This window comes from Pelobates fuscus, chromosome 3 (genome assembly GCF_036172605.1).
Source record: "Pelobates fuscus isolate aPelFus1 chromosome 3, aPelFus1.pri, whole genome shotgun sequence".
NCBI classification, from domain to species: domain Eukaryota; kingdom Metazoa; phylum Chordata; class Amphibia; order Anura; family Pelobatidae; genus Pelobates; species Pelobates fuscus.
The window spans coordinates 174,731,466-174,803,554 of NC_086319.1; positions in this window are offsets into that span (position 1 = coordinate 174,731,466).

Below are 72,089 nucleotides of genomic sequence, written 5' to 3' on the forward strand. Positions count from 1 at the left end.
TCTTTCTGGATTGGAATGAACCGGTTGTATGCCGAGGACTTCCAGCGACCCATCTTCTCTACAAGATGAGTTGGAACTGCATGACTTGAGGCTGCTGTGGCGGCCTTAACACGGAATGAATGTACCGAAAAGGAAGTTCGGATTGAGGCCAAGACTAACAAACAAGGAGCGAATGTATAGCATGAACTGTTTGAGAGATGTGGCAAAAATTGTACGAGCAACCATTATAATCTGAACGTATTTAGCATCTTGAACCACATACAATACTTACACATATCGTAAGCCGTAGAGTACGTTTGCTTAGTATTAGTGGACAAATCTTACCTGCATAGACTCTAACTTCAGGCATGATTGATACCTTTTTTGACCTGCAGAGGAAATCTGGACTGCGTGTTCTTTTATCTCAACCGTTACGTTTAAGCAAGGTCCGACTTCAGGACTTCGGAAGTGGCTAAAGCGGAGGAAACTGCAGGGGAACTTGAGACGTCAGGGTTAGCGTTTATTAAAGATAATACGATACCTGGAGCTAGTTCTTGTAGCATGCTGTGAGGAGGAAGGAAACGTAATAAGTTTAAATTATGCAAAACTCAGAAGCTCATTGAGCTTTCTCATGTAGTGGAGCTGCTAGCTAATGGGAACCAATAGGTGAAGATAAGGACTATCCCGTAAGAGTTGAGGCCGTGCCAGTAGCCCTGTGTTTGAGAGAAGCCCTACCTACGATTTAGGCCATGTGGACTTGTACCATCTAAGCGCAGCAGGGTATTAACCTCTCGTGGAAAAGCGTTAACCTGACCGTACCCGTGCGATTACCTGCATTAAACCATAGCGAAAAAGGACTGTAACAGGCGCCTGATGAAACTGCCGTGACGTGAATCGAAGAATAGAATGCAAAGCCGTGACCCACCGTAGGGAAATGTTTGCACGAGAGAGGAACCTGAAGAGGAGCTTTGACAAAATTTGAAGACGATATGTGTTCGTATCGCAAGTACCCTATAGCAGTTACTTGGTAGGCATGAGATCGTGAAAGATTGTACAACAGGATGCATAAGGTGTTACGCCTTAAATGAAAACCTCCAGCATGACTGAAAGTAACTCCCGATGGACTACTTAAGCTTACATAGAGAAGCGTGAACAACGACAAATGCGTGATAAGTGAATTGACTGCGCATGGAGGACCCTGTGAACGTCAGGCGTGCAGACAAGTCCCTAATTAGTAGATTAAGGATCCGAATGGTATTTGTTTGGCCAAAAAGGAGGCGGAGCGAAGCCTCGATGTACGATATGAAACAAGTGGGAATGCCGTTCACCCGGTCCCATCAGATCGCAAAAGCTTATCCTGCATTGCTTGTATAAGTGACGCCGACGTGAAAATTGAGTGATAGTATAAACTGATAAACGGTAATTTAGGACTCAATGTACCAAAGTGCCCCCGAAAACGTCGCGAAGAAATAAATGGTAAATCCGTAATACGTGAGACCGGAAGCAGTCACTGTGCGTCACTGCAGCGCCTGGAGGACCCGACGATGGTCCAAAACGAGGCCAAACCTGTACAACGTGCAATGAGGAGGGCAACGTGAGACCCAACAAACCAATATGACTGAATATAAGTAAGAAATGCCTGAAACAAGCTGCAGGAGGAACCGCAGGTCCTGGTGTCTACTAGCATGGTCTGGGCACGTAGTGTACGTGGAACCTAAGGATCGCTAGTGAGCGACAGGTTGGGGTAATATATATATATATAGGTATCCTCGTACTGCTAGAACTAAGCATCTAGCAGACCCATTGCCCGTAAGAGATAACGTATTGAAAGCACCGGAGTAGCCGAGTACGATAGTTCTGAAATACTGTTTTGCACCAATGTAGGAGTATGTAACGCACAATCGAAACTAAGGTGGGAAATAAAGCGCTAGGATACCTGAAGCGGTTATGGGATCTAAAACATAGCGATTATGCTTGACGGGTCTGGGGTGTGCCGCCCCCCCCCCCCCCCAGCTTACTAGGAGCGCGAGCGTGAGTGCGTGTGTGCTGGCCGACTAGCTAGTGCCGCGATGCGGCAAAACGATTACACTAGGTTGGTGACAGGTGAGGCCCTGCTAGTTGCCAAGCGGCTTGAGAGGCTCTATCTATGCGTTGGCGTGAGGGGGCAGAGTGGCCACTGAATGAGGTGGCGGGGTGTCGGCCTCTCGGTGACAGCTAAACATAAGATAGAATGGGAGTGACGGATGAGGCCCTCTCTATGCCACAATGCGAGGCGACTAACTATGATTTGGCCCGAGGGGCATAGTACCTCCGAGAATGAGGATGGGTGTTGGCCTCGCGGGACCACTAACCTATGGCGAAGAAGCCGGGGAGAATAACAACTAGTGGACACCTAGGAACCTAACAGCCAGCAGTTGCTAACTAAGATGGAAGGGTAGTTAGTGAGAGAGGACATACTACAGAACGAAACGTGGGTAGCAAAGAGTTAGGATCGTATGGTTTGACCGAAACTGGAGTGCCCAGAGAGCGCGTGGGGTCCGGATGGTCGGGACGCATGAACTAGAATGCGTGTATGATCGTATGTATGGCCCTCGGGGCTCGTGGTGCCAGACCGTGGCCTTGATTCGAAAAGCAATACGAATAAACGTGTATATCCGTTGTTTTGTTTTTATACATATATATATGCAGATCTTGTTCGTAATATCGTTAAATGCGTATTTGCCCTAGCCGAGGCTCGCTCACCAGAACTGCAATATGAAAGTAGACGCATTTGTCCAGTAACGTATGTGCTTGTCTGCGTAGGAGTACGCCGGGTATTACACGTAACGCAAATTGCCGCACTGACTGAGGACGAAGTAGGGCTGGTACAGACAATGCTTCGTTTGCTGTGTACATACAGCGCTTCAAAGACCCTCACAACGATGAGCAGGTTAAAGAGAGTCAGAATAGCCAATTATCCAAAAATTCAGCCATAACCAAGCGAGCAGGCAAATATCCGTAACCGCCAATGCGTGTCACTGTATATCAGTATATCAGTGTTTATATTTGCGTATGTGTGCGTACGTGAACGTCAGGGATAATATATTAATATAATTACATAATTATTATAGTAGCAAAAATTTTTTTTTTTTTTTTTTATTTATAAAATCAAACTTCCCTAAGAGAAAATGTCAATGCACACATACACATTTTTAGGATGACGGTAAACAAATTACAGCCATCAACACATTGACATCATTGTATTCAAAGCACACTTTAAGGTGACTTGATGCACAGTGATTGAAAACCACTGGACAATAACTCAACAGGAGCGTCTATAAGATTTCTCCCCCAGATTAAAGTTGTAGTTCAACACCTGACGACCCGCTTTTTGAGCACCCTTGCAATGAAATAAACCTTTCGGACGCAGTGAATTGCAAAACGAATCATGTGTGTTTGACTTCCCCAGGCCATCTTTAAAATAAAATAAGAGTGGAGAACACTGTACGGGGTTATTCACTAAGGACCAAATGTGTTTAAGATGAATATTTAAAATAACAACATTGCAACTGAATCTTCAAAACCTTCTACTAAAGGCAGATCTGGTTAAAATAGAATCGGCACATTCCATGTTAGAACACCTAGTGTGTCTGCTTTAACATCACAATTCCTGAGTGCAAAACTATAGAAAATATCCTGTCTTATGTCTTTCAAATTAAATCTGGTAGAATGAAAATTTGATAAATAAAGTCACAATCTTTTTGCAGGCGAACCTACAGAATTCCAGGGATAGTTACCAACCTGCAGGCAAATAGTTGAAATAATAATTTCATCAAATATTATGACTTCAACGCAAATGTAATAAACAACATGTTTATTCATTTTAATTATTTGGCGTCGGAGAGATGCTGTATGTAGAAGAGAGTTTGAACATTTTCTAGCGCGTAATCCTATCCCAGCTGCACTAAGTCACTGGTCGCGTAAGTGCCGAGTCACGTCCTGAACCGGGAGCGCTTTACTCTTAATGGTATTAGGATATTAACCCTAAGCTGTCCTCAGTCATTCGGTGGGGTGCAAACATTAACCGTAACATGGGCAGTACAAGGCAAACTCTTCCCGGAACCACAACAGCTCTCTCAATAGATCGTCAAAGACCACAAAAAGGGGATACATGTACAGGGAGTGCAGAATTATTAGGCAAGTTGTATTTTTGAGGATTAATTTTATTATTGAACAACAACCATGTTCTCAATGAACCCAAAAAACTCATTAATATCAAAGCTGAATATTTTTGGAAGTAGTTTTTAGTTTGTTTTTAGTTATAGCTATTTTAGGGGGATATCTGTGTGTGCAGGTGACTATTACTGTGCATAATTATTAGGCAACTTAACGAAAAACAAATATATACCCATTTCAATTATTTATTTTTACCAGTGAAACCAATATAACATCTCAACATTCACAAATATACATTTCTTGCATTCAAAAACATAACAAAAACAAATCTGTGACCAATATAGCCACCTTTTTTTGCAAGGACACTCAAAAGCCTGCCATCCATGGATTCTGTCAGTGTTTTGATCTGTTCACCATCAACATTGCGTGCAGCAGCAACCACAGCCTCCCAGACACTGTTCAGAGAGGTGTACTGTTTTCCCTCCTTGTAAATCTCACATTTGATGATGGACCACAGGTTCTCAATGGGGTTCAGATCAGGTGAACAAGGAGGCCATGTCATTAGATTTTCTTCTTTTATACCCTTTCTTGCCAGCCACGCTGTGGAGTACTTGGACGCGTGTGATGGAGCATTGTCCTGCATGAAAATCATGTTTTTCTTGAAGGATGCAGACTTCTTCCTGTACCACTGCTTGAAGAAGGTGTCTTCCAGAAACTGTGAGTTGAGCTTGACTCCATCCTCAACCCGAAAAGGCCCCACAAGCTCATCTTTGATGATACCAGCCCAAACCAGTACTCCACCTCCACCTTGCTGGCGTCTGAGTCGGACTGGAGCTCTCTGCCCTTTACCAATCCATCCATCTGGCCCATCAAGACTCACTCTCATTTCATCAGTCCATAAAACCTTTGAAAAATCAGTCTTGAGATATTTCTTGGCCCAGTCTTGACGTTTCAGCTTGTGTGTCTTGTTCAGTGGTGGTCGTCTTTCAGCCTTTCTTACCTTGGCCATGTCTCTGAGTATTGCACACCTTGTGCTTTCGGGCACTCCAGTGATGTTGCAGCTCTGAAATATGGCCAAACTGGTGGCAAGTGGCATCTTGGCAGCTGCACGCTTGACTTTTCTCAGTTCATGGGCAGTTATTTTGCGCCTTGGTTTCTCCACACGCTTCTTGCGACCCTGTTGACTATTTTGAATGAAACGCTTGATTGTTCGATGATCACGCTTCAGAAGCTTTGCAATTTTAAGAGTGCTGCATCCCTCTGCAAGATATCTCACTATTTTTGACTTTTCTGAGCCTGTCAAGTCCTTCTTTTGACCCATTTTGCCAAAGGAAAGGAAGTTGCCTAATAATTATGCACACCTGATATAGGGTGTAGGTGTCATTAGACCACACCCCTTCTCATTACAGAGATGCACATCACCTAATATGCTTAATTGGTAGTAGGCTTTCGAGCCTATACAGCTTGGAGTAAGACAACATGCATAAAGAGGATGATGTGGTCAAAATACTCATTTGCCTAATAATTCTGCACACAGTGTATATACGTGTACGCCGAACAGTGAATTGAGACGAACTGGCTGAAGAGAGAATTGCATACCGTTGAAAGATATAGCGCACGGAATGAAATTTAGAATGAAGAGTACTCGAACGGACTTACGGTTTGGATGAACCGACGAATGGTTTCCAAGCGTATGGAAAATACTCACGAAAAAACCGGCGGGCTGTGCACGAGCGTCACGGCAGATGGACGTCAGAGGTCTGTGAAAACGGAAATGAAAGGGAATTTCCGAAATCGTCGCAGACAGGTGAGTGAGGGGAATGCTGGGTTTAAATAGGCATAAAATCCCTCCCACAATTTCAGGCATACGCCTTCTATATATATGCATATTACTGTGCAGTAAAAGACGTATAATTGGTTGGATCAGTAAGTGTGATTCAACCCGAGCATGCATGAAAAAGGAAACTATATCCTTATGTATGTGTCATAGTTAACAACAAAGAAATGAGGCCTGTAACGTAGGCTGAGTCAATTTTAAATGAAATGGAAAACTCCTGGAAGCGTGGGAGTCAAAATGATCCATACAGAAATGTTAACTGGTTTCATGCACCTTGATAGAATAAGTGATACCTTTAAATAGAAATGAAAATAGTCTGTCTATTAAAATAAGCAACTGTTTAATCGAATGTATATACATGAAATGATGAAACTCACGAAAAAGATCTATGCGTAATACATAGCAGAATAACCAAACCCAATATGAAGGGAACCAGAAGCTAGAACGAATAGTTTAAACGTATGTATTTTTGTGCGAACAGCAAGCGTGCTTAAATATAACATGAATAAAGTGCCGAACGGAAAACACAACCGAAATGATAATTGTTCAAGGTAGCAAGGGAACAGTTTGTGCGAAATGATCACTTCACTTAATACGCCTGATTTGGCCGAACAACCGTACGAAATGAAGCCGCAAAATGGCTTGTGTAATTGTGACATAGCAGAGAAAAACAGTAAAGCGAGGACCCGTGCTGTACCGTGCGCCGTGGGAACCGATCCTGGCGTGACAGGTAGGTCTAACTTACGGTTTAGGAAGCTGGACGGACGGAAAAGGCCTGCAACAGGATTCCTGGACACAGCTTGCCGCGGAGAAACTCGTGGGTAAGAAAACCAAGATGGCGTCTGAGAGAACCCGGATCCTCATTCAAAGCTGACCTCCAACGTTAAGGAGCAAGGTAAGGGGAGTGCCTTAAGTAGGCTAGGAGTGGAAACCAGCACCTCCCACAAATCCAGGCAAAATTGCCTTAATACATATGCGATTACATTCAATGATACTGTGCAGTTCTACCTTCTGGGATTCCTGATATTGTATCTTCTATCTGACACATAAGATACAATCTAACGATATTGTGCAGCTCCACTTAGTCGGATTCTTTCTGTTAAGCCTATTTTGTCTACCTTGTTGGAGTTTTCTCTAAGCACCTATTTTTCGTTAGTCATCTTCTTTTTACCGCTATATGCGACGTTTATAAACTCATCCATTGACTTATTTGTATCTTCATTAGTATTATATGTATTATTTTTTATTTATTTTTCGTGCTCTTTGCTTTGACTGTCACTATTGACTTTTGTCTAGCTAGGCAGTTATGGCTGGGTTTTGTTTTCAGATTGGTGTTTCTTATCCAATAATAAAGTATCTTCTAGTTTTTTAACTGTTTGTGTGTATCTGATATAGGGAGTGGGAACAGATTTCCTTTTCTCTTTTTTGTCTTCAATCCCCTGAGGGTTACCCCCTTTTTCTGTTCTCATAAGACTCCAGGACATTGATTTTTTTTTTGGGGCAATTTTCATTATTTACTAGAACAAATATAACACACGGAGAAGGAGGCCCAGACCATATACCCTGCACACTGGACCACCAGAGATCAGCATGCCCCCCTCCCTGTTACCTTGCTCAATTTAATAAAGCCCCTATACAAACACCACACCCTTATATATGGATGAGTGGTTGTGACTAGGGAGGGACTATGGAAACTTTTCACACAGGGTGCCTAAAGGCCTAAGTCTGTCCGTGTGTGTTTGTCTATGTCTGCAATTGCTCATGTTGCTATGACCAGTAAAGTATTGCCATGTATAAATAGGGGCATTAATTTTCAGGATGAAAATATAATTTTTCCTCTTTATACATCACTGGTAAGAACACACCTTTAATATGCTATGCAATTTTGGGCACCTGTTGGAAAAACAGAGCCTCAGAGATGATACGATAGCATTATACAAATATATTCCGGGCCAATACAAATCATTGTCTGGAAACCTATTCATAAATAGGTCTATACATAGGACATGAGATCATGCATTTAGACTGGAAGAACGGAGATTTAGTCTAAGGCAAAGGGTAGGTTCCTTTGCAGTAAGAACAATAGGGATGTGGAATTCTCTGCCTGAAGAGGTGGTTTTATCAGAGCCTATACAGATGTTTAAACAGTAATTGGATAAATACTTGCAAAAACATAATATACAGGGATATACATTTTAATTAGTGGGGTAATAGCTTCTTAATCCAAGGAGATATCTGACTGCCATTCTGGGACCAAGAATGAATTTTCTCTTAGTTTGTTGCACAATTGGAAGTGCCTCAGACTGTTTTTTTGCCTTCTTTTGGATCAACGGCAAAAATCAAATGTGAGAGGCTGAACTTGATGGACACACGTCTCTTTTCAGCTATGTAGCTGAAACTATGTAGCAATGTAGTGTGAGGGTGGTATGGTATGGGCAATGCAAAGATAAAGTGGCAAGAAACATATAATATATATATATATATATATATATATAGCTTTTTGTGCTCAACCAAGGATTTACATTTTGTTGCCAATAACACTTGTATATACACGACTGCTAGGCTATGCAACCATACCCGGCAATCGTCTATAAACGAGTAGCATAATTGCAAATTACATTTGCTAATTGCAAATGAATTTTGTTTGCAGCTTATGCCGTAACTACATATAGAGAGTTCACAATGCAGACTAGTTCTTTGTATCCAGTGCTGCAAGCCCGCCATTTAATCTAATTACAGCAACTTATGCACACATAAGGCAACCCCTTTTTTTTTCGGTGTTAGTGGAAGCCACCGTCCACCTTTATTAGTAAAAACATAATGTTCAAAATTAATTATTAGATGGGGTTTTTTTTGATGCGGCTTCCTTTTTTTTATGCTACTGCCTGTCAAATGTCTCTTATATCTATATGGAGAATTCTACTTCTGGTGTGCCTTTTTTCTTTACCAACTGTCAAAAGAGGAAATCTACACTTTAATTGGCAGAGTGTAAGCCTTAGAAGAGGATTCTCATGTTGTGCACTCTCAACAGACCTTAATCTTTTTAAGTCAAATGCAGACACTTAAGGCTAATGATGAATTTGTGCCAATATTGTTGGGTGAGTCAGCCCCTAATTTCCAACAGCTTCAGACACCTGTAATGTATTCATCCGCACATAAAAATGTGATTAACGGCATTTACTGTTCTGACAGGAAAAGTTGTGCCGAGCAGCAATCAATCCACAGGAGGGTTTGTGCTGAGCAGCAATCATGCAAATAGGAACCTGGTAACTGCCTTTGGGGTCAAAGGCCAGTTACAACCAATCGGATCCACAGGCGGGGTATTTAGGCCCAGTTCTCCTCTTGCTCAGTGCCCTGCCGTGGTTTCCCTTGTGGTTGTCAGAGAGCATGTTATTGATTCTGGTTATTTTGGTTATTTGACTTTGGCTTTGATTTTGACTTCCCTGTTTTCTGGCACTCCTGACCCCTGGCTTTTCCTTACCGTTGTGTCTCTTTCTGTGTCCCTTGACCTCGGCTATTGCTGACTATTCTTTGGTATGTTAGTCCGGCCATTCTAAGGTTCGGTATGCGTTACATATCAGTCCTCTGTGTTACACAATTCTACGTGCTGGATCATACTGTAATCCTGACAACACCACACTGGACCGTAAGGAAGCCACCCTTTAGCAAAAGGTAGGAAACTGGAGGGTTGGTTTAAAATTGTACAGTTTGCATTTATGTCAGTATGTCTGTCAGTGTGTCAGTATGTCTGTCAGTGTGTGTGTCTGTGTGTCAGTATGTCTATTAGTGTATGTGTCAGTATATCTGTCAGTGTATCTGTGTGTCAGTTTGTCAGTATATGTATCTGTGTCTGTAAGTGTGTGTGTGTGTCTGTATCTCTGTCAGTGTATGTATTTGTGTTTGTCAGTATATCTGTCAGTGTATGTGTCTGTGTGTCAGTATATCTGACAGTATATGTGTATCTGTATGCATGTGTATTTATATGTTGTCATTGTTTGAATCTGTGTGTTTATCTGTATGAAGTCTATCTGTGTATCTGTATGTGTTTCAGGTTGTATATATTTGTCTGTATGTGCATCAGTGTGTCTGTATCTGTGTTAGTCTGTGTGTCTTTATCTTCATGTGTGTCAGTATGTATATCTGCATGTGTGTCTGTGTGTATATATGTGTAGCTGTATGTGTTTCAGTGTGTGTGTGTTTATATCTGTGTGTGTGCATGTGTATCACAGTGTGTGTGTGGCAGTGTATGTTTACATTTGCATACACCTCAGCATTCAAACGCCAATACAACACACAAATATACCCCTGCATTCAAACTTCAACACTACATACAAACACAATCCTGCATTGAATCATCAACAGTACATACAAACACACCCCTGCATTCAAAATCCAATACCACACATAAATACTTGTTTGCATTCACACTCCAACACCACATACAAACACACAGGGACGGCCTTAGGCCTTTAGGCGCCCTGTGCGAAAAATCTTCACAGCCCCCCCCCATTCATGTATGATATAATGTTTGTGTTGTCTGTGTATGTGATAGGTGTGATGACTGTATGGGATATGTATGCTATGTGTTGGCTGTGTGTGATATTTGTAATGACGCAGACAGACACAAACGCAGGCAGCCACACACATACACATACAGGCAGACAGCCACACACGCACACAGAGGCAGACGGCCATACACACACAGGAAGACATCCACACACAAAGAGGCAGGCAGTCACACACACACAGGCAGACAGCCACACAAACACACACAGGCAGACAGTCACTCACACCCACACACACACAGGCAGACAGTCACACACACACACACATACACACACACACACACACACACACACAGGCAGTCACGCACACACACACACACACACAGGTAGGCAGACAGTCATACAGACACACACGCACACAGTCATATACACACTCATACACAAACACATACACACAGGCAGACGGCCACACACATACACATAGGCAGACAGCCACACACACACACACAGGCAGATGGCCATACGCACACAGGAATACATCCACACACACTGACAGACAGCCACACACACAGGCAGTCACGCACACACACAGGCAGTCACGCACACACACACACTCACACACACAGACACACACACAGGCAGACAGCACACACAGGCAGACAGTCATAAACACACACACAGGCAGACAGTCATACACACATGTGGATAACCAACTTTGCCACTGGGCATTGGAGAAGCCTGTTTGCCCACCTGCTGACTATGGCCCCTGGGAGATTTGACCCTTTCAATACAGTATTTGGGCATATTGTATTTTATTATGCTGCTGCTGGAGCTTTAAGAACCATCTGGGGACATACTGTGACTTTTGGGAACAATGCCCCTTTAAGACTATGGCCCTTGGAAGATATTGAATGTTAATGAATATTTTAGAAGATTGGATTTTAAAAGACTTGCTGCCCCTTTAAATTGTATTGGAGCAGTTCTGCAGCTTTAAATTGGCACTTCGGATGCAGCCGAAGTGCCGAAGTAGTCGAAGTGGCCGCCATTCGACAAACGAACACGTGGCAGCGGCCATCTTTGTTTATTCGAACGAGGTCAGCGGTATGTGTCCATGGAACTGAAATCAGCTACACATTTCAATGAACACCGCTGACCCTTACCTTCTCCTACACTCTGTTTTCAGCTGAAGAGACCAGGTCCCGTTCGGCAGTTTGAACTCACTGCTATACTAAGCTGCATTCGAATGGGACTTAGTAATTTTTTCAGTGTGAAATGCACAGGCCAAATCTATGGACTGCACAGGCCAAATCTATGGAACTGTTTTGGGCAGGAAAATGTCTCACAAAGGACTTCCAGCTAACTTATGAACTAATGGAAGGAATTGCATGATTTTTGAGTATGTTTATATTTCAAGTACGCTGATTAATAATATATAAAACTGTATTTTTCCTGCTTGTGATAATTATGTTAACCCATTGTGTACCATAATAAGATCACAGGCAGAGGGGAGGATTTTGTGTGTAATTGCTGGGAGTGTTTTCTGTAATGTACATGTGTTATTGGTTGCTCTGTAAAACCCTGTGGGCAGTACTAAGTTTGTGGATTGGGAATAAAAGAGGCTGTATGTGCCAGTACAGTCAGTTCTGCTTGACCCTCAAAACGAAGTGTCATTGGGGGAATTGGATTGTATGCTGATTGCCAGGAGTGTAAGCTGATTGTATGCTTTTCCTGTTCAGCTGTTTACAGCATTCATATGCTTGAGAGCATTCGCATGCTTCTCCGGTTTGGTGGTTGTGGTGTCTGCTGCAGTGCTTGGAGTCCTCAGGAAGCGCTAGGAGCATCCTTCAATGGAGGTAACCAGTCGGGGTGCCCGTCGATCCGTTACAACACACACAGTCACACACACACACAGGCAGACAGTCACGGTGGCGAAACCGACCTCGCCACGTGTCCTTGGAGGGGGCTGCTTGCCCGCCTCTTGCCTTTGGACTATGGCCCTGGGAGATTGGGCCCTTTTACAAAACGTATTCGGCCCTAACAGAGTGCATGTCACTCATTCTGGCCCTTTAAACACAGTGGGGCCATTCGGTACTTGCCCTGTGTGAGCAGTGACACCCCCAGATAGCTATGCCATGGAGCCTATTCATATAATGAAAGACTTTGGCTCCATGGCAATTAAACTGTATTTGTGTGGTCTGCGTGCCATTCACCTAATAATGTGCACGCAGACCTGAGCTATCTGGGGATATGTTACATGTCTGTGTTTAATGTATAAAAAGTAACTTTATATATTTTAAAACATAATCCTGTATTTAGGTCCCCACATGTGTAATGGCGTTTTGTCTTTGACCTGGGAGATAATTGGATTACTTCTCCAATTATCTCCAGGGCAGAAGGGAGGAAGCCAGGATGCATTGTGGGGATGTTTTACTTTTACTGTTTGAGCCAGATTAAAATACTGCCAGCCAGGGGGAACAAAAGATACTTTTACTAACTTTTGAACCCCTGGTCTGATTCATGCCATTTTTTTAATATGTTGTTCCCCTGAATGGATTGATTGTGGATATTTATTTTTATGTGAATGTGATGTATGGTTTTAAAGTTACAGAGTATGTGTGGAAACTGTATTTTTACTGTATGTAATAAATTATGTTAACTGCTTATCTGAGGGGAGGGGATGTGTGCGTTGTGGCGAAACCAACTTCGCCACTGTGAACTGGAGAAGCCTGGTTGTTAGCCTCCTGCCCTGTGACTATGGCCCTGCAGGTTAAACCTTTTATGTTCCCTGCAGAAAGGCATCTTCGTGCCTTTAAGCCGGGGTGTTCGGTAGATTCCAGCTACCGAACAAACTACCGTATGAGGGACCACCTAGGAGCTGGAGTGTGCCGTCAATTAACCGCCCAGAAGCTGCGGTTAACCGCAGCTTAATTGATGAACGCTGGGTGGCCTTTGTTCGTTTGCCGACCACGAGGCGGCGGCCATTTTAATCGTGCGAAAGACCAGCGGTGTTCGGCGAGGATTCTATGGAACTATAAATGGACACTTATTTGCACGAACACCGCTGAGCCGTCCGTCGCCTGGGTCCTAATCGTACAAGGTTAACCGAACACCGGAATTCGGTATTTCTATGTGAACTGTGGTAACCCAGATAGCTATGCCATGGAGCCTATTCGTGTGATTAAAGACTTTGGCTCCATGGCGATTAAACTGTATTCGTGTGGTCTGGGTGCCATTCACCTAATAATGTGCACCCAGACCTGAGCTATCTGGGGATATGTTACATGTCTGTGTGTAATGGAGTAAAAGTAACTTTATATATTTTAAAGCATAATACTGTATTTAGGTTCCCACATGTGTAATGGAGTTTGGTCTCTGGCCTGGGAGATAATTTGATTACTTCTCCAATTATCTCCAGGGCAGAAGGGAGGAAACCAGGATGCATTGTGGAAATGTTTACTGCTGTGTGTCTGTAATTGGTTTATGTCTGTCCTTTGTTACAGTCTTCCATTTGGTCCCCTAGGGGAGTGTCCACCAGGTGGGAGACCTGCATAAATACTGGGCAGGTAGCCCTGAGTAAATGAGCTCCTGCTTAACCCTGAAGCTGAAGTGTTGTCTCATTCTTGGGGGGAATTTGACTGTATGCCGACTGCCAGGAGTGTAAGCTGTTCGTATTGCTTTTCCTGTTCGGCTGCTTCCAGGGTTCGTGTGTCTGCTGTTCAAGAGTTGGTGTATCCGTGCAGTTTGGGAGTTCGGGAAATTGGTGCTTACAGTAGCTGCTGGTTTATCTAAAGGGGGATTATCGCCTAAACTGGGTTTTATCCCCTTTTGAGCAAAACGGTCCGTTACAATTGGTGGCAAGCGGCGGGATCGTTCCTACAACCAGAGGGACAGCTACAGACAACACCATTCCTGGATTACAAAGTGAGGGCAACGCCAGTACCCGTACAGCGCCCCTATCTACAAGGAACCAACTGCAGCAGAGCAAGCATGGCACCCAGCTACACTCAAGAGGCGTATGACAGAGAGGTCACCGCGGTGCTGGCTTTATGCGGACCCAACCCCTCAGAGTATATAGTGCAGCGTGTGAAGAAAGCAGTGAGAGAGTACTTGCCGTGGGAATCAGAGCGGGCCAGGGGGTTTGCAGTCCTTCCTCCCCAGCGGCAGTGTGTACCCCAGGGAGCAGAAGGTGCCGTCCTTCCTCCCCAGTGGCAGTGTGTACCCCAGGGAGCTGATGGTGTCGTCCGTCCTCCCCAGCGGCAGTGTGTGTCCCAGGGAGCAGAAGGTACCGTCCTTCCTCCCCAGCGGCAGTGTGTACCCCAGGGAGCTGATGGTGCCGTCCTTCCTCCCCAGCGGCAGTGTGTACCCCAGGGAGCTGAAGGTGCAGTCCTTCCTCCCCAGCGGCAGTGTTTCCCAGGGAGCAGAAGGTATCGTCCTTCCTCCCCAGCGGCAGTGTGTACCCCAGGGAGCTGATGGTGTCGTCCGTCCTCCCCAGCGGCAGTGTGAGCCCCAGGGAGCTGAAGGTGCAGTCCTTCCTCCCCAGCGGCAGTGTGTGTCCCAGGGAGCAGAAGGTGCAGTCGTTCCTCCCCAGCGGCAGTGTGTACCCCAGGGAGCTGATGGTGTCGTCCGTCCTCCCCAGCGGCAGTGTGTAACCCAGGGAGCAGAAGGTGTCGTCCTTCCTCCCCAGCGGCAGTGTGTACCCCAGGGAGCTGATGGTGTCGTCCGTCCTCCCCAGCGGCAGTGTGTGTCCCAGGGAGCAGAAGGTATCGTCCTTCCTCCCCAGCGGCAGTGTGTACCCCAGGGAGCTGATGGTGTCGTCCGTCCTCCCCAGCGACAGTGTGTAACCCAGGGAGCAGAAGGTGCCGTCCTTCCTCCCCAGCGGCAGTGTGTACCCCAGGGAGCTGATGGTGTCGTCCGTCCTCCCCAGCGGCAGTGTGTAACCCAGGGAGCAGAAGGGACTGTCCTTCCTCCCCAGCGGCAGTGTGTACCCCAGGGAACTGAAGGTACCGTCCTTCCTCCCCAGCGGCAGTGTGTCCTGCAGGGAGCAGAGACCGTCAGTCTCGCACCCCAGCAGCAGGACGAGAGAATGAAAGGGGAGACAGCTGGTCTCCCTTTCCACCAGCAGAAAGAGTGCCAGGGAGAGGAGCCTGCTAACCCCTCTTCCCAGCGGCAGTCTACCGTCCAGAGAGAGGAGCTGGCTACCCCCTCTCTCCAGCGGCAGCCTAGCCCACCAAGGGGAGATGTTAAGCCCCACAACTGTGCAGATGGGACCGTAGTCTCTGCACTTCCAGCACAAGGGGTAGGGAAGTCGGTCCTGTACCCCAGCCAAAGAGCGATCTATCCAAAGGGGAGACAGTCGGTCTCCCCCTCCGGCAGCCGAGCTGTGCACCTAAAGGGGAGACAGTCAGTCTCCAGCAACCAGGCTCCAACCAGACTACTCCCGTGGTAGTGCTGGCACCAGGACAGAGTACCGCTGGTCTCTGCCCCCTCAGCAACCCACCAAGGCACCCTACCAGTCCCCCACACAGCCGTGGTGAGGCACCTGGACCTGGTCAAGATTCTCCCTCACCCAGGTGTAGTAACCGTTTATTGTGGGTGGGCAGCACTGCTGTTTCCGCTTTCTGGGTGGGTTGCTGGACTAACCAGGGCACTGACCGGCAGAAGGTCAGGTACCCTGTTAGTCTAATTGGTAAAGGGGAGAATTGTGGCGAAACCAACTTCGCCACTGTGAATTGGAGAAGCCTGGTTGTTAGCCTCCTGTCCTGTGACTATGGCCCTGCAGGTTAAACCTTTTATGTTCCCTGCAGAAAGGCATCTTCGTGCCTTTCAGCCGGGGTGTTCGGTAGATTCCAGCTACCGAACAAACTACCGTATGAGGGACCACCTAGGAGCTGGAGTGTGCCGTCAATTAACCGCACAGAAGCTGCGGTTAACCGCAGCTTAATTGATGAACGCTGGGTGGCCTTTGTTCGTTTGCCGACCACGAGGCGGCGGCCATTTTAATCGTGCGAAAGACCAGCGGTGTTCAGCGAGGATTCTATGGAACTATAAATGGACACTTATTTGCACGAACACCGCTGAGCCGTCCGTCGCCTGGGTCCTAATCGTACAAGGTTAACCGAACACCGGAATTCGGTATTTCTATGTGAACTGTGGTAACCCAGATAGCTATGCCATGGAGCCTATTCGTGTGATTAAAGACTTTGGCTCCATGGCGATTAAACTGTATTCGTGTGGTCTGGGTGCCATTCACCTAATAATGTGCACCCAGACCTGAGCTATCTGGGGATATGTTACATGTCTGTGTGTAATGGAGTAAAAGTAACTTTATATATTTTAAAGCATAATACTGTATTTAGGTTCCCACATGTGTAATGGAGTTTGGTCTCTGGCCTGGGAGATAATTGGATTACTTCTCCAATTATCTCCAGGGCAGAAGGGAGGAAACCAGGATGCATTGTGGGAATGTTTACTGCTGTGTGTCTGTAATTGGTTTATGTCTGTCCTTTGTTACAGTCTTCCATTTGGTCCCCTAGGAGAGTGTCCACCAGGTGGGAGACCTGCATAAATACTGGGCAGGTAGCCCTGAGTAAATGAGCTCCTGCTTAACCCTGAAGCTGAAGTGTTGTCTCATTCTTGGGGGGAATTTGACTGTATGCCGACTGCCAGGAGTGTAAGCTGTTCGTATTGCTTTTCCTGTTCGGCTGCTTCCAGGGTTCGTGTGTCTGCTGTTCGAGAGTTGGTGTATCCGTGCAGTTTGGGAGTTCGGGAAATTGGTGCTTACAGTAGCTGCTGGTTTATCTAAAGGGGGATTATCGCCTAAACTGGGTTTTATCCCCTTTTGAGCAAAACGGTCCGTTACATGGGTTGTACTGTTACTTGATTGGTTATTTTATGCCTCCCCCTGGGTGTGTCCTGTATGTGCACAACCGTAATAAAAACCAGGCTGGGTGTGCCAGGACCTCAGATTCTGCTTGACCCTCAAACCGATGTGTCGTCTCGTTTTTGGGGGAATTGGATTGTATGCTGACTGCCAGGAGTGTAAGCGGATTGTATGCTTGTCCTGTTCGGCTGATTCCAGGGTTTGTGTGTTTCCAGTTTGGGAGTTTCCAGAATTGAGACAGTTTGCAGGTCGGGAGATTGGTGATTGCTGTAGCTGCTGGTCTATGGAAAAGGGGGATATCGCCTAAACTGGGTTTTATCCTCTTGTAAGTGAAACGGTCCGTTACAGTCACACACAGACACACAGGCAGACAGCCATATACACACACACACATACACACACAGGCAGACAGTCACACACACACAGACAGTCACTCTCACACTGACAATCACACATAGTTACCTCTGTTCATTGTAGAGGCAGTGCAGATCCAGGAGACTGTTTGTTGGGGAAGCAGGGACTCCTTCCTGCTTCCCCTGCAGCAGATATCGGGCACTTTTAGATCCGGCCCCGCTGCACGGGATGCTCCGCCCTGCCACACATGAAGCTCCGCCCCTGCCGCATTGGAAGCGCTGCCCCATCGCAAACTTTTTTATTTATTTTTTTTATCCCAGCCGGCCATGTTTGAGCTGTGTCGGCCACACGGCGCCCCCAGCTCCATGGCGCACTGTGCGGCTGCACAGCTCGCACACCCCTAAGGCCGGCCCTGCAAACACACCCCATGCTTACTTTTAAACACACAAACACTGCTAAGTGTTAAATACAACCCTGCAAGCATTGGAAAATGGTAGATTCCCAGCTGTCAAAGCATTGTTGGAGTTACACGACAGGCCACCCTTGCGATAGCAAAGCCTAAAAACTTTTTTACACCAGGACCCTATTAACTTTAGTTCCGCCTCTGGTTTGGGGTGGAGGGCATGATTGCATGCCGAGGAGTGAGGGGGATGTGTAAAATTACAGGGGCCCAAGCTAATGCTTGGCCAGGATCCAATCAGTATTAAAGAGGGACCTGGTTATCTCTATCATCACTTCTGTCAGTTCTTCCTTTTCTTCTAAGAATGAACCACATTTTGTATTTTTTATTATAGTTCATTCAATTGTATAGTTCTCTTTGATCTAGTCACATGTCATCTAATAGTACTTGTGATCGTACTAGTAAAAGTACCTACCATTACTAAGCTAGTCTGACTAATCCCCCCACAAATACTTAAGCTGATGTCTTTATTATATACCTGCTGGTTAGAAGGGGACTTTGCTATTTTGGCATGTTAGAAGGCGCATGTTATTTGTACTTGCAATTTTTTAAACAAATGGTGTAGATTTGATCCAAGACCTATTTGACTTTATGTGCCTTGCTATCTACACATTAAACAGAAAAAATATTCAATCAAGGCTAAGTTAGATATAGAGCAGGGGTGTCGGACATATGGCCACAAGGCAAACAAGGTATTTGCCTAGGGCGGCACTTTCGGGGGTTGAGGAGGAGGAGGCGCCAAGAAACGCCCAAGAAACGCCACCCCAGGCTCCCAGACAAATGCCTTGTTTGCCTCGTGTTATGGGGCTGTCCATCTTACTGTGATTGAGTGTAGCTGTCAGTGTGTGTCTGTGAGCGAGTGAAAGTGTGTGTGTCTTTCAGTGAGAATGGGTGTGCCTGTGAGTGTGTGTCAGTGTGTTTATGTCATTTTATGTGTATCTGAGAGTGTGTGCATGTCAGTAAGTGGGTGTGTCAGTGTGTGTCTGTCAGTGAATGTGTGTGTTGGTTAAACAGTGTGCGCCAATGAGTGTATGTGTGTGCCAATGACTGTGTATCTGTTAGTGAGTGTATATCAGTGCATGTATCAATGAGGGCATGTGTCTGTCAGTCAAAAAAGTGGCCTTGACACGAATTGCGGGGGCAAATTTAGATTTTGGGGGTGCCCGAATTTAGTTGTGCCTAGGGCAGCACAAATCCGAAATACACCACTGCATATGGCCCATTAACAACTTGGATATTTCCCACAATCTTAATATGCTGTTTATTTATCTAACGTGCACTTTTTGGTGTTTTTTAGTAAATCCATGGTGTAGTTTATACAGCAAGAATTGCATATATTTAGCCTGGCAGAGCTCGTAACTCACATTGGATGCTCCTGATATACAAATGGACTTTTAGAGTGCCTACTACTTAAAATCTGACTTTAATAAATCCCTAAGTATTGATTTGATGCTAAGTTTATATTTAGAGTTGAGGGGACACATGGATGTTCGGGTTCGCCGAGTTCAGCCGAACTTCGTCAAAAAGTTTGAGTTCGGGCTCGAACTTGACTCATAACCTGAACCCCATTGAAGTCAATGAGGACCTGAACTTTTGGGCACTAAAATGCCTCTAAAAAGTCCTGGAAAGGGCTAGAGGGCTGCAAAAGGAAGTAAAATGAAGGTAATAGTAGGACAAGTGCCCTGCAAACAAATGTGGATAGTGAAATAACTTAAAATAACATAAAATATAAAAATTCCCACAGTATTAGGGAGTTATCTACCAAAAGGCTGAAAGACCTAAATTGGTCTTTCAGTCACATTTACTAATACTAAGTAAAGATTACTTAGTATTAGTAAATTCAGCCCCTACTCGCTACACCGTGAGTAGGGGCATGTCTAGTAAACAGTGAGCAGCCAGTGACTGCTCACTGTAAAAAAAACAAAATAATAAAAACCTTTTGGCCCCCACCCCTGAACGGCGGGTGGGGGCCCTAAAGTAAAATAAGGGGGGGGACCTATTGTCCTGCCCCCGGCCCCCACCCCTGAGCGACGGGTGGGGGCCCTAAATAAAATGAGTGGGGGGGACCTACTGTCCTCTCCCAGGCCCCCCACCACTGAGCGGCGGGAGGGGGCCCTAAATAACAATTGGCCAGTTCGGGTTCGCTCAACTCTATTTATAATGAACAAGATAAATCAGAGCAGTGCAAAGACAGTGCTAATTCATAATCCAATCCCACTGAAATGTCTGCTGAGGAGTTTGGTAACTGATTTGGCAAAGCAGAATCTCCATTTCTGTCTACTCCAATATGTGGATTATGTATTTATGTGTTGTTGTTGTCCATGTAAACATCATTACTTCTTTAACCCTGTAATTTACCCTATGAACCTATAAATAAATAATCAGTCTTTAAAGAAACACATTATGCACCAACACATGCACCAACACAATTTGTAGGGGCAGTTTAAGCACTTTAATTACGTGATTTTTTGGGCATAGGTGCTGGTCCTGTAGCCTTGCAAATCTGAGAAACATCACTATTTAAAAATGAGCAGTTTCTATGCCTGTTAGTGGCTGCCACACAGACAGCCACAAGAGATTCAATATTTGAATCTATATTATTATTATTATAATTATTATTATTGTCATTTATATAGCGCCAACAGATTCTGTAGGGCTAATATATCCTATTCGCATGTATCAAGAGAATCAGTACTTCTCATTAGGAAGTAATGGATTGGCGGATCGCCTTGAGTACCACATATGCACTTAATGTTTGTGTGAGATGAGAAGCATCTGGAGGATAATCGGACTACAGCCAGTAAATTGTCTCGGTCCTAGATTAAATGTAATTTTTATAATTGTGTTGATGATGATGATGATGGTGGAGAGGGCAAATATTCTAAAATAAGGAATTCTGGATGTTAGCCTAATTTTGATGCCTTGTTAGTTTTGCCAAAATGAAAAAAAAAACATGTTTTTTTGTATTTGCTGCACATCTCCACCCCTTCAGCCAATAACATCTTCTTTAAGTGCAGCTTAACCCCTTCGCGACCGATGACGGAGATTTTCCGTCAAGCTTGTCCGTGCGTTAAGGACCGATGACGGAAAATCTCCGTCATTTACTAACGTTAACGTGGGGTTAACGTGGGGTTAACGCTGTTGCTGGGTGCCTCGATGTCAGAGACAGACCAGCAACCGCCAATAGAGCTGTCCCAGCACATGTGATCGCTGTGACAGCCAGTCACAGCGATCGGTGCTGAAACATTGTGTGTAATTTTAGATTGAACTGTATCTGTGTTTTAAAAGTAATTGTATAACTTTGAAAACAGTTTTAACCCTTTCCCTTCCCTTTTGATCACTGCCTGCAGTGATCAGTTTACTGATCACAGTATTTAACTGTGATCTAATTTTTTTTCTACCCTCAAGGGTTAATTTTGATTTTTTTTTAACCCTTAGGGGTTAATTTTATTTATTTTGTTATTTAATTAATTTAACGTTAATTCCTTAGTTAGCTGGAGTGGGTGGACTTTAGTGGGAATTTGGGAAATTGAGTGTTAGGCTAGTTAGAGACGAAAAGTTTAGAAACTTTCTGAAAAGTTCTGAAAAGTTTAAAAAAAACTATAAAAAAAAAGAAAAAAGCTAAAAAAAAGGATAAAAAAAAGAAAAAAGTTTAAAAAAATAAAAGTAAAAAAAAATTTTTACAAAAAAAAACCAGTTTAAAAAAAAGTTTGTTAAAGTTACACCTTCATAATGTCTAGAAGGTACACTGCTGAGGAGGCTTATGATATACTAGCAGCCGACTCTGACGCCACAGACACTGCCTCTGAGAGTGGTGGTGAGACTGTGCCAGATACTGCAGGGCCCTCTGTTGTAAGCGCCGAGTCCCCTGACCTGGCTCATGACGCTGGTGACTGGGAACCCCTAAATGATTTCACGCCTGAAATTCCACTGTTTACTGGCAGTCCTGGAATCCAGTTGGACGTCACCAACTACAGTGCACTGGATTTCATGCAGCTATTCTTGGGGGATGATATTTTAGGGGAAATAGTCACCCAGACCAACCTTTATGCTGTGCAGTACCTGACACTTAATGATCAGAGTCTCATCGCCAGGCAAGGGAGTTGGTACCCGACAAGTGTGCCAGAATTAAAACGGGGAAACGGCTGCTCTCTGCCAGGACGAACTGCTGGCTCTCAAATTCAAAGATAAGAAGGAGGTGTTCATGCTAACATCTATGCATACGGAGCACACTCGAAGAGTCGCAGTTCTGGGCAGACAAGAAATTAGACGGGTGCCAGTCTGCATTAGGCAGTATAACAAGCACATGGGGGGAGTTGACCTGTCCGACCAACTGCTGCAACCCTATTTAATACTGGACCAGGGCATGGTACAAAAAGCTTGGCATTTACCTTATGCAAATGGCGACTCACAATGCCTTTCTTCTGTACAAAAAGGCAAATGCTGACCTTAAATCCACGTTTCTGGATTTCCAGTTTCAGCTTAATTCTGGGCTGCTTACTGCGTGCCACAGTGGGGAACCATCAGCTGGGCCTAGCAGCAGAATGGTTGCGACAGGTCACTTCTGTTTCCGGATACCACCAACCCCCAAAAAGAAGACACCCCAGAAAAGGTGCAGGTTGTGCTATCAGAGTGGCGTAAGGACAGAAACCAGCTTTTATTGCCCTGATTGCCCCTCTCAGCCCGGCCTTTGCATTGGCAACTGTTTTAAAGAGTTTCACACCCAGGGAGAATAAGTTGCACATTGTATAAATATATTTTTTATTTTTTTTGTTATTATTTAGTTCTTCCATTTTAAAGTCCATTTTAAAGTTCCATTTTAAAGTTGCTTTAGTAGCCAAGGAGGCTACTAAAATTCTTACCTCTGACTGATTATTTTTATTTTTCTAATTTTAGTTAGTTAATTAGGGTGCGTGGTAATGCATAGGAAGTTGGGGAGTTTATTGTTACGCTAGGGGTGAAAAGATTTTTAAAAAAATAGAAAAACATTTTTTATAACATTATTTAGTTAAAGTTCTTGTGTAAAAAGTAAAAAATGCTTAGGAAGTTATGAATTCTATCAGCAGACAGGCAGTGCCCCAGAGTTTGATGCAGGTTAATACGGTGATTAATATCTTCTTTAAAAAATGGTAGGCCTTTGTGGGGTGGTTTGAATTATCAGTCTGCTAAGATGCTCTAAAATTGCACATGGACCCAGCGTCAAAGTTTGAAAAAAACTGATATGGTCTAGTCTCCAATGTGCCCTTTCAACATCCCCATATCCCTGAAAAAGGTACACATGGGGGTATTGTTGTACTAAGACGACATAGCTGAGCAACATAATAGGTGTTATACTGCCATAGCACACATAAGGATTGCAAAATATACAGTAACATCTCCAAGTGTGTGTCAAAAAGGCAGAAAAAATGCTAATTGCTACTAGACTTGGTACAAACTAGCAAAAAAATGATCCTACGCTAGGGTTTAAAATATGCCCTTTGAAATACCCTGGCGTGTCTACTTTTACAAATGGTAGGCCTTTGTGGCGTGGTTTGAAGTATCAGCCTGCTAAGAGGCTCTAAAATTGCACATGGACCCAGCGTCAAAATTCAAAGTTTGAAAAAAACTGATATGGCTTAGTCTCCAATGTGCCCCTTCAACATCCCCATATCCCTGGAAAAGGTACACATGGGGGTATTGTTGTACTAAGACGACATAGCTGAGCAACATAATAGGTGTTATACTGCCATAGCACACATAAGGATTGCAAAATATACAGTAACATCTCCAAGTGTGTGTCAAAAAGGCAGAAAAAATGCTAATTGCTACTAGACTTGGTACAAACTAGTAAAAAATGATCCTACGCTAGGGTTTAAAATATGCCCTTTGAAATACCCTGGAGTGTCTACTTTTACAAATGGTAGGCCTTTGTGGGGTGGTTTGAAGTATCAGCCTGCTAAGAGGCTCTAAAATTGCACATGGACCCAGCGTCAAAACTCAAAGTTTGAAAAAAACTGATATGGCTTAGTCTCCAAGGTGCCCCTTCAACATCCCCATATCCCTGAAAAAGGTACACATGGGGGTATTGTTGTACTAAGACGACATAGCTGAGCAACATAATAGGTGTTATACTGCCATAGCACACATAAGGATTGCAAAATATACAATAACATCTCCAAGTGTGTGTCAAAAAGGCAGAAAAAATGCTAATTGCTACTAGACTTGGCGCAAACTAGCAAAAAAATGATCCTACTCTAGGGTTTAAAATATGCCCTTTGAAATACCCTGGAGTGTCTACTTTTACAAATGGTAGGCCTTTGTGGGGGGTTTTCGAACCGTCAAACTGCTGTAGTGGCCCAAATTGAAACATAGGCCCATCAAATCCGTCTCTCAAAATTCTACTGTAAATACCGAAATGGACAGGTCTCCTATATGGCGCTGTAGCTTCACGAAATAGTGCCAAAGACATACAATGGGGGTGTTATTTTACTCAGAAGACTTAGCTGAGCATAATATTGTGGCTTTGATCATGGTGGCACATGTCAAATATACACAATGCCTAGCAAAAATGTAATGCGGATGTTAAAAATGCCCCAAATTATTTTTTACCACAACCTTTGACATACATTGGTGAAAAAATGGGGGATGTTAAGGCACAATATGCACCATATGAGATACCCTGGAGTGTCTACTTTTACAAATGGTAGGCCTTTGTGGGTTTTTTCCAACAGTCAAACTGCTATAGTGGCCCAAATTGAAACATAGGCCCATCAAATCTGTCTCTCAAATTTCTACTGTAAATACCAAAATAGACAGGTCTCCTATATGGCGCTGTAGCTTCACGAAATAGTGTCAAAGACATACAATGGGGGTGTCATTTTACTCAGAAGACTTAGCTGAGCATAATTGTGGGGCTTTGATCATGGTGGCACATTTTTGGGCATTTGTTTTATAATAAATAAGCATTTATATATGTATATGTTACATCAATTTAAAGCCCTTTTTGTCCTTTAAAAAACGGTATATAATATGTGTCGGTGCAATAAAATAGTGAAATGCAAATTGCCGCGGCAACGCTCAGATCTCGCGTGAGTGAACTCTAGCCCTGCGGGGCTAGAGTTCACTCTACACTGGACCACCAGAGATGGATGGCAGCAGCAGGATCCCCCCTCCCAGGCATAAGGTAAGAAGGGAGGGGGGATAACTGATCTGCCCCCACCTCCACTGGACCACCAGGGAAAGCAGCAAGGAAAGATCCCCCCTCCCTACATAAGTAAGAAGGGAGGGGGGATATTAAGTAATGTACCTCCACCCCCCACAATCACCCACACACACATATACACAGCACCAACACACATACAGCACACACATACACAGCACCCACAGACATACACAGCACCCACAGACATACACAGCACCCACACACATACAGCACCCACACACATACAGCACACACATACAGCACCCACACACATACACAGCACCAACACACATACACAGCACACACACACATACACAGCACCCACACACATACACAGCACCCACACACATACACAGCACCCACACACATACAGCACCTACACACATACAGCACCTACACACATACACAGCACCCACACACATACAGCACCCACACACATACACAGCACCCACACACATACACAGCACCAACACACATTCAGCACCCACAGACATACAAAGCACCTACACACATACAGCACCCACATACATACACAGCACCTACACACATACAGCACCCACACACATACAGCACACACACATACAGCACCCACAGACATTCATACACAGCACCCACACACATACACATCACCCACACACATACACATCGCCAACACACATACACAGCACCCACACACACATACAGCACCCACACACACATACAGCACCCACACACACAGCACCCTTACAAACACACTGCACTCTCAAACACATTACACAAACAGCACTCTCACACTCACACAGCACACTAACAGTACCCTCACAAACACAAACAGAACCCTAACAAACACACACAGCACACTACCAGTACCCTCACACACAAACATAACCCTCACACACAGTACATTTACAGAACCCTCACAAGTGCACACACACAAACAGCACCCTGACACACAGTACATTCACAGCACCCTCACAAGCACGCACACACAAACACCCTCACCCACATAGTACACTACCAGCACCCTCACACACACATCACACTAACAGCACCCTCACACAGCACACACACAGCTTTGTGTCTGTGTGTGTATATATGTGTATATACATATATACATATATACATATATATATATATGTATACACGCCGCGTGTGCTTGTGCTTTAGGGTGCACACCCTAATGCAATAGGCTGCGCACGCCTATGTTAAAGACTGATTATTTATTTATAGGTTCATAGGGTAAATGACAGGGTTAAAGAAGTAATGATGTTTACATGGACAACAACAACACATAAATACATAATCCACATATTGGAGTAGACAGAAATGGAGATTCTGCTTTGCCAAATCAGTTACCAAACTCCTCAGCAGACATTTCAGTGGGATTGGATTATGAATGTGTGCAACTGTGATGTTCATCATCGAGTGTTCCTGCTAGTGTAGGCTCTCTATGTGGTGTGAGTGGCTTGTGAGCTCACAGCCTAATACTCCCCCATAAATAGCTGCTCCTTGCTTGGCTTGTTCTCAGATATTAACATTTATTATTATTGCTTATATAGCACCAACAAATTCCGTAGCGCTTTACAATGGGTGGACTAACAAACATGCAATTGTAACCAGACACGTTTGACACACAGGAACAGAGCAGTTAAAGGACTACTCTAGTGCCAGGAAAACATACTCGTTTTCCTGGCACTAGAGTGCCCTGAGGGTGCCCCCACCCCCAGGGGCCCCCTCCCGCCCGGCTCTGGAAAGGGGAAAGTGTTTAAAACTTACCTTTTTCCAGCGGTGGGCGGAGAGCTCTCCTCCTCTCCTCCCCGTCGGCTGAATGCGCACGCGCGGCACGAGCTGTGCGCGCATTCAGCCGGTCACATAGGAAAGCATTCATGTGAAAATCCCAGTGAGAATCACGCAAGCGCCTCTAGCGGCTGTCAATGAGACAGCCACTAGAGGAAATAGGGGAAGGCTTAACCCATTCACAAACATAGCAGTTTCTCTGAAACTGCTATGTTTATGAAAAAATGGGTTAATCCTAGAAGGACCTGGCACCCAGACCACTTCATTAAGCTGAAGTGCCTAGGGTGCCTAGAGTGGTCCTTTAACCCCTTTAAGGGCTCAATGAGAGAAAGAGTGGGCTCAATGAGAGAAAGAGTGGGGGTAAAGTGACACAAAAGGTAAGGGAAGTATAGATTGGTAAAATAGTATTAACTGAAGACTTAGTGTGGTTTTTTTTTTGAGGATTTATTTTTAAATGACAGTTGCAGGAGATGAATCAGTTGGGAGCCATTAACAGTTTAATTATTATTACTATTTTATTATTTGTATAGTGCCAGCAAAATTCCATAGCGCTGTACAATTGATATGCTTTTGTAAAAAAGTGAGTTTTTAATGAATTTTTGAAGGAGTGGAGACTGGGTGTGCATCTTACGGAAAAGGGAAGGGAGTTCCACAGGAACAGTGCAGTCCTAGAGAATTTTAATAGAGACCATTTGATTCTATACTGTCCAGCACAAAGAAGGAGGTTTATGCTTTACAAAGGGGATGATAAACGTAGCTTCTAAAGTAAGATGCCTTGAGGACCACTAATTATTTTATGACCTTCAGGCCCTGCCACAAGGAGAGGCCAGTACAAAAAAAGAGAGCCCATTTTGCCCTTTCCTACCATAGCACCTTCACTCACCACTCCAACCCCCTCTATCCCACGGCTGGCCTCCAATAGCCCTGGGAGAGTGCTGGAGCCCATGGTCAGAAATCACATGCACATTGCCTGAGACTCAGCTTTATTAGTTATAAGGAAAGGTTACTCCTCACGACTAAGCACCCGTTAGTGTGGTTTCCTGTCTATTGCCCCATGCAGACACTAAGGTTGTCAAGCAGTAATTTTTTTTATTTTTTTTTAGCTAGTTGAAGTTTTGAACTATCTAGCTGCCAATATGCTTGTTCTATGAATCTTCTTGTTTCTTTTTCTCAAGTGTACCTTGCAGCACAGAACTCAAGGATCAAATTTAGCTTACACTGATCTCTCACTGATCGAGCTGAGTTTGTACTATTGAATACAACAGTAACATAACATGACAATATAAAAAAAGCATATATTTGTTTGTCCTTGGAACATATTTTCAAATGCATCTGTGCTACTGTTTTGAGGCAGCCAGATCATTTTATAATATTAAATGACCATTATCTTCTCCTCTGGGATCTCAATATGGACATGAGCTCAATAACCCAATTAATGGAAAAAATTGCAACCAGAATTAGGGATTATTCTAGCCTTGATGAAGGAATAATCTACATTTTGTTAAAGACAGGAGGCGAATATTTGCTTTACCTTCTCTACTGAAACCTCCAGCAACAAAGAAATAGTTAACATAACATTCAGAAACAACCAATCAGAAAAAAGTACAGTAGCATAAACCTCTCAGACAGACCCTCCCACTTCCTCTTTCTTTGTTGAGGTCTAGCAGGAAAGCAAGGATTCCAACAGGGACAACTGGAAGTAGACTCAACCAAACGAAAACCACCGGAACCAGAAGAAGTCTCAATCAACTGTAAAGAGAGAGGGACATCGTAAAAGTAAACTGCCAAGGCAGAACTTTATGCAAGTCACAATAGCACAGTAGCATAAAACACAGTGCAAACAGGCAACAAGTACCACAACATTATAGGCAACAATAAAATACAACAGACACAATCATCAAAACATCCACCAATCCTCTACAGAGAACAAGAAAAATCCCAGGGAGGGAAGCGCAAGAAAAAACAAGCAGGGTGGGAAATATTTGCCTCCTGTCTTTCATAAAATTTTGATTAATCCTTTCCCAAAGTAAGTTACCTGAGAAAGAACGTTAGCTGCTGAAAAGGTAGACTGGAAGACATAATAATTTTTGGAAGACTTACCCTGAGAAAACAATTCAGTGAAGAAATTCAGGACGGCCATGACAGGTGTTGTAAAAGATCCAAATGCCTCTACAAACATCAGCAATGCCAGGACCGCCAGACGTGCAGATACAATCCTCTAGGGCCTGGCGCTAATGATTTCCAGAGCAAGTCATGAGCCATTGCTGAGAACCCGACACATCTCAGGAACCCCTGAAATGGTCCAGGCCACTAAGGGAAGACGACCCTCCAATATCAACGGGTGCAGTTCCAGGCCGAATCCGGAATGAGAAACTTGGAGGCAGGAAGGAACAACTGGTCTTCGCACGACAACTCAAGAAGCAGAGGGAACCATGGCTGACTCTCCCACAGCGCTGTGATCAGGAGAATCAACACCCCCAGAAGCTTTATACGATGTAAAGTAAATCCTAAGTAACATTGAGAAAGGAGGAAATGCATATGCCCCTGTGAACGGCCAGCCCAGGAGGATCGTTTCCACAGTCACGCTGAGGGGATCTGGAAGCCAGCAGTTAAACAACTCCGTCCGGTTCACCCTGGATGCAATGACACCTATCATCCGTGCCAGGTCCCCCGAAGAGACTCCAGGACTTGGAACAAGCGTCTGGTATCCTTCTTGATTGCGGCTACCTTTGAGAGAAGAAGATGGAGCCCCGCCCAAGTCGAATCCACGATGAAGCTCAGAAATGTGACTGACTGGGAGGACACCAGCTAAGACTTCTCCATGTTGATAATGAACCCCAGGTCCTGCAGCAGATGGACTGTGAGAAAAGTGTGATGGCCCCTGTGCAATCAGCAGGATGTTGTCCAGATGGACGATACATCTTATCCCCCAGTTTTAAGAGCCACCATAACTAGCTTTAATAACTTAGTGCAGCTCCATGAGGCTGAGCTGAGGCTGAATGGAAAGCAGCTGAATAGCCATAGGTCTTGCCATCAGAACTGAAGAAAACACTTGCCGTGTTCAGGTCCAGACACGCGAACCAATCACCCTCTCAGTGCCCTCCATATTGAATTGTCGATAGACGCATATGCATTGAGGGAACAAAGGTTGAAAAAATGGCCAAAAATCCCCCATCTTCTTCCTGTCAAGGAAGATGTTGCACAGAAAGCACAGGGAACCTAACACCCATTCTATCGCTCCTTTCTCCAATAGAGCGAACAGTTCCAAATGGACCAATGCAGAAGTTTCCCTGTCGAGGTGTATCGGGGTGAAGCAGATGACTGCATCAAGGGATCCACGAAATCGATCCAGAAACCAAAGACCATCTGAAGCACCCAGTGATCTCCTGTAAGGGCATCACACTGAGGAGAAAAATTAGACATCCTGCCAGTGATTGCTGAGTGTGGTAAACAAGGAAGGACTTTTACCTTGGGTGGATGAGGAACCACGCTCTCTGGACGAACCTATGGGGAACAGTGGGCAATACTGGCACAGAGAGGCAGAGGACGAGAAAGACTCTGAAAGTCGGGGCCTCATGCCCAAGAAAGCAGCTCTGCTGGTGGCGCAGCCCCGCTGCCGACCAGCCCTTGAGGAAAAATGACCACCAGAAAGGAGGACCCTCCTGAGCGACAACTGGACCTTGTTGAGGGATGTCTAGATCGACACTTGCTTGTTCAACTGCTGGAAGAAGGCATCCCCGAAGATCATGCCGTTAACATCAGGTCCCAGTTCCTTAGAGGCCAAGTCAGCCAGCTTTCTATTCAGTTTGTAAAGAGCAACCTTGCGGCGCCCGATGGAATGGGCAACATTGGCGTTGCTTATTCGGACTATACACGAATGGGGGTGTGCGTTCACCAGAAATGCGTCATACAGACAAACAGAGAGACAAACAGAGATCAGTAATCAGAAACTTCTGAGTCAGCAGGCAGAACGCAGAGCCTGCTCCAGGCCATTGTGCGGGTCCTTCCCGGAATGCGTCATAAACGTGGCAAACACAGAGTCGCAATCAGGGGTAAGAGCCAACTTATCCGACAGTGTTGGAAGAGGACACTCTTTCCTAAGCTTCGCCAGACTTCATTATCCAGACGGTGGCAGTCAGTATCTGATGAACTCTGCAATATGGTCGAGGGCGCCCACTTGGAGGAGCGTGGGTGTTTGAGAAGAAGTGGGTCGAGGAGAGGCTGTCTCGAAGGATCCAACATCTCCATTGTATCTCCAGCAAGGGGTGGAGAGGTCTCAGAGCATCAGTTGGGAAAACGTTGATCATTGTCTTCTTAACATAGTGGGAGTAACCAGTGCCTGAGCTGCCTGCCCTGTATTCATCTAGAGTATCATAATCGGGGTCCCCCGAGAAGGTGTCTTTATCAGCTCGCTTGGCAGTAGGTCACTCACCCTAACTCAGTTTACCCAGACACCACACATACAAGGGCCATGAGGCCAGTAACAAAGGGGGTTGAGTTTCAGGAAATAGACTATGTCAAAATAGGGCCAGTCTGCAGGAACATTCTATTAGTTTCCATGGTGATTGTATCAACTTTGGGTCAGTCTGTAGTAACATTTCATTTAATTCCATGGTGATTATATCAACATTGGGCCAGACTGCAGGAACATTCCATTTGCTTCCACAAAGACTATATCAAGACTATATAAAAAAAATAGGGGACACACTGTCAGCAGACAACCCCCTATCTAGGGTGGGGATATGTCCCTGAAAAGAAAATACCCCAGCAGAGGTAATGTACGCAGATATCAATCCAATCCAATACAGCTACCCAACACAGTACATTAATCACACATGAAAACCTGTGGAGAGAGAGAGGAGAAAGAGGAACCGGCTGAACAGTCAGCGGAACCACCATGCAGCAACGCAAGCGTGACCCAGGGGGCCTAAGAGAGATATGCAGAGAGTGCATGGGAGCCGCATGGCTCCAACACAATGGGCGTCACAAACAGGCAAGCGCAAAACCACAGGCTGGAAGGAAAGTGCCACTAATCACTGGAAAAAATGCAGGGGAGTGCGGGCGGGAGGTCAGTCGGCGCTGTAGATCCACAAGGGCGCAGCGACTGTGGCAAAACAGGAGGGGCAGGAGCAGGATGAAACCAAACCTCCCCAGGGAGCCCACACAAAACCAGAAGCCCCAACAAAAACTTAAACGTGGTAACAAAAGAGCAGCACAGCACAGAAAACAGTACAATATTGCAGCACTTAGCACACAGGCACATAAGTAATAAAAACAGCCCAGACCAGACAAACTCTCTGAGTCAGGGAGTGCTATCGTGGAGGCAGCAGCAAAGAAAGAGGAAGTGGGAGAGTCTGCCTGAGAGTTTTATGCTACTTTACTTTTTTCTGATTGGTTGTTTCTGAATGTTATGTTAACTATTTCTTTACTGCTGGAGGTTTCACTTAAGAAGGTATATAAGGAAGCAAATATGAAGCCTCCTGTCTTGTCATAAAATTGGTAATTTAGAACAGACTATGCAATAGTTACATTTACAGTTACATTTGTATCTTTAAAATCAAAATACAAACTTTCATGCCAGCAATTGCTAATAATATATGTAGGTGATGGAAGTGCACTCAATCCTTTGTCATGGAATTCAGGGTGCTCCAATGGATAAGTGCCAGTACCAAAAAAGGACCAAATATAGAATTGAATATAGAAAGTAATCCAGGCACTCCAGCAAATTCCAAAGTAGAGGCAATTTTTATTGGAACAAGAAACCAAAAAGCTTTTTGGTTTCTTGTTCCAATAAAAATTGCCTCTACTTTGGAATTTGCTGGAGTGCCTGAATTACTTTCTATATTCAAAGCAATTGCAAATAAGACAGAACCTTCCATCCATTTTCCAAATAAGTTCAGTGTATACAGTGTATACAGTGTCTGTTCCCCCTCAACCTCGTCTATCAGCCAGATCCTATTATAATATTAGATCAAGATTTTACCTTCCTGTATTTCCACTGTTATTCCCTCTTTCACATCATTGAACCATCCTGGGATCTCAACACGGCAGCAGTATGTTCCGGCATCATTGGGGCTTACCCCGCTGATCGTCAGGGACACGTCCCCCTGCGCTATGTTCCCCAGTAACTGGTATCTGTCAGTTTTATTCCAGGTCAGTTTCTGGCCATCAGTCCTGATGATCTCATTGTTACATTTGAAAGATGGGCAACTTCCACGTCCCCAGCACATGGTGGTGGTTCCACCAGTTACAGAGTATTTGCAGGGTAAGGTCACATTATCTCCAACTGATCCTGTCAAATGTTTAGCTGGTTCTGCTGTGTATAAACAATACAAATAAAGCAGTGAAAAGATCAGTATAGCTAATTTATATCCAAGTACATGAATAAACATGTTCTAGAGACTTAAAGGATTACACCAACCCCAATTTTTTTTTTTATTAATACACTGTTTTTGGTTAAAGTAACCCTTGCTAGTATAGTCAACCTCATAAAAAAATAAAAAAATAAATGATAAACCCAATAGCGTACTGAGGCCAAGTTCTCTCTGTAGCCTGATAACCAGAAGGCCGGGTGGAGGACTTGGGCGACGTGGATGGGGGTAGTGGGGACAACAAAGGTATACCTTAGATCTTTTACACTGTATGTGCAGCACTTTTTAGTGAAAAGTTTACATTCGGAATGAAACTAATTGCACATGTCTAGTGTCCATAAAAGGCCAAAATCGGATGTACCTAGCCTGAGAAATCAGTAACTGAAGTTTGACTGGGCTAAGGTCACATCTTGATCCGGCTCGGAGTTCCAGGCTGTTCAGGGATAAACGTCGGTCAGCAAAATAGTAATTTTTTTCCCTGGGAAAGGGGGGTATTTGTTGGCTGGACCCTCCTCTTCCTCCCCTCAGAAAGAACACTTTCCTAGATGTCAATTTGAGTAAGAAAGAACTACCGATAGTTTCACCGGAAGCCAAACTGGTCCAGGCCAACTAAGCGTTCCATGAAATTTTCACCTGTCTTGGGCTTCTGAAACTGTTTTATGGCTGGGAAAGGGAGCGATCAAAGTAAAATGGGCTAGAGGAGCATAGAAGGGGGCAAGAGTTGATTAGCTCTTGTACAGGAACTGTCACAAAAATCAACAACTTTGTTCTATTTGATGGTACAGCACCCCTATGAGGTTCTATCCGTACCCAAACAATTCCTCTTCCAGTTTATATCCAAGATCAAAATATAATTTTGATGTTATTTTATCATACTTGAGTTATCATGGTTTCAAAAACCTAAATAACTCATTAGGAAAACCACACAGTATTTTATATCTAAATATATCAAATTGCCTAAATGTGTTTTTGATATTTTAACTTCTTGCTTTAACTAGCGGCCTGCGGCCATTTAATACCTCACCGGACTGAGTTCTCCCATGGCCTGCAGGGAGGAAGTGAATTCAGGTCACTTCCTCCCAGCAAACAGGGCGCCGCGTAGGGATAAGAAGAGAGACTGAGGAAGCGTGGAGCTTGACTCCCATCAGCCTTGTTCATCCAACTATCACTAGACCCCAGGGAAGCCACCCAAAAAGTAAGTAAACAGGAGGATGGCTAAAAATGTTTAATTGTTATGTATACATGTGTGTGTTTGTGTATCTGGGTCTGTTTACATGACGTTGTGCAAAACTCTGTGTGTGTATGTGTTTCTGTGTTTGTGTACTTGTGTGTGTGTCAGTGTATGTTTATACTCGTGTACTTGTGTGTCAGTGTCTCTGTGTCATTATGTGTCAGTGTATGTACCTGTAAATCAGTGTGTGTGTGTTAGTGTACTTGTGTGTCTGTTTAAGCAAATGTGACAGTTTATGTACCTGTGTGACAGGGTGTGTATGCACCTGTATCAGTGTGTATTTACCTGTGTGCCCAGTGCAGGACCGGTGCAAGGAATCCACCCATGTCATGACATCACATAGAATTGTCAGGAATTTTAATTGAATTTCGTATTTAAAGCGGCACTGTCATGGCCGAATCCCGTTTTTTTTAAACCCCCCCTTCCGGACTCCACTACATCTAACTGATCCCCTAGTCACCCCCAAAGGCCCCTAAGCCCCCCATATAACCTATTTTTATTCTTTATTTTCTGCCCCGATCTATATTCAGGGCGCCGCCATCTTTGTGTGGATAGAGTAAGTCCCTGTGGGACACGTCATCTGCCCACACTAGATAGCGCTATGAAATTCCCGCACATGCCCAGTAAAACACTTGGACATGCAAACGGGAATTTCATCTATTCATTCATTCATCAGAAAGATGAATAAATGAATAGAAAAATGTATCAGTGTTCGTTTGTTCGTGCAATTTATTACACTAAACAGTGAGGAGCCGGTGGGGGGAGGACAGTATGTCCCACCCCCCCTCAGCAGTTTCGTCTAAAATGACAGGAAGCATCCCGAGATCACAGAGGAAAGGTAAGAATTATGGGAAAATTGCTCTGACCAGCAGAAATGAAGCACACTTTGTTCCTCCGCTGGTCACAGCTGGTCAAGTGGAGGAAACCTCCATAAGGCAAAGAGTCCCTACTTTGTCTTATGATTTTAAAGAAAACTAAAGAAGACAGGGAGAAAAGAAGAACAGATCCCGAGAGAGGGGGAGAAGAGGAAGAGATTGAAGAAGGGGAAGTTCGGCATGACAGTGCCGCTTTAAGTAAAAATAGCCAAACTGCAAACATAGCTGAATTGGTCTCAGTCTATTTTGAATTCCCAGCAATTCTCACTTTCGTGAAAAATTTTGTTAAAGCATGGTTCACACTGTACGTTTCATTATAGGAACACTCTAATCACCATAACAACAACAACAACAGTATGAAGATGGTTTAGCCAGGATGTCAGTGATAGTCTATGACCATAATCTGACAATCTCAGCCTATCACTGGCCGCCAATTGATAGAAATAGTGCATTCTACCCTTGTATGCTGATGCATGGGTGTTATGGTCATTTTTGTATAGAAATTATATTCTGTATATGTGTATGTGTGTGTGTATGTATGTATGTGTGGGGTGCGACAATTGGAAATTATCGGCACTATCAAGTTCTGCCTGTTGTACTCTCGTACATTTTCTGCCTCTTAGAGTGGATAAGCACTATGGGCTTGACGAATTTTATGATGTACTAGGGACTTAGACGGAGATTACCCGTCAGCACACGCACGCAGACCTTTACTTCGATCAGGACGATCATGATATTATTTTAGCATCTATTGACAATATACCCTTTGCTCTCATCTCTTTAGCCTGCTATCTATTAGCATCTGCACTCTTTAGCTTTCATTTTCTCTACCTATCCTATACCAAGTGCCTTAGAAGGCACTGTTCCTATCCTTGTTCTCTCAGGGATATTTCTTCACTCTGACGAAAATCATTTATGAAGGAGTAAGGATTAGTTGTAGTGTATATATGTTTTTCTCATTAGCTGATTTTCGCAGGACCATCTGATTTTCAATGCAGTATGCCAATTTGCTTTATATCTAATGAGAGAGGGATATGAGGGTATATGCATTCATTTGCTATTACTATCTCTATAGATTGAGTTTATACTGACCTATACAGTATCCCATGAGATACACCACACTGATACTTTTCATGATTTTTCCTTTTTTTGATACATTGTTAGGATTATATCTTTTGAAAGTGTGTAGGTTTACTCAGTGGGAGTTTCTGTATTGTATCTTATTTTGGATACATATACATCTGTTTATTTACAACATTGGGCAGCCCTACTTAGTGGGATTCACCCCTTTCTTAGCCTATGTTGGTTACTAAGTTAAAGCATATGTTTAACACCCATTATTAATTTTGACCACAGTTATTCAATTTATGTTGTTACAGAAGATGTGTATAATACTCATCTACTGATTTATACATAGATCTTTATACTTTATGTTCTTTGTTGTCATTTATTTTCCGTTTGTTTTTTCTGCTCCTTATTGGACTGCCACTATTGACTTGCGTCAGGCAGCCATCGCTGGGGCTTTTTTCGGATAGGTGCGCCTTTTCCATTAATAAAGTATCTTCTAGATTTTTACCCGTTAATATTCACCTAATATAGGTAGTGGGAACAGATTTCCCCCTTCTTTCCTGTTTTTTACCTTCTACTACTATTTAATCCTTTGGATTTTAGAAGTACTGTACTACTGGATACCCCTGTTTCTTTGTTTTTCATATATGCGAACAAACTGAGACATTAGGACGCACCCACCCCTACTGAAAAGTCTACTCATCTATATCCCATCAAGCATTGTTGCTCTAGTGAAACTCTAGTGAGACACAGAGTAGAGACACTGGAAAATGGCATGGAGGAGCTAAACAACCGCACATGGCACAATAACATCAGGATAAGAGTCCTCCCTGAAAGTGTCACTAATGAAACACTGCCTTCCACACTGCGTGATATCTTCCTTATTCTCCTCCCAGAAGCGACGCCACAAGATTTGGCCATCGACCGGGCGCACAGAAGCCTAAAACCCACAGCCACAACCAAACAGCGCCTAGAGATGTAATAGTGCGCTTACACTATTTCACATATAAAGAAGCCATCAGGAAGGCCACATGGAGAAACCCACCAAAATTTGACACAATCACCCTCCAGTTTTATCAGGACATCTCACCCATCACCTTAGCCAAATGCCGAGACCTCAAACCACTAACCAACGCATTGGCGCAGGCAAACATGGCATACCGATGGGGACACCCACACAAGTTACAAGTCCGCCAGAACACCACCACCCATGTCCTCCAAGATATTTCTAAAATGGTGACCTTCGCGGCAACACTGGGCATCCACATACCCAAAGCACCAGCCATGACCACAAGCCCATCGAACGGTACTCGACCAACACTGCCACCACTATTGGAGAAGCCACGGCCACCCTGGAACCGACCACCAAAAAGACACTTATAAGCCAACCCGCAAGCAAAGGCCCGAGTCCCGTGAACAAATCTGAGACGGCTCCAAACGAGCACAACAGTATGCCCGCAGGGACTACCTTCCAGGACCTGGTGGGACAGATACCACCAATCAGCCACGTGAACTTGAAATCATAACTATATCTTTTTTTTCTATTATCTCTGTTTTATTAGTTCCAAAGTGTGGGGATATTTATGGGATAATAATTGTAACAGTTGAGAAGTTGCCCACTAATTCAACTCTCAGATCCCAAAGAACATTTATCGTGTTAAGTGAAATGTATACCATATAAATAAAATCACAAATTGTTATAAAAATAGTTTATTTTTAACAATTTAAATAATAATAATGAGTACCATGTGTAACACTAATCAATGAATATTCAATATAAAACAATATGCAATACAAAGTGGCAATTTATACTTCCACTGGTTAACATAGCAATTGTCAAGAAGATTTATGACTGTCTTCACAGAGAAACGAAGTGAAACTCACACACAGAGCTGCAGCGTAGAGCAATAAAACTTAGCTAACAGTTAATAACCCTTTCAATGCTGGCTAGACCTCTTCTAGGGATTTAAGATCTATTCCTATGTAATTTTAAATAAAATAACATTAAACCAGTTCATTAGCCATTTCCTGGATCCATCTAATTAAGAGAAAATCTTACTATGTTATATAAGCAGAATTTAATTAATTTGTCTAACAGATATTTTATCTTATTTTAGAGCAAATCAATACAGCTGGATAAATATCACGATATGCTAACTTGTGATATGTCACATAAATACATTAATGATTATTATTAATCCCAGCTGCAGATGGGATGCTATAACCATATATATATTCTTTAGTAATTAAGATTTCTAAATATTGAAATCTAATCATGATTTATCCAGTCATATATCATGCTATTCATTTTAATTAATTAATTGAAGCCAGTATATTTACCAGTTAAGTAGATATTTTCTCATCAGATATTCTCAGGTAGCTAAGTGTCAAGGAATATTTCTCTGTCTTTTCTTCCTTAGCCTGCTTCCGACTCTTTGCATTCATCTGCCCCCTCTCTGCATCTCTGAATGCCCGAATGCTTGAATTCCCTCTCTCACTTTGTCTTAACTTTTTAAAGGGAAAGTTTCTCTGTTCGTCAATGGCTAATAAACCAATCACAACACTGTAGGTGTGGTTCCTTTCTAGATAATAAATTTAGTATTTGGACTGTAGATGGCAGTCTTGTCCCACTAAACATACCTATCCAGGAAAGAGTTAACTTTTCCTGGTGGCTATTTTGACGTCATTTTGGCTTATCTATATTTTGCCTATAACTCAGGTTTCCTTTCAGATCAAAGGGTTTTCTTGAAATTTCTTCAGACTATGTGTCTCCATTTTCTGTAGTAATTCCTAATAAGACAGTTTGTAATACTATAAATGACCCCTAAATACAATGGGAATCTGTTAGATATAGAAAGTAAAATTAAATTATTTAATCTTCTCTGTTAGCATTTTAGACAGTCTATCCACCCCCGTTCTCAATTCTTATCTATTTGGTTTGTATATACCGTATATACTCGAGTATAAGCCGACCCGAATATAAGCCGAGGCCCCTAATTTTTCCCCAAAAAACTGGGAAAACTTATTGACTCGAGTATAAGACTAGGGTGGGAAATGCAGCAGCTACTGGTAAATTTCTAAATAAAATTACAGTAGATCCTAAAAAAAATATATTAATTGAATATTTATTTACAGTGTGTGTATAAAGAATGCAGTGTGTGCGTATGAGTGCAGCGTGTGTGTGTATGAGTGCAGCGTGTGTGTGTATGAGTGCAGCGTGTGTATGAGTGCAGCAAGTGTATGAGTGCAGCGTGTGTGTGTATGAATGCAGTGTGTGTGTATGAGTGCAGTGTGTGTATGAATGCAGTGTGTGTATGAATGCAGTGTATGAATGCAGTGTGTGCAGGGCCGGTGCAAGGATATTTGCCCCCCCCCCCCCATATGTCCTGACCTCCCCTCCTCCTCCCCTAGTGGTCCTTATCCCCCCTCCCTCCCATAGTGGTCGTTATCCCCCCCTCCCTCCCATAGTGTTCCTTTTCTCCCCCCCTCCCTCCCATAGTGGTCCTTATCCCACCCCCTCCCTCCGATAGTGGTCCTTATCCCCCCCCCCTCCCTTCCATAGTGGTCCTTATCCCCCCCCCCTCCCTCCCATAGTGGTCCTTATCCCCCCCCTCCCTCCCATAGTGGTCCTTATCCCCCCCCTCCCTCCCATAGTGGTCCTTATCCCCCCCTCCCTCCCATAGCGGTCCTTATACCCCCCCTCCCTCCCATAGTGGTCCTTATACCCCCCCTCCCTCCCATAGTGGTCCTTATCCCCCCCCCTCCCTCCCATAGTGGTCCTTATCCCCCCCCCTCCCTCCCATAGTGGTCCTTATCCCCCCCCCCTCCCATAGTGGTCCTTATCCCCCCCCCTCCCTCCCATAGTGGTCCTTATACCCCCCCCCCCACACACAGTGGTCCTTATATCCCGTTTTTTTATTATTATTATTTTTTTATTATTATTTTTTTTTATTATTATTTATTTTATTTATTTTTCGTCCCCCCTCCCTGCTTGATACATGGCAGGGAGGGGGGCTCTCCTTCCCTGGTGGTCCAGTGGCAGTTCAGTGGGGGGGAGAGGGGGGCTGGCAGAGAGCGTTACTTACCTGTTCTGCAGCTCCTGTCAGCTCTCTCCTCCTCTGCGCCGTCCGTGCAGCTCCTTCTATCAGCTCACACTGTAAGTCTCGCGAGAGCCGCGGCTCTCGCGAGATTTACACTGGGAGCTGACCGAGGTGCTGACCGGACACGCAGAGGAGGAGAGAGCTGACAGGAGCTGCAGAACAGGTAAGTAACGCTGTCTGCCAGCCCCCCTCTCCCCCGGTCTGTATTATGGCAATGCAAATTGCCATAATACAGACCTTGACTCGAGTATAAGCCGAGTTGGGGTTTTTCAGCCCAAAAAATGGGCTGAAAAACTCGGCTTATACTCGAGTATATACGGTAGTATGCATTCCATCAGCTCTGGGAAAGCGGTTAGTTTTAGAGAAAGGATAGAAATTTCGTGTCTCTTTGTTAACTTGAAAATAACAAAATGGAGTCTGGTCTGTTCATATTGACTTCAGAATATACACTTTGTATTTCTATCATAGCACAAAATGTTTGCCGATACAAATACCCTGACAAAAGCATATTGAGATGTTGCTAGATAGATACTATGGCACCATTTTTTAAATTTCTGGGATGAGCCCTGACGGGAAGGGAAGATGGAAGGGAACCAAGTAGGACATGCACAATCAAATTACCTCCCCCCGAGACTAAGAGGAAACACCCACCAGTGCTTACCCCCATTCTAGGAAAGGAACCATATTTGCCCCCTGCTTCATTAAGGCATCTTAGCCAATATTATATATTGGGGGGAACGACAACAAGAGGTGAAGAGAGAAGGACCGACAGTTCACCAGAGAAGGGGGAGAATCTACACACTTAGTAATTCCACCTACGGGGTGAGGAGGAGATGTCTTAACCTTCACTGAAAAGGTTTTCAGGGTTGAGGGGAGGAAAAACAGGGGGAGGGGAGGGAAAAAGAAGGAGGGGAGGATCACCCAAAAATAACTATCTTTTCTAACAGGTTTATGAGGGGGTATGGGTTGGTAAAAGTGTGTATATCTACGTAAATATGTGTACAGAAAAAAATCAACCCACACAGACCCCAAGACCCAACTAAACTAACACCACAAACATAACTGAAACCCAAAGATTAAACGGGGATCACCCATGCTACCCTGACCTTTCTACAGCCCTTGGCACCATCCGGGATAGCCCTCCCCTATTTCTGTGCACCAACCATGACCCACACATGGCCGGGGCGGGAAGCACCCTAGAGCCAGCCCACACTATGTACCACAACATCCGGGTCATGAGTCACACGAACCATCCAAATCAGGATGAACTCGCACACCCCAAACCACTTAGCCTGGCACAAGTCCTAAAACCAGGCAGTTACTATTAATAGTTATCTGTTCTATGTTGTTTTAAATTGGTTTCATCAGGGGGCTACACAAGTCTTTCTAGTTGGGGGACCAGGGGACTACACACAGCTGGGGTGTTGGTCTCTCCACTTCCCCATACCACTACAACAGACCCACCCATACTACATGCATCTGCATGAACTGCAAAGGGCTAAACAACCCATCGAAACGACATCAACTTATGCGATGTGCCAACCATACCAAAGCAGACATAAGCAGACACAACACCGACGCTCGCACCTTCCCTCTCCTGAGCCGACACTTTAAGACCTACCACCTAGCCTAACACAAACTCGGGTAAATCCTATTGAGGAAATCATGCCCCCTCTGGGTCATGTCCACACATAAAGACCCCCATGGACGTTTCCACATGGTAGTAGGAACAATAGGTCCATCCAAATACGCAATCACGTCCATTTACGCCCCTACAACCCCAGACCCAGAATATTAGATCACTTTACAAGCCCATCTCAGCCTTCACCCGAACTGCCATAAAATCATTGGAGGGGACTTCAATGCTACACTTGCCACAACGATAGACAGACTAAGACAGCCACCTCGGACCAAAGCACACACCCAACCCTCCAGATCGGATAAACTCATGGCAGACTTCATCTCCCAGACTAAGCTGATAGATATATGGAGAATACACCATCCAACAACGCAGGACTATACATTCTACACACATCCACACCACACCTATTCCCGCATAGACTACTTCCTTGTCTGTCTATCTCTCCTCCCGCTTACGACAACAACCTCACTCGGCAACATAACATGGTAAGACCTCGCCCAAATCTCAATGACATTCCAACCAACATGGTCCTGGAGACTTAACCCTATCTTACTCCATGACCCCCGCAAACAATATAACAACTCAAGACTGAACTCACAAACTACTTCACCACAAACAAGTCAAATCCCAGGCTGTCCTAGGCAGCCCACAAAACAGTAATTAGAGGCTCCCTCATTAGCATAGCTACGGCACATAAAAAAAGACGCCTCGCACACATAGAAAATGTTCTCACAACCATCAGGAACCTCGAATCCCAACACACACACCCCCATCCCTGACCTCGCAACACAACTCCAACAACAAAGACAGGCCCTCAAGAATGAGATGGCAGCCAACGCAACTAAAGCCATACAATGGACAAAACAAAAGTTCTATGAAAAATCCAACATAGCTGATGCCCCCTCCTTGCACGTAGGCTACGCAAGCTAAACACATTACCAACATCCGCACCCCGTCGAGACACACCACAGATATACCCACGAAAATAGCAGAGACATTTAAAAAATACTTCTCTGACTTATATGACTATTCACCCCAGCACAGACAGTGAACAACCAACCTACAAGATCGCATCCACTCTTTCCTAGAAAAAAACTCCACTATCCACTCTCCCAGACAGCGCAATTACTCAACTCTCCACAGAAATCTCCGAACAGGAGGTAGCAGCCGCAATAGGAGCTACTAAACCCGACAAAAGGCCGGGTCCAATCGGATACCAATCAGTCCAAGACACCCTCCTACCCCACCTAGGATGTCTATACAACTCCCTACTACTGGGAGACCCAATCCCCAAAGAAATGTTACAGGCCAACATATGCCTTCTACCCAAACCCAACAAACCCCTTTCAGACCCAGGCCACTATAGATCAATATCCTTACTAAAATGTAGACGTGAAAATATGCACCAAAATACTCACCAACCAACTCCTGCCATACCTCACCAAACTGGTCCACCCGGACGAGGTGGGTTTTATACCCCCTCGCCAAGCCAGTGACAACACCAGAAGCATACTAGACCTGATCTGGGTGGCCAACCGACGCTCCATCCCGACCCTACTCCTATCCCTTGACGCCGAGAAGGCATTTGACAGATTGCTCTTCTAGAAGCACTGCAAACAATATACTCCAACCCCACTCCCAACCTCCTCATATCTAACACGAATCCACCTTCCTTCTCCATGTACAATGGAACGAGGCAGGGATGCCCACTATCCCCCATCCTCTTCGCCCTCTCTCTTAAACCCTTGATGCACCTCATTTGCACCACACAAGCAATCACGGGCATCACGGTACGCACACACATACAAAGTGGCAGCATATGCCGATGACCTCCTACAGACGCTCACAAATCTGCTACACACCCTCCCACCACTCTTGAAGCTACTAAATGAATACTCTGAGATTTCGGGATATAGGCTAGACCTAGACAAAACTGAAGTACTGATGCTCAACATAGAGGCAGGACATACTACATACTACAACATAAATATGCCTTCAGATACAACGCCTCCCACATATCGTATCTCGGAATTACACTACCAGTGGAACTACACCGCACATACTCCCTAAACTTCACCCCAATGCTACACATAGCCACAGAAGACCTTCACAACTGGAGGGACTTTGTCGTGGCTGGGATCTACTGCCACTCTTTCTCTACTTGTTTCAAACCCTGGTTTTCATGAGCTATATCATCGCACTTATGACAAATCATGGCTTAAACTATCTTGCTTTGCATGTAATGCGTCTATCTTAAATATTAGTTTCCTCTTTTACGTTGCATTACTGAAATAAATTAACTTTTGCACGATAGTCTAATTGAGCATCACCTGTATAACCAAGATAACCTGACAAACCATGTACTTGACAAACAGATCCAGTTGAATGCTATAAATGATGTGCCTAACACTAGTTTCCTTTCTGTAAAGCTACATTTTGACTATGAAAACTCAATAAACACAGAATGTTTAAAAAAATTAAATAAAATAAATACAATACACTACAATAAACACCTTGTACAGTAAGCCCCTATCTCAAAATAAGCATACAAAGTCTCACAAGGCTGGTATCACAATAATAAGGAGCTTTATTAAATATGACTCTGCATATAAACACACGTCAGCCCCTGTGAGAACAATTGATTGCTGCAAGGAAAGAGAGGCTGCTATGTAGTCAATCAGTATAAATAGCACCACATGGACCTAAGAGTCAAGGTAATGTCAGCCTGTATGAGGCTGAGCATGAAGGGCTATTTAAATAAAGCCAAGTGGCCAAATGGGTATATACAATATAGCCGATTAGAGAAAGATGAAAAATGCTATTACCAGTAAAAGACAGGCAAAAAGACAGGCAAAAAGTTAAGCTCTGAAAGCCTCTCTCCCTGTTAAGTTGGCTAGACAGATATAGGAGGAACATTCAGAAGAAAAAATCAAAGTAAGTGAACCATCAAAGCAACATGCTAACCATTAGTGAAAAATAAAGTGCCCAGTGAAAAAACAAAAAGCAAGAACGCCCAACGTGTGTTTTGGTGCAGAACTACATGCACCTTTGTCAGGGGCGAACAATAGAATGGCAGTGATCTCTGTTATATACCAGTATCCCACATGGGAGCCTTGGATATCAGCCAATAGTGAGGCTGTACTTTAATAAGGGGGTGTGTATATGGCATATGTGGGGAACGCCCTATTAGTAATCTTAAAGGTATATTGCAATCAGGGCATATGTCAAGGCAGAAGTCATCCTTACCTTATACATATAGACCTCTGCATAGATGCTAATGCTTTCCTGTCTCACCACTGCGTGACCAATGGCAGCAAAGTACGAACAAGAAAAGTAAACGATTACCAATCTTGAAATGAAAAGAGTGCTTAGCGACCCCACAAGCCCACATCCTTCATAACTACAGTGGTCCATTGTTTTTCCTGCGTGATCCAAAGTGGATCTGGGTCGGCTGGAATTAGGATCCACAGAGTAAGGGGAGTAAGTGTCCGCATGAGTGTACTCGAAGTGTGGGTAAAGTAGTCATCCATATTCCCAACCAGTTTCGATCAATAGCACTGATTACCTAGCAATCCTAGGTACCCAAGCACATTTTGATCTCCTAATGTGACTTACATTTGTCAGACATAGGTACAAAAAGTATCTGTATGTCCCCTGACCTGTAGCAACAAAGTGCGAGCAAGCAAAGTCAACGATTACCGAGCTTGAAAAGAAACAAGTACTTAGCGACCCCATAAACCCACGCCCATCACAATCAAAGTGGTCCATAATTATTCCTGCCTGATCCAGAATGGATCAGGGTCAGCTGGAATTCGGTTAAACAGAGTGAGGGGGGTAAGTGTCTGCATGAATGTACTTGAAGTTTGGGCAAAGTACTTATCTATATTACCAACCAGTGTATCAATAACACTGATTATCGCCTTTGCAACCGCACGTACACAAACACATACGGATCTCCTAATGTAACTTACATGTATCAGACATAGGTACAGAAAGTGTCTGTATGTCCCCAGGGAGGGTTAATGTATGATCTTAAAAAATATTTACATGTAAATGTACATACACTCATGTGATAAGTGTGTCATAGTCACATACAGTTGCAAGAAAAAGTATGTGAACCCTTTGGAATGATATGGATTTCTGCACAAATTGGTCATAAAATGTGATCTGATCATCATCTAAGTCACAACAATAGACAATCACAGTCTGCTTAAACTAATAACACACAAAGAATGAAATGTTTCCATGTTTTTATTGAACACACCATGTAAACATTCACAGTGCAGGTGGAAAAAATATGTGAACCCCTAGACTAATGACATCTCCAGGAGCTAATTGGAGTGAGATGTCAGCCAACTGGAGTCTAATCAATGAGATGAGATTGGAGGTGTTGGTTACAGATGCCCTGCCCTATAAAAAACACACACCAGTTCTGGGTTTGCTTTTCACAAGAAGCATTGCCTGATGTGAATGATGCCTTGCACAAAAGAGCTCTCAGAAGACCTACGATTAAGAATTGTTGACTTGCATAAAGCTGGAAAGGGTTATAAAAGTATGTCCAAAAATTTCCCTAAAACTTGAAATGCACCCTAAAACATATGATATCCCCACAAAAGTCATATCCGCTGATAGCCCTGATCTGGGTGACCAACATATCCAAAAGTCACCCAGATCCGTTCAGAGGTTTTAGAATTCTATGGAAGTCTTATGTGACCGGCCATACACGAGGCTCCTGTCCAAAACGGTTCTACAAGTTTTGGTGGTTTGGACGGTCTAATTCGTAAAATCAAGAAAAACAAATAAACACACAAACGGCTCCCCTTGGCTCATAGTAGCGATTGTTCCCCTTGTTCGTGGGAACAAAACTACTGAACAGCGCTCTCCCCGCTGTTCAGGAAAAGGAAGCAGGCGTTCGTACAGTTTTGACCGGTGTTCGGGAAGTCGACTGTCCGATTTTAGTTCCAGACACTCGACCACCAAGTCCCGCTGCCTCTTTGCGTGCAAACAAGATGGCCGCCATTTTCTCGACCACGTGGCGTTCGGCTATACGAACACAGGGAGAGCACTTAAATGACTGTTCTCTTTGAAGTTAACGAGCCAGGGGGGTGGTCTGTGTTTGGTAGTTACATCTACCAAATGGAAATATATGAAACAAACAAAATAACTTGGTGATTTCTTCACAATAAGCTTTATTCATAGTGGCTATTTTAATAAAAAAACTAAAATTGTTAGCCTTAAAACAATAACGAACAAAAATGGGTGTTATCAGAGAAATTGCGTCACTAGTGGGCGTTTAACAGATGGAAACTTGGGAAACGTAGTAAGAATCAACAGGGAGTGGGACGCTTCTGCGTCATAGCTATCTATGAACTGGACGTGGGTGTGTTTGTAGAGAGAAAGTGATATATATATATAAGTTGATAATGCCCAACTGTAATGCCGAAATTGATGTGGCATAGAAGAATATGTGAATGTAAAACACATTAGTTGTTAACAGAAACGAGCAAGAGTAAGGATGTGACGAAGGAAGATGATAGGATGATAGGATGCCTAGGGTCACGTGACTTATCTTGGCTGAGTAACTTATGAACGGAGAAATAGTGAATTGTGAAAGGGGAACTGCTTAGAACATAGTAAAGCTGTATGGGCGCGGCTATACCCGTGCGGCTCATGCAGACCGGCTTATTCACTCAGGAGGAGTGAAACAGGAAATAAATATATAACTAGTAGTGGGGGAAAGAGTGAAAGAATGAAATGAAATGAATATGAAAATAAAAATTAAGGGAAAAAGGAAGAAAGAAAGGGAAGTGAAAGTGGTGCTTCTAAAGTGGGGTAAGGTTAAAAGGGTAGTAAGGTGGGATACACATAATACATAAAAGAGGACTAATAAGTAGTTGAGGAGAGAGATGAAGGAAAAACTAATTATTAAATATAAATAGCTAAAAGAATAAAAGAGGAGTATGGAATTGAATAGGTAATAACTCATAAATAACACATGAAAGTAAATTAAAATTAAACACAAGACAGATGGTAAGGTTCATAAAAAAATTAAAAGATCAAAATCTGCCTTAAGACCTTCTAGAGTTAAAGTTCTTAAATCAAAAACCCACTCCATCTCCTTTTTACCAAGAATATTAGGAATATTACCTCCTCTCCATGGAATGTTACATTTTTGAATACCCATAACTTTAAAAAATTGTGGGTTGTTTTGATGCTTATAGAAATGTTTGGAAACCGTATGATTCTCATATCCTTTTATAATATTGCGACGATGCTCTGCTATTCTAATTTTAAGACATCTGGAGATCATGCCCATGTACTGAAGTCCAAATGGGCATTCTAACAAATATATAAAATGTTTAGTGTCACGTAATAAAATCTCTTATTGTGTAGGTCTTTTTGGTAATGTTGGAGGTAAAATTAGTGGTTTTAGTAGGTACTGTATTATTTGTAGTTCTAAAGACAATGCATTTTTTACATTTAAAAAACCTTTTAAGTCGGATATCGTAGATTACTTTTTGGTGTTAGTGGATCTAGTAAAATTATTAGTTAGGATCGTCTTTAGAAAAATCCTTAAAATCTAAGTGGTATCGAAAGGGCAATAAGCCAGAAGCACCAATGACCAATAAACTAAAAAATTAAAAACACAGAAGAGTAATATACAAAATAAAGGATAAAGAAACTTATCTAATGGCCCCCGAAAAACTAGGAAAAGTGTTTGGAAAATTTTATCGGGATTTATATAATGTGCCAGAAGAAATATACGGCAGGGAAGAAGAGATTGATAAATTCTTCCAAAATATTCACATGCCAATAATCCAACCCGACCAATTAAAAAAGATAAATCAACCCATAACAGAAGTAGAGGTCAGCAAATCAATAGATAAGTTTAAAATAAAGACTGCTCCAGGCCCAGATGGGTTTACAAACAAATTCTATAAACTAATAAAGGGTTACTAAAAGGAGAACTCTCTAATATTTTTAATTATATAATGAGAACAGGACAATGTCCTGGAGAGTTATTGAGAGCAAAAACAGATAAAGATACAGAACTGATTGGTAAATAGAGACCTATTTTGCTAATTAATACCAATATTAAAATTCTTTCTTCTATTCTTGCGGAAAGGTTAAAAATAGTTATACCACAATTAATTAACAATGATCAAGTGGGATTTATACCAGAGAGGTCCCCAATCAACAATCTCAGAAAACTAATAAATATATTAGAAGAAACAGACAACAATAAAACCCCTTTAGTGTTATTATCAATAGACGCAGAGAAAGCGTTTGATAGGGTTGGTTGCGACCGTGAAACAATTTGGAATCACCGGTTTAATACTACAAGCTATATCCGCTCTTTATACCAACCCATCAGCAAAGGTCACAGGATCAGGATTTACATCACAAAACTTCAATATAAACAATGGGACAAGACAAGGATACCCTCTTTCCCCTTTACGGTACATAATGGTGTTAGAACCTCTAGCAATTTTAATAAGACAAAGTAAAAAAATTAAAGGCTTTACTAACATGTCAGGACAAAGAAAGCTAAATATCTATGCAGATGATATATTACTAACACTAGAAGAACCAAAAATGTTGGTCCCAGAGCTATTGAAGGAGATAAATAAATAATCTAAAGACTCAGGATATAAAATGAACCTAGAGAAATCAATATTCACTGCTAAAAATATGAATAAAAGATTACCTAACTTTCTTGTACAAAATATAGCGCTGCCTGAAAATAAGGACAGGCTAAACTATTTAGGCATAACCATAACTCCAGATTTAAAAGACCTAATTGAAGCCAACTTCTTACCCTTATTAAAACAAGCCGATAAAAAAACTAAGAGATTGGAAAGGATTAGGCTTCTCTTGGTTGGGTAGAATTAATATGGAAAACTGGTTATCTTTACTACACTCATCCTTTTTCAAATTTGTATTGGGTGTCAAAAAAAGCAAGGGTCAAAATGAAAAATCTGGCTAGATCAAGGCAGAATGAAAGATTGGTGTGCCCAAAATATTTCCAATGTTACCTGGCTAGCTGATTTTCCACATATTGCTCTCCCAAAACAATGCGGCAACTAAAGAAACATGGTACAAAATGGAAAAAAAACGAAAACTGGGGTAAGCAATCTATCCTCACTATTTTGGGTTTTAGACTTGAATAAAAAGTCTATGGAAGAGGTATGGAGCAAATCACAGATACTCAGAGAATTAACATGCTGGATAAATTCACAATCTATATAGGACTCAGAAAGATATATGCTGGAAAATATAAAAATAGAAACCTGGAATACTGGGGGTATAAAGGAATTCGTGGAGAATAAAATTAAGCCCTTCTACCAAATTATGGAGGAATGTAATATCTCCACTAAAGAAACGTTTAACTATCTGAGAATCAAAGGCTTTATTTCAGAATATCTACTTAAAAAATAAGGAGAAAATATAAATCTCAGACATCTTTTTGAACTAAAGAATTATAAAAACCTACTGGAAAAGTGTGCCAAAGTTATATACAGATGGAGACACGATAAACCCATAAGTCTGATCAACAAATGTGAAAAAGAGCTACAAGTACAAGAAAAAGAAGAGTGGCTAAGCTCCCTAAATAAACTATACAAACATATACATTGCTTAAATCTCATGGAAACACAATTTAAGCTCTCTTATAGATGGTATCTAACACCGAAATGCTTAAAAAAAATCCTCCCAGAGGCATCAGATAGGTGTTGGGAATGCAATGTCAATGAAGGTATTTGATTCACAGTTGGTGGCAATGTGCACCCATAAGTCAATATTGGAAGCACGTAAATAAAGTAATATATCAAACAACAGAAATGAAACTAGAATTCAAACCTGAAGTTGTCCTGTTAAACCTAAATTGTCCTAAAATGTCAAAAAAGAACAAATGGTAACAATACATATCATCACGTAAGCTAAACTAATCTTGGCATGTAACTGTAAAACAGAGAAAATCCGATATACTCAAGAATTAATAGCACAAGTCATATGGCAAGCAAAACTGGAGAGGGGCATATAAGAAATAGATACATCCAAATAGAAGACTGGGACACATGGATAAACAAATTGGAAGCTATAATTTAACAACTATTACAACTGTGCAAAGATGTCTTCTGTGTCCTCTCTTTTTTGCTAGCTCTCTCATTTTTTTTATTTTTTAACTACTGGTTATAGAGAAGGGAGAGGAAGGGGAGGAAGAGTGTGAGAGAAAAATAAACAGATCCTAAGAAACGTGCAGGCAAATAGAACGTTACAATTAACTACATTACATTAGGCACAAGGTGTGCTCTCTCTCCATCGATAAACAGGAACAAAAGATTTATAAACAAGAATTCACAATATGAAGTAAGTATTAGGGTAGGGGGGATTGGGGTGGGAAGGAATAGGTAGTCAATAGCAAAGGAACAATTAAGTTATCCCTTCTGTTTCCTTCGCTTCTCACACTCATAATCTTATGAAATAAAGAATGGAGCATAATAAATAAAGAGAGGAGAACTAGGGCTAGGACGAGAAGGAAATAGGGAGGAGATATTTATGATGACAAGAGTACCAAGGCTTGAAACACAGAAGCACCAGTTAAAATTACAAGGCAGGTACATGTCTGGAATATATATATATATATATATATATATATATATATATATATATATATATATATATATATATAAAAATGATAGTGCTCCGGACAGACAGGTCAAATTTTTTTTGGCCACCTTCCCATGTGTACCATGGGTCTCCCACGCACAGTTTAGGCTCTCTGTGCCTGAAAGACCCAGTAAACAGCATGCATGAGCATGACTAACTAGGTCAGATTCAAAATTAATCATTTAAATCTGCTTGTAAACCATATATCATGCTGAGGATTATGGCTCCATTGATAAAATCAGAAGCCTTGGATATTCCCCCTACAGAACCTAGAGACAATGGGAGATAGACCTTTCCCTTCTTCATTCGGGAGTTTTTTTCTTCTCCTCAATTCGTGTACTCACGTGTTTGGTAGAATCCTTTGTTCGGGAGTTTGTTCATGTTCATGTGGTAAGCCTAGCATATGATAAGTGATTCTCTGTTCGTTCGTTTCGTTCTTTTCTTTCTTCCATTCTAATGCTATGGCGTTTTTTTCCTTTCTAAGGGATTCTCCAAGCAAGCTTCAGTTTGTTTATACCACAGTTCTCATAATTGGCGCAAACTGATCTAGAAAAAAGATGCGAACGGCTCAGCGTTCTCTCGAATGATCTGCGCATGTGCAAACATCCTCACTTAAAGAGACAGTATTTTTCATTAGATTCGTAAAGTGTCTATTTCATTCAGTTCCTAAACTATTCTGGAAACTTATTCGGTACTGCCAGAGTATTTTCTTTTTCTCACCTGAAGGTAAGAATTATTTCTTTATCCCCATTTTCAAATTTATTCTTAATCATATTAAGTTAATACACTCCTTTTTTCTTTTAGATGTCTTCTCCCTCTGCCTCCCACCACTCAGGTTCAAAGAAACATAGGTGAGCTAAGTTTCTAACTGCATAAGGGGAATAAAAGAGTGCCATACAGGCCCCATAGTTAATTCATGGCCTATCTTATCTTGCAGCCCAAACATGAGCCGGGATAGATCTCCCAGGAAACACAAGGAAAAATCGCTGCTTGGCCTGCAATAAAATTGCTCTAGAGGGTAAAAACCTATGCCTCACCTGCATGACAGAAGTGGCAGACAACCAACCCAGGAATAGTTCTCCTCAAGAAGAACTTAAAGGGACTCTCCAGTGCCAGGAAAACAAACTGTTTTCCTGGCACTGCAGGTCCCCTCTCCCTCCCACCCCCCCATCCCAAGTTGCTGAAGGGGTTAAAACCCCTTCAGTGACTTACCTGTATCCAGCGCTGATGTCCCTCGGCACTAGTTCAGGTTCCGCCCACGCTTCTCCCCCATTGATGTCATCTGGCAGGGGAGACCTATTGAGCATCCGCCGTCGCCAGGGGGGGAGACCTAATGCGCATCTTGGCAATGCCGCGCACGCGCATTAGACCTCGCCATAGGAAAGCATTGAAAAAAGCTTTCAATGCTTTCCTATGGGGATTTCAGCGATGCTGGAGGTCCTCACATAGTGTGAGGACGTCTAGCGTCGCTATAGCACACTTTTCGTGTGCTATAAACACGGAAGTGCCCTCTAGTGGCTGTCTAGTAGACAGACACTACTGGAGGAGTTAACCCTGCAAGGTAAATATTGCAGTTTATGAAAACTGCAATAATTACGCTTGCAGGGTTAAGGGTAGTTGAAGTTGGCACCCAGACCACTCCAATGGGCAGAAGTGGTCTGGGTGCCTGGAGTGTTCCTTTAAGACCTGGATATCCCAAGCCATAGCTGAAGGCTTCTTCAAAACACACCCTCTCCAAGAAACGTCAAAAAGCTGAGTCCTCTTCTCCCTCATCTGAATCTGACCTGGAATCCTTTGAGTAATTTACTGACGAGGAGGAGGAAGATATGAAATATGGTCCTAAATCTTTAGACTCAAAATCTGTTGAAAAACTCATCTTCCTAATAAGAAATACCCTAAAATTTCAGGAAGAAAAAACAGAATCCTTAGAATCTGACAAATATTTTGAAGACCTCAGATCTTCAAAACCATTGTTTCCTGTGCATCATTCTATCAAGGAAATTATCCTCAATGAATGGGCCAGACTAGAGAAAAAAGTTACCCTAAAAAACAAGAATCCTAGGATCTACCCATTTGACTCCAAGGATTGCAAAACCTGGACTGCTATCCCAAAAATTGATGCAGCGGTAATCAAAATTGCGAAACGTACTACGCTTTCCATTGACTCCATGGCATATCTACGGGAACCTATGGAGAAAAGACTGGATGCCAACCTAATAAAAGCTTATCTCTCTCTTGGCTCAGCTTTACATCCAGCCATAGCTCTTACCACCTTGTCCAGAGCTATGAAGGTTTGGTTAGACAACCTGGAAGAAGATATCCAAAGAGGTGTAAGAAAAGAACACCTTCTGGACAATGATAGGGACTTCAGACTCGCAGCGGACTTCAGCTCCGAAGCATCCCTGGACATCTCCAGGATGATTGCTAAAAGCATGGCATTGTCTGTCTCAGCCAGAAGAGCCCTATGGTTATACTCTTGGGGAGATGACTACTCTTCAAAAGCCACCCTTTGCGCTCTCCCCTTCCAAGGTGATCTCCTGTTTGGAAAAGTACTCAACGAGGCTATCCAAACAGCAGCAGACAGCAAGAAAGCTTTTCTACCTCAAGGGAAGAAATATCCATACTCATCCTCTTGGAAAGACAAAGAGTTTCGTGATAGGTCCTTTTGAGACAATAGGTCATACCGACCAGGTAAAGAGCACAATAGATATGCTTCTTGGAGAACCTATCAGCCTTCATCTTCCTCTAAATCCTCCAGAGGAAGGGGATCTAGAGTCCCTTCCAAAAACTTCTGAAGGTTTACAGGCCCATACAGACTACCTAGGAGGAAGACTTCATCATTTCCCATCTGTCTGGGCCACAAATATATCCGACTCTTGGGTCATGTCTATCCTAGATCAAGGTTACAGAATCAAATTCAACTCCTTTCCTCAAGGCAACTCCTTCATAAGCTCAAGAATACTCTTGGGGGGAAAAAGGAGAAGCCATGATTTCTGGTGTCCAAAAACTACTTCTTCAAGGTGTCATAGAAGAGGTTTCTCCTTCAGAAAGATACAAGGGCATCTATTCAGCAGTATTTTTGGCCCCCAAACCCAATGGGAAATGGAGACTTATAATAGATCTGAAAAAAGTCAACCTATTCTTTCATAGTTTTACATAGTTTTACATAGTTACTGTCAGGATTACAGAATGATCCAGCACGTAGAGTTGTATAACACAGAGGACTGGATAGGTAACGTATACCGGACCTTAGAATGGCCGGACTAACGTACCAAAGAATAGTCAGGAATAGCCGAGGTCAAGGGAAACAGAAAGAGACACAATGATAAGGAAAAGCCAGGAGTCAGGGATGCCAGAAAACAGGGAAGTCAAAAACAATGCTAAAGTCAAATAACCAGAATTACCAGAATCAATAACGTGCTCTCGTGCAACCACAAGGGAAACCACGACAGGGCACTGAGCAGGATGAGAACTGGGCCTAAATACCTCTCCTCTAGATCTGATAGGTTGTAACCGGCCTTTGACCCCAAAGCAGTTACCAGGTTCCCATTTGCATAATTGCTGCTCCCATTTGGATTTGGTTGCTGCTCGGCGCAACTTTTCCAGTGTGGACAGTAAATGTCATTAACCACATTTTTATAAGCAGATGAATACGTGACAGTTACATAGCTGAAAAGAGACTTGCGTCCATCAAGTTCAGCCTTCCTCACATATGTTTTTGCTGTTGATCCAAAAGAAGGCAAAAAACCCAGTCTGAAGCGCTTCCAATTTTGCAACAAACTATGAAAACATTCCTTCTTGACGCCAAAATAGCAGTCAGATGTCTCCTTGGATCAAGCAGCTATTACCCCACTAATTAGAAATTATATCCCTGTATGTTTTGTTTTTGCAAGTATTTATCCAACTGCAGTTTAAACATCTGTGTAGACTCTGACAAAACCACCTCTTCAGGCAAAGAATTCCATATCCGTATTGCTCTTGCTGTAAAAAAAACATTTTCTTTGCCTTAGATGAAATCTCCTTTCTTCAAGCCTAAATGTGTGACCTCGTGTCCTATGTATAGCCCTGTTTATGAATAGATTTCCAGATAATGGCCCCGAATATATTTGTATAATGTTATCATAAACCCCTCTCAGGTGCCATTTTTCCAAACTAAAGAGATTTAAATTTTTAACCTTTCTTTATAACTAAAATGCTCCATTCCTTTTATCAATTGTGTAGCTCGTCTCTGCACTTTTTCTAGTGCCATGATATCTTTCTTTAGAACAGGTGCCCAAAATTGCACAGCATATTCAAGGTGTGGTCTTACCAGCGATTTATAAAGAGGCAAAATTATATTTTCATCTCAAGAATTTATGCCCCTATTTATACATGACAAAACCTTACTGGCCTTAGCAACGGCAGATTGACATTGCATATTGCTGCCTAATTTGTTGTCTATAACAATTCCCAAATCCTTCTCGTGTGTTGTTATCCCTAGTTCACTACCATCAGTGTGTGTAAGGGGTCAGTGTGTTTATGGGGTCAGTGTGTTTATGGGGTCAGTGTGTTTATGGGGTCAGTGTGTTTATGGGGTCAGTGTGTTTATGGGGTCAGTGGGTTTATGGGGTCAGTGTGTGTTTGTGGGGCAGTGTGTATATGGGGTCAGTGTGTTTATGGGGTCAGTGTGTTTATGGGATCAGTGTGTTTATGGGGTCAGTGTGTTTATGGGGTCAGTGTGTGTATGGGGTCAGTGTGATTATGGGGACGTGTGTGTATGGGGTCAGTGTGTGTATGGGGTCAGTGTGATTATGGGGACGTGTGTGTATGGGGTCAGTGTGTTTATGGGGTCAGTGTGTGTGTATGGGGTCAGTGTGTGTATGGGGTCAGTGTGATTATGGGGTCAGTGTGTGATTATGGGGTCAGTGTGTGTAAGGGGTCAGTGTGTTTATGGGGTCAGTGTGTTTATGGGGTCAGTGTGTTTATGGGGTCAGTGGGTTTATGGGGTCAGTGTGTGTTTGTGGGGCAGTGTGTATATGGGGTCAGTGTGTTTATGGGGTCAGTGTGTTTATGGGATCAGTGTGTTTATGGGGTCAGTGTGTTTATGGGGTCAGTGTTTTTATGGGGTCAGTGTGTGTATGGGGTCAGTGTGATTATGGGGACGTGTGTGTATGGGGTCAGTGTGTGTATGGGGTCAGTGTGATTATGGGGACGTGTGTGTATGGGGTCAGTGTGTTTATGGGGTCAGTGTGTGTGTATGGGGTCAGTGTGTGTATGGGGTCAGTGTGATTATGGGGTCAGTGTGTGATTATGGGGTCAGTGTGTGTATGGGGTCAGTGTGTTTATGGGGTCAGTGTGTTTATGGGGTCAGTGTGTGTATGGGGTCAGTGTGATTATGGGGTCAGTGTGTGATTATGGGGTCAGTGTGTTTATGGGGTCAGTGTGTGTATGGGGTCAGTGTGTTTATGGGGTCAGTGTGATTATGGGGTCAGTGTGTGTAAGGGGTCAGTGTGTTTATGGGGTCAGTGTGTTTATGGGGTCAGTGTGTTTATGGGGTCAGTGTGTTTATGGGGTCAGTGGGTTTATGGGGTCAGTGTGTGTTTGTGGGGCAGTGTGTATATGGGGTCAGTGTGTTTATGGGGTCAGTGTGTTTATGGGATCAGTGTGTTTATGGGATCAGTGTGTGATTATGGGGTCAGTGTGTTTATGGGGTCAGTGTGTTTATGGGGTCAGTGTGTGTATGGGGTCAGTGTGATTATGGGGACGTGTGTGTATGGGGTCAGTGTGTGTATGGGGTCAGTGTGTGTATGGGGTCAGTGTGATTATGGGGACGTGTGTGTATGGGGTCAGTGTGTTTATGGGGTCAGTGTGTGTGTATGGGGTCAGTGTGTGTATGGGGTCAGTGTGATTATGGGGTCAGTGTGTGATTATGGGGTCAGTGTGTGTATGGGGTCAGTGTGTTTATGGGGTCAGTGTGTTTATGGGGTCAGTGTGTGTATGGGGTCAGTGTGTGTATGGGGTCAGTGTGTGTATGGGGTCAGTGTGTGTATGGGGTCAGTGTGTGTATGGGGTCAGTGTGATTATGGGGTCAGTGTGTGTATGGGGTCAGTGTGATTATGGGGTCAGTGTGTGTATGGGGTCAGTGTGTGTATGGGGTCAGTGTGTGTATGGGGTCAGTGTGATTATGGGGACGTGTGTGTATGGGGTCAGTGTGTTTATGGAGTCAGTGTGTGTGTATGGGGTCAGTGTGTGTATGGGGTCAGAGTGATTATGGGGTCAGTGTGTGATTATGGGGTCAGTGTGTTTATGGGGTCAGTGTGTGTATGGGGTCAGTGTGTTTATGGGGTCAGTGTGATTATGGGGTCAGTGTGTGTAAGGGGTCAGTGTGTTTATGGGGTCAGTGTGTTTATGGGGTCAGTGTGTTTATGGGGTCAGTGTGTTTATGGGGTCAGTGGGTTTATGGGGTCAGTGTGTGTTTGTGGGGCAGTGTGTATATGGGGTCAGTGTGTTTATGGGGTCAGTGTGTTTATGGGATCAGTGTGTTTATGGGATCAGTGTGTGATTATGGGGTCAGTGTGTTTATGGGGTCAGTGTGTTTATGGGGTCAGTGTGATTATGGGGACGTGTGTGTATGGGGTCAGTGTGTGTATGGGGTCAGTGTGTGTATGGGGTCAGTGTGATTATGGGGACGTGTGTGTATGGGGTCAGTGTGTTTATGGGGTCAGTGTGTGTGTATGGGGTCAGTGTGTGTATGGGGTCAGTGTGATTATGGGGTCAGTGTGTGATTATGGGGTCAGTGTGTGTATGGGGTCAGTGTGTTTATGGGGTCAGTGTGTTTATGGGGTCAGTGTGTGTATGGGGTCAGTGTGTGTATGGGGTCAGTGTGTGTATGGGGTCAGTGTGTGTATGGGGTCAGTGTGATTATGGGGTCAGTGTGTGTATGGGGTCAGTGTGATTATGGGGTCAGTGTGTGTATGGGGTCAGTGTGTGTATGGGGTCAGTGTGTGTATGGGGTCAGTGTGATTATGGGGACGTGTGTGTATGGGGTCAGTGTGTTTATGGAGTCAGTGTGTGTGTATGGGGTCAGTGTGTGTATGGGGTCAGTGTGATTATGGGGTCAGTGTGTGATTATGGGGTCAGTGTGTGTATGGGGTCAGTGTGTTTATGGGGTCAGTGTGTTTATGGGGTCAGTGTGTGTATGGGGTCAGTGTGTGTATGGGGTCAGTGTGTGTATGGGGTCAGTGTGTGTATGGGGTCAGTGTGTGTATGGGGTCAGTGTGTTTATGGGGTCAGTGTGTGATTATGGGGTCAGTGTGTGTAAGGGGTCAGTGTGTGTATGGGGTCAGTGTGTTTATGGGGACAGTGTGTGTATGGGGACAGTGTGTGTTTGTGGGGCAGTGTGTGTACGGGGGGAGGAGGGAAGGGAGGTTTTTTTAATAAAAAAAAAATGTATTTAATAAAATTTATATATTTATGTCCCCCCTCCCTTCTTACCTTTATTGAGGAGGAGGAGGGGGGACATTTCTCCGTCCCTGGTGGTCCCAGTGTGATTCCCTGGTGGTCAGGTGGGGAGAGTGAACTCTAGCCCGCGCTCCAGGGCTAGAGTTCACTCTCGCGAGATTTGGAGCGTTGTCGTGGTTACCGCGGCAACGCTCCATGCTAGTGAGAGGAGGACCCGGAGGAGCTGCAGGCTGAGCTCCCGCCGGGTCCTCTCTCACTCTCCTGCCGGCTGCCAGCACAGTGCTTGCGGACCGGGGAGGGAGATCACTGATCTCTCTTCCTGGTCCGCAGGCACATTGCAGGGCTGGCACTTGGGCAATGCCAGCCCTGCACTAGCCGGCCTGGGGGAATCTCGGGGGGGGGGCAATTGCCCCGTTGCCCCCCCCCTGGATCCGCCAATGGCGGAGACTGAGCGGGCAACAGCCACACTCACAAATGGAACCCTAGAAACACCACAAACACCTGAGGCACAGACCAGGCTGAAAGGGACTGTAAGACAATAATAATGATCCCATAAACTTAACCAGATCACATCGGTAAGCAGGCTGAAATACATACACGACTTCATGTGGTGGCAGAACCTCCCTGCAGACAACACTCACATTACCCATGGATACACATCTCCACTAGGGGGCGACATATCCAACACACTTCGAACTACTTCTATCTGCCGCGTGGACGGCGAAAGACACGTACCCCACATCACCTGTGTGAGCAATAGTTACGGCGGTCAGCTGGCGGGCATTGATTCGGGATACTCCCGACCGACCACCCGGCCATCTGCATCCGCGGTCACACGGACTACCTTGTCAGAACAAGGTTGACAACTTAACCAAGCCTAAAACACAGACACAACTAGATAGTATTATACACTCACGGTTGACTATACACCACACGAGACTGAGGAAGGGCGCAGGGAACCCTAGACACCCCCCCCCCGTTGCCTGCCTGTGCGGAACGGCCGGACGACCCCGACAATGTGGTGCTTATGGCGGAGAGCGACTCCCCGGGGTGCCTCGGGGGGGTGCGCCTGCCGCGGGCCCTTCACCCCACAGGGACGGCGTATCGCTCTTGTCCACTCCACATACTCACCCACAATTGCAGGGGACTGAACATCCCAGAGCGGAGAACACACCTTCTTCGGGAACTTCGATGACAGCGAATTTTAATAGCATTCCTTCAGGAAACTCACTTTTGCCCCCTAGGGGACAGGACATAGCCCCACACATTCCTTAGCAACCACCACTCAGCCAAGAAGGCGGGAGTGGCAATACTGCTCACCGCGCGATTGGGCTTCACAGAAACTGATAAAATATTGGACCCGGAAGGGTGACACATCTTTCTGAAAGGTACGATTGCAAACAGAACGTACACTCTAGCGTGCATATACGCCCCCAACCGGAAACAATCGCAATACATCCGCAGAACAATGACTGCTCTGGCTGACTTTACGGAAGGCACCCTTGTACTCGGAGACCTTAATGTCCCCCTAGACTCCACCTTAGACACCTCCACAGGGCGCAGTAGCATTCCACAGAGAGAAATTTGAAGCGTCTTGAAGGCCCTCAGGCACCTAAGACTAGTGGATTGTTGGAGAGCCTTGCACCACACGGTGAAGGAGTACACACACTACTCGAGGGTCCATGCGAGATACTCGAGAATCGATTATGTATTCCTCCAGCAAGAACAACTCACCGTACTGCAAAAGGCGACCATCGAAGCGGCCACATGGTCCGACCACGGGGTGGTCACGGTGGAAGTAGATTCCCCACTGACGAGATCAAGGGTGATGACTTGTCGGCTAAACGACACCCTCTTGGACGATGTAGAAATCAGGGACAAAATCGCAGAAGCCCTGGTGGAATACTTCTCAAACAATGAGACCGGCGACACCTCGGCCACCACTACGTGGGAGGCCCATAAATGTGTCTTGAGAGGTCACATAATCCAACTGGCCACGAAAAAGAAAAAAGATGCCCAGCGACAAATAGCGGAACTCCTCCAAGGAATCAGGGACATAGAGGCTCGTCACAAACGAACACTCGCAGACTAAATGTACACTGAATTGCTGGAACTCCAAAGCCAGCCGCAGGCATTACTGGTCAAGAAACATTACCGGCAACTACAGAGATCAAAAGCCTTCTATTATATACATGCGAACAAAGGGGGCAAGTTTTTGGCCCGCATGCTCAGGGGACACCAAACGCTTGCGCAAGTACACCAGCTAAAACTACCCGGTGGAAGAACGACTCAGCACCCCGAAACGATAGCAAATGAGTTCCGAACATACTACACCCAACTGTACAACCTGCACCTACAGTCCTCTACGATCTCAACACACACCAGGAAAAGGGAGATCCAACAATACCTGACACGGCACCTCTCCAAACACATAAGTCGAGAAGAAGCTGAGCTCATGGACACCCCCATCTCGGAAGAGGAAATTAAGGCAGCAATCAAAACAACAAAGACAGGCAAGGCTCCGGGACCCGATGTTCACACTTGAATATTATAAGAAGTTCGGGGACATGCTCATCCCAAAATTAACCGAAGTCATGAACGCAATCACAAGGGACAACAAGTTCCACGATGACACTCTAGCGGCAATCAAAACCATCCTCCCCAAACCAGGGAAGGACCCAGTGCTATGCAGCAGCTACAGACCCATCTCCCTTTTAAACATTGACATAAAATTATTTACCAATGTCCTTTCGAGCCGCCTCAACTCGTTCCTTTCTAGACTAGTGCACCCCGATCAGACGGGCTTTATTCCAGGCAGGGAAGCTCGCGATAATACATTAAGGGCCCTCTCCATCGACTGCTATTCCTATCCACCGACGCGGAAAAAGCCTTCAACAGGGTGGACTGGACATACCTGTCGGAGCTGCTCAAGGAGATGGGTTTCGGTACCAATCTGCTCACCTGGATCGCTGCAATATACAGCCGGCCGAACGCACAAGTCAGGGTAAACGGGGCGCTCACGACACCTTTACCAATTAAGGAATGGGACAAGACAGGGGTGCCCCATGTCCCCGCTGATATTCACCCTAACGCTGGAACACCTACTCGAAGCCATACGGAGCAATGGAGACATTAGGGGTTTCCATTCCAAAGGGACGACACACAAAACAGCAGCATACGCAGACAATATGTTGTTCTTTATCTCGCAACCCAGAATTTCCCTCCCTTGCCTGCTACGAGAATTCGAGACATATGGACGAATATCTTGCCTTAAATGAAATCTATCAAAATGCGAAAAGTCCTCAACGTATCGATACCTAGCGACGAAAACGATAGCCTACGCACACAATTCCAATTTCACTGGTGTGAGTCCAAGATGAAGTATTTGGGAATATGGCTCACCAAAGACCCACAATACCTATACCCATCGATCTTCATACCACTCCTCAACACGATCAGCGAGACCTGCGCGATTGGAACTCCAAGCACATATCATGGTTAGGACGTATAGCCGTGGTGAAAATGAATATCCTGCCCCGATTGCTCTATCTATTTCAAACATTACCAATGACGATACCCGTAGCGTATTTCTCCTCCCTTAGATCAGCGATAACCAACTATGTGTGGAGAGCCCAACGACCCAGAATCTGACATGAAATACTGTGCCTCCCACAACACCGGGGGGTCTTGCACTCCTGGACGTGAAAAAATACCATCGGGCCACAGTGCTACAACGCATACTAGAGTGGCACTCTCACTCACCACATAAACAATGGATGTCGCTAATGGTAGCCGGAGGCCATATGCCCACACAAGTGGCGGTATGGGGGACCACAGCCTGGAAGGAACCGGACAGAGCATCACCAATGACACATACCCTGCACACGTGGGTCAACCTGAGATGGGCCCACCACATATCCCCAACCCCAAGCCCTATGATCCCACTCACTAATAATTGCTCAATAGGGGGTGGCCTCACTGCCAGAGCATGGGCATTCTGGGGGAACAGGAACAGGATTACATCCCATTGCACACAATCCTGAACGACACTGGTCTAAAACCACTTTCCGAACTTACCAACACACGGCCTCCGACCTTACGGTAGTCTTTTTCGATATACTTTCGATTTCTATCACTCGTTGGTCGACAAAGCAGCCCTACACAGGGCCCTATCGCCATTTGAGAACTTATGCCTAACCAAAACTAGCTTTGACAGAGCTATTTCCTATCTCTACCAATACATCCTCATGGGAGAGCACACGGAAGTACTCACGTTCAAGGTGCAATGGGAACACATTGAGGGCCGGGAGATTGCTCCGACCCAGTGGGAAAAAATTCTCATCCTACACCATAAATCCTCAGTGAATTCCCGATACCAAGAAGTCAACTATAAACTCCTGTCCCAATGGATATTCCCCAACATCTCGGACGCATGCTGGAGGTGCGGAGGTGAAGAGGGCACCCGAGACACATCTGGTGGGACTGCCCAAACATACAGCCGTTCTGGAACCAAATTAGTGAAAAAAATCACAGAGATTCTCCAGGAAATGATCCCCTTGGACATAGAGCAATACTTTCTACATTCAACACCTAGCACAATCTCAAGATATAAAAAATCCATAGTAAGACATGTACTGGACGCGGCCAAGGCACTTACACCCGCAATGTTGAAGCAGACACAACCTCCCACAATAACCCAATGGTATGATAGAGTGGAAGAGATCCGCTCAGCGGAGAGCGTGAGGGCGTCCCTCACAGGACAGAGCGAGAAGTACGTTGAATGGTGGGGGCCATGGCTGGGGTACGTCGCCGTGAGGTGGGGGGGGGGCAGATGCGGCCCGGCGCTCCGGCTCGGCGGGTGGGGGGGGCGGGGGAGAGACGCACATACTTGATAAAGACGTGACTTCCACAAAGAAGTCAGACACTTGACCGAAAGGGGACAGAGATTTAAGCCCAACAACCAGGCCACAGGAAATGATCAAGAAATGCTAAAAGACCGGACATATGGGGCGACGGGAAGACACAGGGGATGAAGGTACCAAAGCATAATGCCTCTGCGACACAATGGGTGATAGAGATGGCCGAGAAGACACACTCACGAAGGAGATACACATATCAAAATGGACCCAAGAGGACACAAAGACACTTTAGGACTAGCAATCAACTCTGGGACAGAGCAAAACTCGCGCATCACCAGATCGCAGCCATCTCAGAGACCCCACATCCCACTGGACACATATATTATAACTGCAGCTAGATGATCAACAGAGAAAGCACACTCACCCCCTCCAGACGTGACCCCAGAAACCTAGACATACGTGCATGACTAACAGGCAACAATCGCCTAAACCGCGACCTATATTGACACTACTCGACCGACAAACCATACAAAAAACAAAGTAAAACCATACAAAGCAAATAGACGAAGGCGCAGTTGACATAGTCTCGACCTCACAACACAGACAAGTACACCAATACAGGGCGGAGCACTAGGCTCACACGTACATGCCCACACCACTCGAACACCAATATCTGTCCGCAGCATCAGACAGATGACACCATAAAGAACACAAATGGATAGGCCTGGTCAATAGAGAGACCCACGCGACCTCTGTATCAAAACAAAAAGTTTACATGTTTCCATGTTATCTGTTTGTTATCCAGGTTACACAGAGACCTGCGCGTCTCACCCTCATCCTATACCGTTATCTCAGAGATCTGTGCATCTCACGTGACCAACTGTTATAACCTACATGTTTCTGGTTATCTCCTTACTTAATGTGAAACATTTGAAAAATCTTCAATAAAAAGAGATTTAAAAAAAAAAAAAAGCAAAATTCTCTCTGTTCTCCACAAACCTTTCATCACAGCCAAGGAGTACATGAGCATACTGGGCTCGATAAACTCAACTATAGGCTTAGTCCGCTGGGCTCAATGGAACTCCAGAACTATCCAGTCGAATTTCCTGAGTCAGTTCAACCACTATCGCAACAACTGAAAACAAATGATTCAAATTCCCCAAATTGTAAAAGATCAGTTGGAATGGTGGCTTCAGCAAGACAATCTACGGAAAGGGTTTCCAATAGAAGATCCTCCTTGGCAAGTTATCACTACAGATGCGAGCATGGTGGGATGGGGTGCTCACACAGAATCAATATGGATTAAAGGCACTTGGAACCCATCAGAGAAATGCCTTCAGTCAGATCTGCAGCATGGAATCGAAATATAATTTCTAGAGATAAACAGTACTAGCTATATGATAAACAGACATATATCCATATGTAATGAAATCATGTGCAACTGAGGACCAATATAAAATAAAATTAAGTCCTTGGCTCTTTATACGTACGGAACACAGGGCAGTGGCTGCCTATATAAATCACCAAGGAGGTACAAGAAGCAAACTTCTTTTACAATAAATAACTCCTCTGATGTCCTGGGCACAGGTTCATATCAAAGGGATAAAAGCGATCTACCTCCCAGGGATGGAAAACATTCTGGCAGATTTCCTCAGCAGAACTCCCATACTACCAGGCAAGTGGAGCTTGAATCCCATTTTTTTTAAGTTCTGACGAAGAGGTGGGGCATAACCCAGGTAGACCTGATGGCCATCAGATGGAATGCTCATGTGGCAAGCTTATTTCCCTTTCCAAGGAACCTCCTTTGGTGCAAGATGCCTTTTCCCATCCTTGGAACTTCAGCCTGGGGCATGTGTTCCCTCCCCTGCCTCTGATTCCCTGGATTCTGATGAAACTCTGTAAAGAAGGAATAAAGGTGATAGCCATTATTCCATCTGGCCCAGGAGACCCTTCTACTGTAAATGTATCTGACCCATCCTTAGCTTCTTCCAATCTCCCCTGACCTTCTAATCCAGGGTCCAGGGACTCACCCCAATCCATCCAGCTGGAACCTGGGGGCCTGGCTGTTGAAAGGAGATCCTTTCTCATCCAGGGCATATCCAAAGCAGTGTTTGATACTCTCCTAAAGGCAAGGAAACAGTCCACATCTTCCTGTTAGTACAGGATTTGGAAAACCTTCCAAAAATGGGCAGTGACTAAATCTTTTGATTTTCAACATCCTACTCACCTCCATGTTTTGGAATTTCTACAAGCAGGCCTGGACAAAGGTCTCAGGCTGAGCACATTGAAGGTGCAGTAATCAGCTCTAGCTGCCCTTTGTAATACATCATGGGCATCTCACCCTCTCATCTCAAGGATTCTTTAAGGCAGCCTTACACTTACGCTCTCCAGCCAGGAACTCAGCTCCACCATGGGATTTGCAATTAGTCCTGAATGCTTTAACGGAAGTTTTCTATGCATCTCTGAAGAATATCTCTATTCCACTCCTCACTTATAAAACTGTATTCCTGGTGGCGGTCACCATGGCCAAGAGGTTTTCGGAACTCCAGGCATTCTCTAGCGATGAGTCACGCCTTCATAACTTTCATGATAGAGTGATCCTAAGACCTAGTGAAGACTTCCTTCCAAAAGTTGCATCCATGTTTCACCTGCTCCAGGAAGTGGTTCTTCCTCCCTTCTGTTCCTCCCTGTCTTCTCCCGAGGAAGAGCGATACCATAAAATCGATGTGAGAGAACTTTTGATCAAGTACCTATCTGTTACTTCTGACTTCAGAAGAAACAAAAAATATTTGTCCTTCCTTCTGGCCTTCGTAAGGGAGAAGCAGCCTATTCCTCTACCTTACGGAGATGGATAGCTTCTGTCATAACAGACTCCTACCTGCGGAACATGCTGACTCCTCCATCCAAGATGAGAGCTCACTCCACCAGATCCCTGGCTACTTCTTGGGCTAACTGGGTTCCTCCGTATGACATCTGCAGCGCAGCTACTTGGTCCACTCCTAATAATTTTATTAAGCACTACAAACTGGACCTTCATTCTACGACTCCTTATTTTGGGAGAGGTGTCTTATCAGCTGTTGAAGTGCATAAATAAAATTGGAATTCCTTTTGCAGCAATCTGAGGTTTTTGTGTCAATTCATATTGAATTTTTTTTCCCTCCCTTTCATGGGTTTTTGCTTGGGTATTACCCATAAGTGATGCTGCCATGATTAGCCAGGAATACAGAAAATTTAATTACATACCTACCTAGTAATTTTCTTTTCCTGACTATTTATCATGGCAGCATCAGTTACACTCCCTTCTTTCTTTTGGACTTGACTGAGGTATGGAAGGAGGAGGGACCTTTTATGCCTCCAGTCTCTTTCTCTCTCTTTTTTTTTATTGGTCAATCCTGTCCTGGTTTGGTTCGGGGCAGAGCAACCCATAAGTGATGCTGCCATGAAAAATATAAAAAACAAAAGTAAAGTATAAACACTAAAGGTGAAAACCGTATAACTGGAAGTGATCCCAGGTGTACTTCACAGCCACCTAAGAGAATATACACATACCGTATATACTCGAGTATAAGCCGAGTTTTTCAGCCCATTTTTTGGGCTGAAAAACCCCAACTCGGCTTATACTCGAGTCAAGGTCTGTATTATGGCAATTTACATTGCCATAATACAGACTGGGGGAGAGGGGGGCTGGCAGAGCTGTACTTACCTGTTCTGCAGCTCCTGTCAGCTCTCTCCTCCTCCGCGACGTCCGTTCAGCACCTCGGTCAGCTCCCAGTGTAAATCTCGCGAGAGCCGCGGCTCTTATATTCATCACAGTACCCCTGAGTGGGTGAAAGGCTTGATCCTCCCATCTGTTTGTGAGTGCATTTACACCACATTTACTTATATTCCTAATTTAAACTATTTTACGCTATGTTAGCTATTTGATTTGTTTATACAGAGCGCATATTTGGAGGATTTACCTCAATACAGGTCATTCTATTTTTATATATAGATCTTAACGTATTCTGGGTGGTTTCCACTTCTTTATATATATGTCATGAAAAATAGCCAGGAAAAGATAAATAATATTAATTACAAAGACATAATATTAATTACATTACAAAGACAATGATTAAATTAATTAATCTGTATACAACTAATATTTTCAAAATACTTGCTTCTTCTGGGTAAGTTGTTGCCTTGCAAATAACAGTGGAGAAGTCAAGAACATTCTGTTTGTAATGATCATGACTGCAAATATGCAAATCATTCCGGTAGTGGTGAGATATTATGGTAATTTCACACATCGTCCTAAATTATCCTAAAGGCTCAAATGATTATAAAAGGCTAATGTGACAAACTCCCCTCTCCAAGTGAGTTTGCCACGAGCTCCTGGAGGAGCCTACTTGCCAGCTCCCTGCCACAGACTATGGGCCCTGCAGGGAAACCTGTAAAAGACTACCGAACTTGACCGACCGTTAGCACTGATTTCAAGGAATTGTTTTCGGCATAGGATCATGTGCACGGTCAGTCAAAATTATGACTTCCATGAAAATCCTGAACCCTTGAATGGATCTGGGTGATTTTTGGATATGTTGGTCACCCAGATCATGGCTATCAGGGGGTGTAACGTTTGTGGGGATTTTATGTGTTTTAACCCCTTCCTGACCGGTGACGGAAATTTTCCGTCAACCTTGTTCTTCAGTTAAGGACCGTTGACGGACAATTTCCGTCATTTACAAAAGTTAACCCCAGATCGCCGCAATCACGGCGATCGCGGGGTTAACGGTGCTCCGGTCTGCCTCTGTATTAGAGGCAGACCGGGAGCACCCGATCGGGCTGCCCCAGCTCATGTGCCTGCTCTGACAGCATGTCAGAGCGAGCACATGTGCTCAATGTACTTACCTTACGCCTCCCTGCACTTCCGGGTTCTGTGTGAAGTGCAGAGAGACAGATCTTCACTGATCCTGCCCCCTGGTGGAAAAAAAAAAATAAAGTTAAATCCCACCCCTCCTTTCCCCTGTTTTAATAAAATTAACCCCTTCCCTGCCAATTGATCACTGACTACAGTGATCAATTGGCAGGGTATACATTTTAATGTCATCTGATTTTTTTTTTTAACCCCTGAGGGTTAATTATTATTTTTTTAACCCTCATGGGTTAAATTTATTGTATTAATTAATTTAATTATTTAAAAATTATATATTTAGCTAGCTGGGATGGGTGGAAGTTAGTGGGGAATTGGGGAATTTGGTGTTAGGCTAACTAGGGGTTAACGTTAACTTTTTTTAAATAAGCTTTAAAAAGGTAAAAAAATATTTTTTTTTTACTGTTTTAGTAACGTTTAAGTAAAACAAAAAAACAAAAAACCACCCCCCTTTACCCAGTCTAAATAAAAATTAATCCCTTCCCTGCCAGTTGATCACTGCCTACAGTGATCAACATACAGATCGCAGTATTATACTGTGATCTAATTTTTAACCCCTGAGGATTAACTTTTATTTATTTTTTTTAACCCTCAGGGGTTCAATTTATTTAATTAATTCATTTAAATATTTTATAATTATATATTTTGCTAGCTGGGGTGGGTGAGAGTTATGGGAAAATGGGGAATTTACTGTTAGTGCTGCTTACTGCTAGTTAGGGGTTAACGGTAAAAGAAAAGTTTAGAAAAAAATGTAAAAGTGTAAAAAAAAGTTAAGAAAATGTAAAACATTTAATAAGTAAAAAAAAGTTTAAAAACGGGTTTTACACAGTAAAAAAGTTTTTCAAAGGAAAAAAAAAAGATTTACAAGGTAAAAAAATACATTAAAAAATGCTCATTACCACTACACTTGGTACAAGCTAGCGGAAAAATGATCCCACGCTAAGGTTCAAAATATGCCTTTTGAATTACCCTGGGATGTCTTCTTTAAGAAATGGTATGCCTTTATGGAGTAATTGGATTATATAGCCTTGTAAAATACTCTAAAATGGGACATGGACACAGCGTAAAAATTCAAAGTTTGAAAAAAACTGGAATGGCTGTGTCTCAAATGTGCCCTTCAATGTCCACATATACCTGGCAAAGGTACATACGGGGATATTGCTGTACTCAGCCGACATAGCTGAGCAACATATTAAGTATTATACAGTCGTAGTACACATAAGGTTTGCAAAATATACTGCGCAAACTCACTTTGTGTGTCAAAAAGGCAGAAAAAATGCTTTTTACCACTACACTTGGTACAAGCTAGCGGAAAAAATATCCCACGCTAAGGTTCAAAATATGCCTTTTGAATTGCCCTGGGATGTCTTCTTTAAGAAATGGTATGCCTTTATGGGGTAATTGGATTATATAGCCTTGTAAAATACTCTAAAATGGGACATGGACACAGCGTAAAAATTCAAAGTTTGAAAAAAACTGGAATGGCTGTGTCTCAAATGTGCCCCTTCAATGTCCACATATACCTGGCAAAGGTACATACGGGGGTATTGCTGTACTCAGCCGACATAGTTGAGCAACATATGAAGTATTATACAGTCGTAGTACACATAAGGTTTGAAAAATATACTGCGCAAACTCACTTTGTGTGTCAAAAAGGCAGAAAAAATCTGTATTACCACTACACTTGGTACAAGCTAGCGGAAAAATGATCCCACGCTAAGGTTCAAAAAATGCCTTTTGAATTGCCCTGGGATGTCTTCTTTAAGAAATGGTATGCCTTTATAGTGTAGTTGTAATATGTAGCCTGCTCAAGTGCTCCAAAGTGGGACACGGACGCATCAAAACCCTCCATGAAAATTCACACTTAAAAAACTTAACTTGTTATGTCTCTTTTACAGCAGTGTAACTTCACAAAATAGTGTCTAGGTCATACATTGGGCATATTGTTTTACTCAGAAGGCTTAGCTGAGCATAATTTGGGGGGTTTGAACTTAGTGGCACATATGAAATGTACAAAATGCCCAGCAAAAATGTAATCCATATGTAAAAAATGCCCAAAATGATATTTTACCACATACTTTGGCATATATTGGTGAAAAAATGGGGGCATGTTAAAGCACAATATGCACCATATGAGATACCCTGAGGTGTCTACTTTTACAAATGGTAGGCCTTTGTGAGGTTTTTGTGAACAGTCAAACTGCTATAATACCCCAAATTGAAGCAAAGGCCCATTAAATCCGCCTCTCAAAATTCTACTGTAAATGTTGAAACGGACAGGTCTCCTATATAGCACTGTAGCTTCACGAAATAGTGCCAAAGACATACAATGGGGTTACCGTTGTACTCAGCAGTAGTAACTGAACACATAATAAAACTTTGTACAGGAATGGCACACACCAACTTTACAAAATACACATGAGAAGTTCTTTGTTATAAGTTTGTGTGCCAAAAAACCCAAAATACTAAATTTTACTCCAATATTTAGCAGAGATTGGCGGTGAAATGGCTACTTAGAAAGTGTCAAAACAACTTAGGACAATAGCCTGTGATGTCTACTTTATATAAATATATACTTTTGTGTGGCAATTTTGTTTTCTTTTATGGCTATTAAGCTTACAAGACAAACATACCAAATTCTAAAATCGCTCCATATTAAAAGTGTATTTTACTCCGTGTGCTTTGTGACCTGTAACTACCAAAAAAAACTGAAAATCCCAGACACATTATATATTCTGTAAATTAGAACAACTAAATGAATTTATTTTTAATTACTTTCTTTAACCTGCACTAATTAGGCAC